The sequence below is a fragment of the Sciurus vulgaris genome, assembly GCF_902686455.1.
Source record: "Sciurus vulgaris genome assembly, chromosome: X".
Taxonomy (NCBI): Eukaryota; Metazoa; Chordata; class Mammalia; order Rodentia; family Sciuridae; genus Sciurus; species Sciurus vulgaris.
In genome coordinates this window covers 71982962-72055050 of record NC_136471.1, presented here as the reverse complement: position 1 = coordinate 72055050, position 72089 = coordinate 71982962, and positions in this window count along the sequence as shown.

The following is a 72089-nucleotide window of genomic DNA, read 5'->3' as shown; positions in this document are numbered from 1 at the left end:
AGTGAGATGAAATCTTAGTTTAGTTTTGATTTTCATTTTCCTGATTTCTAGAGATGGTAAACATTTCTTAATGTATTGGTAAATGAACTTTGTTTTGGAGAAATGCTTGCTTAGTTCTTTTGCCCATTTACTGATTTTGGTATTTAGTTTTTTTTTGTGTGTGTTTGTGTTAAGTTTTTGAGTTCCTCATATATTATGCATGGTAATCTCCTCTCAGAGGAGTACCTGGATAGTATTTTCTCCTGTTCTGTAACCGCTCTCTTCATGTTTTTAATTATTTTCTTGCTTTACTGAAGCATTTTAATTTGATCAAATCCTACTTATTTATCCCTGATTTTATTTCTTGAGATTTTGGCATATTTTAAGGAAGTTGGTACCTACAATAGTATGTTGGAGGGTTAACCCTATGTTATTGTTTTGTAGTAGTTACACATTTTTTGGTATAATTCTTAATTTTTTTACTTCATGTTGATTTACCCCTCTTACAGTATGAGAAATAGGAATATAGTTTCATTTTTTTCTATGGGAATGTACAGTTTATCTAGCACCATTTGCTAAAATGGCTATCTTTATTCCAACACATATTTTGACACATTTGTCAAGTATCAGATGACTGTCAGTATGTTTGTTTGTCTTTATATCTTCTGTTCTTTTCAACTGGTATTCATCTCTATTTTAATGCCAATACCATACTGTTTTTGTTACTCTAGCCCTTTTGTATAATTTAAGACAAGGTGTTTTGATGCTCCTGTATTTTTCTTCTTGCTTAGGATTGCTTTGGCAATTTGGTTTTCTTATTCTTCCTTATGGATTTAAGGACTTTTTTCTTATTCTTTGAAGAAAGTCTTTGGTATTTTATTAAGGATTCTTACATTTATGTTCAACAAATTTGAGGATCTGTAATTTTCTTCCCTTGATGTGTCTGTCTGGTTTTGGTATCAATATTATACTGGCTTCACAGAATATATTTGTTATTTTAACTTCCCTTTCAGTTCCATGGAATAATTTGAGAAATACTTGGGTTAGTTCTTCTTTAATGGTCTGGTAGAACTGTGATGAAAATCCTTCTGGTATTAGGCCTTTCTTTTTTGATAGGCTTTTAATTGCTTTTCAAATCCATTGCTTGATACTTGTCTGTTTTAGGTTTTCTGTATCTTCCTGGTTCAATTTGGATATGTCATATGTGTTTAGAAATTTGTCAATATTTTCTGGATTTCCAGTATTTTGGAGGATAAATTTTCATATTTTCTAATGATCTTTTTGATTTAAAAAATGTCAGCTGATAATTCCTTTATATCTTTAATTTTATTTATATTGGTCTTCTCTTTCTTTTGGTTAGTTTTGCTAAGGATTTATCAATATTATTTAGCTTTTAGAAGAACAAACTTACTGCATTGATTTTTTTTGTTTTTATTCTCAATTGCATTATTTTTGTGTCCAATCTTAATAACTTCCTATATTCTACTGATTTTGGAATAATTTGTTCTTTTTCTAGAGATTTAAGGTAGAGTGTGAGCTTTATTTTGCAGGGGACGTGATCTCTTTTTCTCTTATTCTTAATGTAGGCACTGAATCCTATGAATTTTCCTACCAGGACTGTTTTCATATGTTTGAGGGATTTTGATATATTTTGTTTCTGTTCTAATTCGTTTCTAAGATTCTTTGATTTCTTCTGTGATATATTCTTCTTCTAAAAAAGTATTGTTCAATATCAAATTGTATGTGGTTTCTATTATTTGTCAGGCTGTTTATTTCTAACTTTATTCTATTATGTTCTAATAGGATGCATGAAATTATATCAAATTTTCTACATTTTCTAAGTCATAAATTGTAATCTAGATAATATTCTATTTTGAATAAATGTTTCATGAGCTGATGAGATTAAGTAAATTCAGATGTTTTTGAGGTGAACTACTCTGTGGATAACTATGAGATCCATTTGATTTATAGTACTATTTAGGTTAGGAATATATTAATTGATTTTATATTTTGAAGAGCTTTCTGTTGGTGACAATGGTGTGTTGAAATCACTTGTCATTATTATATTGAGGTTAATCTGGGATGTAATGTCAATTTTTTTTTGTAATTAGGTACACTGACATTTGGGGAATATATGTTTACTATTACTCTATCCTCTTGTTGAGTTGTTCCCTTTACAATGATGTAGTAGACTTCTTTGACTCTTCTGATTATTTTTGCTTAAAATTGCTCTGTCAGAAATGATAATAGCTACATTTCCTTGGTTTTGGACAGAGTTTTTTCCATGTTATTACTTTCAGTTTGTGGGTGTTTTTACCTACAAATTGAATCTCTTGCAAGCAGCATGTAGTTGGATCTTATTTGTTGATCCATTCTGCTAATCTACATCTTTCAGTTAGGGACATTAGAGTATTTAATTCAGTCTTATTACAAATATGTGCTTGTAGTTTTCTGCCCCTTTGATTTGTTTGCTATATTTTATTTTGTCTTTACTTTCATTGGTTGTTTGATCTTCTACTGATCTTTATTTGGTACTTTTTGTCATTGTTGTTCTGTGTGCTTTATATCTTTGAATATTCTCTGTGATACTGGCTTGGTGGTTATGATTTTTTTAGTTTTTCATTGCAATGGAAAGTTTTTGTTTCTCCATCAATTTTGAAAGGTCCTTTGATGGATGTAGTAAAGTTGGCTGGAAATTGCTTTCTTTTAGATCTTTGAATATCTCATTCCAGGCCCTCCTTGATTTTAGGACCTGAGTTGAGAAGTCAGAGGTGAGCCTTATTGGTTTGCCTCTAAATGTGACTTGGCATTTTTCTCCTGCAACTTTTAATATCCTTCCCTTGTTTTCTATTTTAGGCATTTTGCTTATGATGTGTCTCGGATAGTTTCTTTTCTGACCTTGTTATGTCTAGTCCTATATGCTTCTTGTAAACAGATATGTCTCATTCTTAATATGGAGAAATTTTTCTGTTATAGCTCATTGAAAATGTCATTAATACTTTTAAATGTTATGTCCATGTTCTCTTCTATCCAAGAGACTCTCAGGTTTGTTACCTCAATGCTGTGCTATAGTTCTTGTATATTCTGATCATTGTCTTTCATGTTTTTCTTTATTGCATACTGAATATTCACATCCATATACCCTGTCTTCAAGGCTTCAAGTTGTGTTGTCAAGCCCTAAAGTTCTATTTTCTATGCAATTTAATCATGACTAAATATTTATTGCTAGCGAAATATTAATTTGATTCATTGTGTCTTATATTTCCAGATCTTCTGATTAATTTTTTCACTTTCTCTATTTCTTTGTTGAAACAATCTTTCATCCCCCATATTTACTCTCTTAATTCTTTAATTAGATCTTCTTTTAATTCACTGAACAGTTTAATAATTGGATTTTTATAATCTTTCTCTGACATCACAACAATTTCCATATATGTGGAATTGTGAAATTTGTGGGGAGATTTGTGTGACTTTTTCTTCATATTTTCAGAGCTCTTGGACTTGTGGACCAAATTAGATGGTTTGTCACCCCTCTTATATACAGGTGTCCTTTTGTGTATAGTTATCTTTTTGTTCTGGGAATACTCCTTGTTTATGATGAATGAGTAGATGTCCAGGAGTGGGACCTGAGCTCCCTCCATAGTTGGTTATTCCTCCTTGAAGCCTGGTTGTTGGTTTGGTTTGTTTCTGTGTCAAATTCTCTGTGTTGAAGTATTGTTGAGGTTCATGTGTGAGTAAATCATGTATGGATTGTGATTTGCTGTTACATGACTGAGTTGAGTATTGCTTAGCAACAAGATCTCTATTATGTGTACCTGAAATGTCCCAGGAACTTTCCAGTCTTAGAGAATGGGGGGAGCCTGGAATACTATTAATGTTAGCAACAGGCATATACTCTTAAGAGAAATGTCAGTGTCTACTTGGACGTGTATAACATTAATTGCCACCTATATAGGAATGGCAGGGTAAGCATTAACATCATCACTAACAAAATGTGAATTATATGTGAATTATATTATGCATTAAACAGCATGTATCTACTAAAATATCTTCTGTATTAATTAGCACAACAACATGAATGGGGTATGAATTATATAAACTATATCATTCTATTAGATAATGGGATTACACTTTCTGAAATGAAGAGAGAATAGGGTAGGAAAATAAGATAAAGTTTGAAATATTAAAAAGTGAACAGAGAAGATGCTGAAGATAAGTAGCAGATGATGGCTATAATGATGGAGGAGAACAAAAATAAATAAAAATAATAAAAATTAAAGAGAATAAGAGGGAAAAGGAAAATCTGACTATTAGTGGGAGAAGAGAGTGAGAAGGGGCAATAAAAGGGACACAAAACAAGGTACAAACAAAAATTGCAAAATCAAAAAAATCTCAAACCCACATTTAATATGCCCCACCTAAGTCAAATCAAGGCAAAATAATAAATGGGTGAAGAAGAAAGCAATTAGAGTGAAAGTAAAGTTTTATATATATATAAATACACACACACACACACACACACACACATGTATGTATTTTAGCATATTCATGCTGTAAACACACACATAATCCTGCAGAATGGAAAGCAGTACAAAAATAAAATATGACATGAAATTTGAAAAAAATTATAAAAATTAAAATTTAAAAATTGTAAAAAATGAGTATGGTGTATAAAAAAAGAAAAATATATTAATGAGAAATAAGGTACTTGTCTCTACTGAGGTGCTCAAAACTGATGGCTTATATGAATTTTCATTTTTTTAATTTATTTTGGGGCTTCATAGTCCTTTGGTCAAGGGCTAGGGATTGTTAAATTCAATGTCTTTGTGTTCCTCACCTAGTTGCAAGCTGTTGTGGCTTTGAGTCAAAGCTCAGTTTTCCATTTTTTAGAGTAAGGTGGAGAAAACTGGTTAATGATGATAAGTTGTGTTTTCCATAACTGGCTGCTTCATAGTTCTAATTTAGAAATTCCAGTAGTTGGCATTTAGTGTTGATGGACTTTTTGAAACTCTGTTGGTGGGTATTTGAGATTTGATCCACATCCCCTTCTGTTGGGGAGATTCCAATCTGTGACCTCTGCTGGATGTCTGGTTCACAGAGGCCTCCCATAAATTCCACTTTCAGAGTGTAGGGTCTTAATTTCCACAGGATTCACATTCACCACTATGGATGTGAATTACCCAGCATCATAACTGGAGTGCAGAGCTCTTGTCTGGCTTTTATTTTCATCTTCACAATGTCTCTTATGGGGTGCTAGCAACAAAGGGAGACCTCTGTCCTTGGTATCCAGAGTGTTTATGCCCTAGGGACATTTTTTGCACCTCTTTTAGTCACGCCGTTCTAGGTATACTCTGGGTATCATAATAGGACACTGCTGGGTAAGCTGACAACTTCCTGGTGAGCCCCTGATCTCTTGCCTCTGCTCATGGCCACAGAGCCCTCAAAATATTTCTGGTGATGGTGACCCCCCTCCTTCTCCTTCCTCCTCATTCTCCTCCTCCTCCTCCTTCTCCTCCTCCTCCTCCTCATCATCATCATCTTCCTCCTCCTCCTTCTTTCTTCTTCCTCCTTCTTTCCTCCTTCCTTCTTCTTCTTTCTTCTTCTTCTTATTTTGCATCACCCAGGATTGAACACAGAGGTACTCTACCAGTGAGCTACATTCCCCTCCCACTTTTAATGTATTACACACTTTTTATTGGTTCTTCTTTAGCTATATATGACAGTAGAATTTATTTTGACATAATCGTACAAACATGGAATATATCTTATTCCACTTTGAACCCCATTCTTATGCCCATCCCTTTTTTAATTTTTTATTTTGAGACAAGGTTTTGGCTAAGTTGAGAAACCTGACCTTTAACCTGCCTCAACATCCTGAGTTGCTGGGATTAGAGGCATGCGTCAATGTGCCTAGATATGTTTTAATATTTTTATAGTGATAAAAATACATGCTATGAGATCTACACTCCTAACAATTTTTATTTACACAGTGTTGTTAACTAATTATATATACAATGTTTTATCGTATGTCTCTGGAATTTACTCATTGTGTATAACTAAAACTCTATACCCTTTAAAAATAGGTCCTCATTTCCTCATTCACCATCCATTGAAAACCATCATCATGTACTGTTGGCATGAGTATATTAATTTAGAAAACCTCATATAAGTGGATTCATACAGTATAGTATTTGTCTTTCTGTGACTAGCTTTATTGCACTTACCCTAATGCTGTCTATATTCAAACCTTTTGAATAGGTAGAATTTCTTTCTTTTAAGGCTGACTAGAATTCCATGTTATGTATATACCTCATATTCTTTATGCAATCATCTATCCAAGGACATTTAAATTATTTTCATATCTTGGCTATCATGAATAGTGTTGCAAGTGACATGAGAGTGAAGATGTCTCCTTGAGATCTTAATTCCAATTATTTTGGATAATTGAATTGGTGGTTCATAAGATAGGTCTAATTTTAGTTTTTTAAGGAAATCTCCATGCTGTATTTCACAATAGAAGTACAACTACTGTACAAGATTCCACTTTACTTCTTTGCCAACACTGAAGATTTTTTTTTGAAGATTTTTAAGGAAATAATAACCATCCTAACATGTATGAAATATCTCATTATAGTTTTGATTGGCATTCCCCTGAAGATTGTTGAAATTGTGCATTTTTATATACCTGTTGGCCATTTGTATGTCTTTGGACAAATGTGTAGTCAAGTTCTTTGCCCATATTTTAATTGTATTTCTTTTTTTGCTCTTGAGTTGTTGGAGTTACTCTAAATATCAATTACTTTCTAAGTGTATTTTTTGTAAATATTTTATCCCACTCTGTAGGTTGTCTCTGTACTCTGGTGATTATTTCCTTTGTTGTTCAAAAGGGTTTGGGTTGATATAGTCCCACTTGACTATGTTGTTTTTGGCTTACACTTTTTATTTCACAACCAAGAAATTATTGCCATTTAAAAGTTGGGAGGGACTTTAAAAATATAATTTGTTCTTCCCCTGCAGGGTATAAGGAGCTCAGCCTCTTTAATTCTAGGTAATTGAGGGACAGGTTACTGGAGACTCCCATGTGTCCAGGATGGCAAGAGCACCAGGTCGGAGTTTCCAAATCTGTCCATTAATAGGAAGGCAATAATGGATTTTATTTCACTAATACTGACATTAGTAATAAAATGCCAAATGGTTAGAAGATACCCAAACAACAGTATATATATATATATATATATATATATATATATATATATATATATACACATATATATGGATGTATAAATACATATATATGTATATATATACATATATATATATTTGTTATATATATAAATGGTGGTAGGTGTTTGGTAGGTTAACTATGAATAAGTGGGTAGAGGGAAAGGACAATGAAGGACAGACATTAGGCCTATGCACCAAGAAGAATCCAGGAACCAATAAATTCAAACTGTGGGGAATCTTATCTAACCAGGTAAGCAGTGGGGAATAAGATTTAGAATGTCTAACTTCCCAAGGCCACAGAAAACTATAATTCCTTTGGGGAATTATTACTTAAATTCCTGGGACCCTAAGTAAAATAGGTAAATATCAGAAAAGTGGGGTCTGGTACATCAAGACCCCCATCATCAGCTAATTATAAACTCTCAATTGGCACTATGGTTTTCAGGTAAGTGCCATCATTATCTCTTGCAACCAACTATGTCACAACCATTCTGTCCATCAGAATATCGAGGCATTCACAAAGGAAGTTGCTGGGCACTATCCAAAGGGTAATAAACCAATTTATGGGAGACAGGGAAATTAAGGCAACAGCAAGGGACTCAGTTTCCTTAAAAACTCTAGCCTTGTGAGCACCACACCACTCTCTCTTCCCAGCAGTCCCTATGCTGAATATAACCCTCTCCTTTCACTCTCTATATTAAACATTTGCTTACTACTCTGTTTCACTCAAACTCTGGAAAAGTCCCAAGGATCATCACCAAAGGACTGCTGTGGCTGCCCCACTTTTCTGATACTTACTGTTTCAGTTAGCATCCCCAGGATTTCAAGTAATAATTCCCTCAAGGGATTATAATTCTTTGCAGACTGGGAAAGTTTAGGCATTCTGGAACTCATTTCCAAATACTTGCCTGTTCAGATAAGTTTCCCTACAGTTTCAGGTTTTTGGCTCCTGGATTTTTCTAGGTGCCTAGGACTAATGACTGTCCATTTTCCTTTCCCTCTACCCACCTGTTCATAGCTAACTAAACTAATTAACAGTAGGGAAATAGGAATTAGATACATTTCCCCAGAAATTGTCTTCAAATTGTATAAGATACATACTGGTAAGAGATTCTAAAACTATCCTTTTCTCTACCACACACACACACACACACACACACACACACACACAGAGATACACACATCCTAGTGAGAATAAATGAGAGAGTGAGTGTGTTTAAGAGGAATCTGAGGACCAAAGAGTGAAAATTACCTAGGGTCCCATGCATTTATCAGGTGTTATAATTTCCCAGTAAGTGCTCATTTCCTTAGCTCACTTGCCTCATAAAATCCTCTAGTTTTTGATCTGCATTATAAGCATACTTCTATGAAATCTCTATTTTCTCAAAGTAGAAGGAGATCATCTGAACAATCATAGCAATTTGATTTCATTTTTTCATCATCTGAAAACTCATGGCTCTATGATTTTGTCTTGATTTACTATATTCTATATATAGCTCCATTGTTTATAAATTGTGTTGTATGTCCTATTGGACCATCCCATTAATATTTTAGTACTATTCCACTTGCCTAGCATCATATCTTGAAAATTAAAGATTATCAGTAAACAGTTCACTTCAATATGATTGTATTAATAAAATATTTGAAGCATAAAGTTATGTTCATTTTTAAGGTTGGTTATGAGTCAGTGTTCAAATTGGAAAGAAAATTACCCTAGCTATTTAAATTAGAGAGGACTCTGTACAGGAAATCAATCACAAATTAGTTCCAAGGTGTGTAGAAGCACAGACAATGTGTTGGAGAAGCCAGAAAGAGAAGATATTACAAAAAATAGGAAACAACTACAACCTGGACTCAGTGAGCCCACACCTGTTGCTGATCTGCTAGATGAGCTGTGGACACCATTTCTTCTACTTGAAAGGTACTGTTGCTGAGATTGTATTATTACGGATGCTGCTGAAGAAATCATCCCTACTGCTAGAAGTTCAATTTTCTCATATCATTTCTGGAGCTCCTTAGTCACTAACTGCTAATGCTGATGAAAGTTATATCCAGAAGGGGAAAAATGGAACTGTTTTTCTCTTGTCTCCTAATTCCTTGCCAGACTTCCCATAGACAGGCTCTAACTTGAAACCAGCTGGCAAGGAAGTATAGGATTCAAATTTTTCCAGCATCCAGACACTTGTCTCATTAAAGTCCAAGACTGGAGCTAAAAGTCAAAAGGTGAACGGGGTTACTCTTCTTTCTGATACTACTGTCACCAGATTGCTTTTGTTTTAAAGTAATTCAAGACACATGTATAAAAAACTTCAGAGAGAATCTAGTAGAAAAGACTCTGGGAAAAGAGCCAGATTTATATGGGATGTGATTGTTCATATGAACTATGATTCAATCAACAATCAGCCAAACAATATTTACTCCATGCTATAATCATCTCCATTACTTGACCTGTGCAAAGCACTGTTAGGATACCCAAAAGGAAAGGATGGAACTAGCACTGACTGAGTGTTTACTATAATGTAAGGTGCTTTTATGTGTTATCCCTCTTCAATCTTTGAACTAACTTTGTAAAACCTAGTTTATAGAAAAAAACATGAAAGAAAAAATTATGCATGTTCACAGTATGAAGTAATAGACCTAGACTTCAAAATCAATTTGGTCTAATTCAAAATTCTATCACCTTTCCTATAAGTTAGCTGTATTAAAGTCATGCTTTATGTGCAATGTTTATGGTAAAACCACCATACATATACACATATATATAGTGTGCATATAAAATAATGAGAATAATAAATATATAGTTGAAATATTAATACTAACACTGATATTACAAATTGAAAATAAGCTAGTAGAAGAATCCCTCTCAAAGGAGCAGACAAAAGAAGGGAGAATGGAAGAGGCGAAGTTCTAGAAATTTCAATAGCAAATAAAATGAAGATGATGCTGTAGATGTTAAAATTAACTACAGTTAAAATTTGATAGCTATTATTGTGCTCACCATGATTATATGAACTATTTTATTTTAGGGTCACAACAATCCTATGATGCAGATACTATTATTATATCCTCATGTTACAAGTAAGGAAATTGAGGATTAAACAAATTAAATAGCTTTTGAGTCAAACTTTGAACTCAGGAAGTCTGGCTCTAGCACTTACAAACTTTACTAAACTTGACATCCCCTTAGAAAATAATGTTTTACAGATAGCCATGGAATGGAGTAGAAATATGTGAAGATATTTTTTCATTAATGACTTATATGCGAAGAAGGAGAAAGGATGTAAGATTATTGATAAGGGCAATTTATCCTGTGGGTTTTAGGAGAAGGATGAGATTTAAAGGAAAAAATTACAAAAATAAGGAAAATGGTTATGTGCACACAATACCTAAAAGCACAGTAAGAGTAAGTAGAATTTTAGCAGTTGATTTCAATCTGGACTATCCCAGAATGATGAACTCTGAGTCCCACAAAATTGATTAGGCCTGAGGGATATGGTAATGGCACACCAGACATCTAGTGACATGACCTGTAATAATGGAGATGTGTAGGTTTGACTCATCTCTTCCATGGAGTCTTTTGTTACATAGTAAAGATGAAAAATGTACTACTGGAATCTCAAAAAATAATATTTACTTTAAAAGTTGATTGAATAAACTTCTTTAGAAAAAAGAAACAGTGAATTTTAAGGTATCACTAAGTGGGAATGATTGTGGACACAGAAACATGGATTTTGGAAATAAACAAAACAAAACAAAATACACTGATTTTCTTGGTGGTGGTGCAGGAAACTGTGGCAGTGGTGAAAATCAGTGGAGGAGTCCCTGCTGTATAAATGTTCCAGCTTCTGTTTAAAAAATTTTAAACACAAACCAACAGGCATGCACACACACACAAACACAATCACACACAATTTTCTTTTACAACCTGTGGAATAAAATATTGGAAAGTGAAACAGACATTCATGCAACATCACTCACTATTAAGCATGCAACTGGAGTCCTCTAGTGGCTGAGAGATCTCTGTTAATTGAACTTTTAAGGTAGCAGACTTTGAGGAGGGAGATATTCTGTCATTTCTGAGTGTCAAAGTAGGCTTACAAGTGCTAGGGCAACTTAGGTATTTCTGAATAAGGAAGTCTGCCTCCTTCTGTTATGGCATGAATTCCCAACACATTTTTCTGGAAGTGACTTGGGGCAGGTAATAGAAAAGAGAGAAATTGTTTGGTTATTTGAGGAAGTGAAAGTACCTGAAGATACTTAAAGCATTCAGATGTCACATTGTTTTTCAATGTGACTGGAGTTTAAGAACAGAACTGTGAATCTTATTGATATATATAACTAAAAAGAACCAATAAAAAAGGTGTGGAGGGTCTCATGAAAACTGAAGGGACATCAGTAGAGTAGAGGAAAGGGACCTGGGGAGGGAAGAGGAGAGGAAAAGGGGAAATGCTGGGGAATGATCTTGACTGAATTATGTTGTTATATTGTGACTGTATGAATATGTAAAAACAAATTCTACCATTATGCACAACTATATTGCATCGATAAAAGTTAAGTGCAGTGGTGCACGCCTCCCAGCAGTTCGGGAGGCTGAGACTGGAGGATCTCAAGTTCAAAGCAAACCTCAGCAAATTGGTGAGGCCCTAAGCAACTTATTGGGACCCTGTCTCAAAATAAAATAAAATAAGTAAAGTAATATAATAAAATGGCTGGGGATGTGGCTCAGTAGTTAAGCGCCCCTGGGTTCAATTCTTAGTAGCCTCCCCAAAATGGGAAACAAAACAGAAGTGTGGTTGTTGACACCCAAATAACTTATGGAAAGAGGAACATCAAACGTTTTCACTTACATGTGAAAGCTAAAATGTTGACTTCAAAGAAAAAGAGCATAGAAAAATGGTTATCAGTGCCTGAGAATAGTATGGGGGTGAGAGACGGAGATAGAATGGTTAACATGTATTGGACTACAGTTGCTCAGAAGAAATAACCTCTAATGTTCTGTAGCACAGTAGGATGACTATAAATGATGACAGTTATTGAAGATTTCAAAATAAATAGTAGAGAGAATTTTGAATGCTCTTACCACAAAGAAACAATAAATATTTGTGTTGATGTATATTCTAATTACTCCTGTCTGATCATGAATTGTCAGTTATACCCATAAATATGCATGAATAATATGTGTAGTTAAAATGAAAAAAATATATAAATTTATAAACCTCAACACCTCATCACATTAGGTACAACAATTCCTAAGCCTGATGGTTTGTGACATTTAATGTACTTTTAACATGATGCCTTTGGAAGCATATATAAAGAAATAAAATGATTGTTTTAAAAATTATCAGCTTTTACTACCTTGCTCATAACTTTGTTTATTTGTGTCTTCAAAACTAACATAATGGGCTTGGGATATGGCTCATTTTGTCGAGTGCTTGCCTACCAAGCCCAAGGCCCTGGGTTCAATCCCCAGCACCCCAAAAAGAAAAAAATATTAAAAAGACATGTTAACAAAAAACTAACATAATATGCTATTAATACACAAGAATCTGTGATGGATAACAAACATGTAGTCATCTTATTCATGCGCAACCTGGCCCTGTTATCCCTGAGCTGCTTTCAGGTAATATTATATCCTTTCTACCTGTTAGTTTGTATAGAGGAAGTTATGCACTGCCTTCTCCTGGCTCCTTATGATAACCTTGATAACAGACTGGTGGATTTAATGCAGATGTAAAAAAATTTGGGGACATGAAATTCAGACACGGTTCTAAAATCATTTGTCTGGTATAGGACTTTCCAACCTGGAGAACTCATACTTAAAATTGATTTTCTGTTTCAATTATCCACAGTGTACACATGCAATGGATTACCTAATAGTTATGTCTTATTAGACTAAAACACACAGTCAATAAATAAGATCACATCAGTTTTATGGTTCCAGGCAAAAAGTATGCACAATATGAGTAATACTTTGGGTAAAACTGAAATACTATTTCTGTATTTTGGAAATGCTGCATTGCTATATTTTAAAATGTTTAACATTAAACAAAATTTGGTAAAAGAATGAAAATATACCCTTCAGTTGCATTTGGTGGTCTAGCTTTGGGACCAAGTAAAATACTTACATGTAACCCCAAAAACTTTAGTTTATGTGAAATCTAATTTGAACAAAAGATATAGTGTATTAAATTTCAACCATAACAATTAATCAAAAATCTTCCAGTCCACCAATCAGTCAAAAGATCTAGAATCTTATGAACACCATTGTCTCTGTGTGGGTGTTCTTTTATTCTATTATCTCACCTCTAACCACTTCACTCACTGCCAGGTGGTAGCCATTGTTATCAGTCTTGGTTTTTTTTTAATCTAACTTTTGTTTATACTTTATATGATGTATATGTATCTTAAACCACACAATGCTTAGTGTAGGTTCTTTCTGAGCTTTACAAAAATAGTATCATGCTGCATGTAGTCTTGTATAATCTTTCTATATAAAATATATTGCTGTGAATTATCATTCAAGTTGTTATTATGCACTTCATTTTCACTTCTGGTCATTATTCTTTCATGTGATATACTAAAATTATTTATACTTTTCCTTGTCATTGGATATTAGGCTTATTTCTAAATATTTCCTTTTAAAAACAATGTTTCTTGAAAGGTATTTAGATATTTCTTCTGGTAAATAATTATAGCATGTTTTTCTATTCAGTGTAGTTGCTCTCAAAGTGTGATCTTTGAGAGTGAATCAACAAGATAAGCATCACCTATTATAAATGCATATGAACTCCAACCGTGTCATATTGAATGAGGTATGCTAGGAATGAGATGCAGTAATTGTGTTTAACAAGTTTCTAAGTGATACTAATGCATGTTCATGTTTGGAAACTACCACTTCAGGATATATAACTATTAGTAGAATTTTTGGGTAACAAAGTTTCTTCTTATCTTTAACTTTTGTTTTCTGAAGAGATTGTATCAGCTTACAGTATATGAATTCAACTTCCATTTTACCCATGTTTTCTTTGGCCCTCTCTATTCTTCTTTTTTTTTTCAATTTAATATCTAACTGTCATCTAAGTGTACATATCTCTAAATGTTAATGAAGTTTAAAATCTTTTAATTTATGCATGGGCCAACACTTTTTCTGTGAGTGCATACTTGTGAAGTTGTGTATGTTTCTTATTGACTTGTATATTTGTGTATTGTAGAAATCTTTTTTCCAGTTTTATATGTAGCAAATATACCATATTTCAGTGTATCCTTTCTCCTTATTCAAAAAAATATTTCGAAAAAGACAAGTTCTTGATATTAAGTAGTCATATTTATCATTCTCATACAATTAGCAACTTTCAATATCAAGAATCCTTTTACTGCTACAATGACACAAATTTAAATTTTAATTTTCTCTGAAAAGTTTATGTTTTCCTATCATACATGTTATTAATGGATTTCAGATTGATCTTTGTGTATAGCATGTAAGCTCTGCTTTTACTTTTTATATGGAAATAAGTCAGCTCTGTTTATAAAATAAGTCCCCTGTTCTCCAGTGATGTAATATCATCCTTATCTTTTTTCAAATTTTCTTATATGTATAGGTCTTTGGGCATTGTTTTTTGAAGCCAGCAAAATTCTCCAAAACACACTCAGTATTTTTATTAGAATTGTATTGATTCTTGTTCTAGAGAAATACTTTAAAACACTTGAATTCTGAACATCTCTTCTTGACTTATATGTTGTTGCATGGTGTTATTCCTTCCACAAACACAAATTATAATTATTTTATACCTAATGTTTGTTTGCTACTTTTTCATTCATTATTCCTTTTATCATTTCAGGTATTCTTTGTGAGGTCATTTCTTATTTGAAATACATTGTTTAGAAATCATGTTAGTGAAGATTTGTAAAAAATTCAGTATTTATCTAAATATATCTTTATTTCTTCTCCTTTTTGGAAGATAATTATTTTGCTGCAGGGCTTTAGGTGGACATTTATTTTCACTTTTGAAAAAATACTACTGAATTTTTTCTTGTTTTGTTACTTTTTAAAATCTGCTTTCAGTCTTAATGTGGTTCCTTTAAGTGATTTGTTATATACCTCTAGCTGCTTTTTAAACATTTACATGGAAATAATGATAGATTCAGACGGAATTGTAAAAATAATATACTGGAGTACCTTGTACCCTTGACCCAACTCCCACCAATGGTAACATTTTAAATAAATATACTACAATATCAAAACCAGGAAATCAATATTGTCTCAAAGTATGTGTGAAATAGCAATGTGAAACCACAACCACAGCCAATAGGAAGCATGGTTATCTCATTACTGCAAATAAGTTCATTGTACTTTCCCTTTATATTAACATATCCCTTCCCCCCATGTCACCATCCTTAAAACTTGGTAATCACTAATCTATTCTCAATCTCTATATTGTTGTCATTTTGATAGAAACATATAGTATGTGGTCTTTTGATTTTGCTTTTAGCTCTGCAAAATGCCTTTGAAGTCCAGCCAAGTTGTGTTTTTTTTTTTTTTTTGGTCCATAGCTAATTCATTCCTTTCTATTGATGAATAGTACTTAATGGATTATCCATTATCCTCTAAGGCAATATTTTGGTAGTCTCCAGTTTGGATCTATTAAAACTAAAACTCCTGTGAACATAAAGTTGTGTGTGTATGTGTGTGTGCATGCATGTGAATATAAATTTTTATTTATTTTTCTATTGATTTAAGATTTCCAGGTCTTATAGTATTTGCATGTTTAATTTTAGAAAAGAACAAAACAAAAAGCCAGCAAATAATTTTCAAGAATGATTATACCATTTAACCTTCAAAGAAGAAACAGATGAATGATCTAATTTCTTTTCATCCTTATCGGCATTTTGGTATTATTACCTTTTAATTTCATTTTAGTTCCTCTTTGCTAATAGGTGCGTACTAATATCTCAACATTATCCACTAAGTAAATTATGGAACATAATGAGATATCATTGTACACCTACTGCAATGGCTAATATTTTAGAAAAGAGTGATAAAATAACTTATTTGGGATGTATTATTTCATTCTTTTATTATAAAATTGGAGTTAACACATTCCATGCTTGAAAGAATTCTCCAGTGGAAACATCTGAACCTAAAGATTTCCTTTTGGAAAGGTAATAAATTACAAATCCAATTTCTCGAACTTGGTATAGAAATATTCACAAGGTGTATTATATGTTGCATGACCTGTGGTAGATTTTGGTTTTACAAAAAATTCCTTATTTCATCTCAATTTCAAAGTTATATGAATAGAATTGTCCATAATATTCTCTTTTTATTCTTATGAGTCTAGATGTTCTGTAGTGATATCCCCCATTTCATTCCTAATATTTATAATTTTGTACTCAGTTCATCTTTATCAACCATGCTAGAGATTCATATATTTCATTGATCTTTTCAAAGACATGCCACAGTTCAACTGATTTTTTCCGTATTGATTGATTTTGTTTCCCATTTAATGGAATTACTATTATTGTTACTATTATTACTATTATTATTATTTTACTTTTGTTGCATTGTGTTTATTTTCCTCTGGACATTTTCTAGTTTCTTTAGGTGAAAGTTTAGATTATGATATTTTAAATATAAGAGCTTTGATATCATATAGTTTATATACCATAAAACTCACTAATTTAAGTTGAGCTATATAATCCTTTTTGAATATCCACATATCTAACAACTGTAATTGACTGTAATAAATTTTAGAACATTTCTATAACTGAAAATATACATATTTGCAATTGTTCCCCATTATGTCCCCAAATCCTTCCATACCCTGGCAACCAATACCCTACTTTCTATTTTTGTGGCTTTACCTCTTGTAAATGTTTAAGGAATCAAAAGATATAGTCTTTTGGGACTGATTTCCTTAAATTGGCATAATGTTAAAGCTTCATCTGCATTATAACATGTAATCATATTGCATTACCTTTATGGCTTAGTAATTTCTATTTCATGGAGATTTTCATTCTTTCCACTTTTTGACAGTTCTGGATAATGCTATGAAAATTCATGCACATGCTTTTTTGTGCAGACATGAATTTAGTTTTCTTTTGGGTTTATACCAAAATAATTGATATGCCATATGATAACTATATTATTGAGTTTTTGAGGGAATGAGATAAGATTTTATGAAAAAGATGCACCATTTTACATTACCAACATCAGAGGATGAATGGTAAAACACTTTCTCATCTTGGTCAGACTTTCTTTTTATGTCAGCCATTCTAGAGTATGCAATATGACTTCTAATTGTGTTGTTATAGTTCCCTGATAGGAAAATCATAAAAATTTATTCTTATGCTCATGGGCCACCTGTATCTTTTCTCTGGAGAAACTTCAATTCATATTCTTTGCCCATTTATTTCTGGTATATTTTTGATTTAATTAATGTATTTAATATTTGTTATTGATTGATTATAAGATGTCCCCTGAAAGCTTATGTGTGAGACAAGGTAGAAATGTCAATTAGAATATGAGACATAACCTAATCAGTGTATCAATTCATTTGACTGATTAATAATTTGAAAATACTACTGCATTGGTGGTAACTACAGGTAGGTAGGTTGTGGTTGGAGGAAGTAAGTCACTGGGGTCAGGCTTTTGGGGCTAATATTTTATCCCTGTCACTTCAATCTCTGCGCTTCGTAGACTCCATGAACTGAACAGCTACCCCAGCCACACCCTTCTATCATGATGTTCTGCCTCATCTCAGACCCAGAGTAATGGAGTTTATAGACCATGGATTGAAACTCTGTAACCATGAAACAAAATTAACTTTTCATCCTGTAAGTTTTTATTGTCAGGTATTTTAGTTATGAACAATAAGAAGCTGACTAACATGATATTTTAGATTTATGAAAAAAATGAACAAATACTGTAGAGAATTCTCATATCACCCGAGAACTGTGCAGTTTTGCCTATTAACATCTCCCTTTAGTGTGATACATTAGCTATAATTCGTTAATCCATATGTATAAAAATATTAACTACATCCTATAGTTTATACTAAATTTAACTTTTGTGTCCTATGGATTTTAACAAATGTATATTGCCATTTATATACAATTAAAATATCATGCAGATTAGTTTTCTTGCCTAAAGTTTCCTGGTCCCTTATTTACTCATTACTTCCCCTACCATGAAATCTCTGGGAGCAAATGATCTTTTCATAATCTCAATAATTTTTCCTCTTTCAGAATGTCATATAGTTGGAATTACACAACATGTAGCCTTTTCAGACTGGCTTCTCTCACAGCAATATGCATATAAGGTTTATCTATGTCTTTTGTGTTTGGATAACTCATTTCTTTATATTTCTGAATAATAGTTCATTTTATGCATGTACACTACTTGGTTTATCTACTTAATTATTGAAGGATATCTTAGTTGCTTCTAGTTTTGGTAATTATGAATATAACTCATAAATATTTGTCTGTAGTTTGTTTTATGGACATAAACTTTTAACTAAATTATGCAAATACAAAGAAGCACAATTATTAGAGGGTTAGGAAAAACTATACCTATCTTGATAAGGAACTACCATATTCTCTTTCAAACCAGCTGTATAATTTTTTTATTGTTACCAGCAATTTTAATTTTGCTCCACATTTGCACTAGCATTTGATAACTCAGTAGTTTGAACTTTATCCATTCAATAGGTGTGCAGAGGTATCTTGTTGATTTAACTTGTAATTCCTTAATGACATATCTTTTCAAATGCTAATTTGGATTGATCTCTCTATTTTTGGTGAGGTGTCTGTACATATATGTTTGCCTATTAAAAATATTTAGTAGTATTTTATTAATTTTAACAGTTATTTTTTACCATGCAAACAAATAGAAAGCAGGGGTAGCTAATTTCATATCAGACATAGTAGACTTCAAATGAAAATAAGCTAAAAAATCAAAGATGACCTCCTCATATAGGTTAAGAGAATCATCCAAAACCAATATATAATGGTTATAAATATTTATACCCCAATGTTGACCTATGCTTATAAAGTAAACCTTTCCAATAAAATAATAAAATAAATCATAATATAATAATGCTTTTTGATACAACATATCTCTCTCACTAAAAAATATTTCAGACACATAAACTAAGCAAACACTCTTCAGAACTAAAATATACTATTAATCAAATAGTCCTAGCAAACATTATAGAATATTGTATCCATTGATATCTGAATTCAATTTCTTTACAGTAGCACTCGGAACATTTTCTAAAACACATTACAATTTAGGGCAAAAAGCAAATCTTAGCAAATACAAACTAATTGAGTTAATTCTACACATTTTAACGGATCATAATGGAATGAAATTAGAAATGAATGAAAAGATAAAAAACAGAAACTGTTTTAACACTTGGAGCTTAAACAATACACATTTGAATGAGAATTAGATCACAGAAGAAATCAGAGGAGAAAAAAATTTTTAGAAACAAACATGAATAGAGAGGCACAATACTTCAAGATCTATGGGACACTGTGAGGGCAATTCTAAGAGAAAAGTTTATTGCACGAGTTCCTACATTGAAAAATAGAAAGTTATCAAATAAACAAACCAATGGTATACCTCAAAGCCCTATAAAAAGAAGAGCAACCTAGTTGCAAAATCAGTAGAAGACAGGAAATTATTAAGATCAAAATTGTAATTAAAGAAATTGAGAATAAAATAATACAATTAATCAGAGTTTTTTCCTGATTAATATAAATGAGACTAATAAACCCTTTGCCAAACTAACCAAAATAAAGAGAAGACCCAAATTAACCAAATTAGAGATGAAAAAGAAGATTTCATCATGGACACATCTGAAATACAGAAGAATATTAGAAAATATTTTGAAAATCAATAATCCAATAAACTGCAAAATCTTGAGGGCATTGACAAATTTTGAGACACAACCTACCAAACTGAGCTATAGAAAAATTAAACACACCAATATCAGGAAATAAGACTGAAGTAACAATTTAAAACCTACCAAAAAAGAAAAGTCCAGGACCAGAAAGCCTTTCAGTTAATTTCTCTCAGAACTTTAAGGAAGAACTAATGCCAATTTTCCTCAAATTAATACATAAATTAGAAAAGGAGTGAACACTGATAAATTAATTTTATTTAGCCAGCATCACCCTGCTACCCAAACCACACAGAGACACATGAAAGAAGAAAATCTTTAGACCAATATTGCTGAGGAGCATAATGAAAATATCCCAAGCAAACTATTGGATAACATATTCAAACACACATTAAGAAGACAGAACACCGTAATCAAGTTGGTTTCATCCAGGTGATACAAAATTGGTTCAACATACACAAATCAATATGTGTAATTCACCACATAAATAGAATTAAGGACAAAAATAAAATGATTATCTCAATACATGGAGAATAAGCATTAGACAAATTTGAGCACACATTCATATTTAAAACCACGAATTAGAGAAACCAGGAGTAGAAGAAACTTACATCAACATTGTGAAGGCTACATACAACAAACCCAAGACCAATATCATACTGAATGGAAAAAAAAGACTAAAATCATTTCCTGTAAAAACAGGAACAAAAAAATGATGTCTACTCTCACCATTCCTATTCAACATAATCCTTGAGCTTGAAACTCTAGCCAGAAAAATCAGGCAATAGAAGGAAATTAGCAAGATATCAATAGGAAAAGAAGAAGCCAAATCATCTCTGTTTGATGATGAAATGATTCTCTATGTAGAATATACAAAAACCCCACCAGAAGAGCTGATAAACAAATAAAGCAATGTAGCAGGATACATTATCAACATATATGAATCAATTATTTTTCTCTATTCCAATAATGAATCCGTTGAAAAAGGAATTTGGAAAAATATCCCATTCACAATAACAAGAACACAAAAATACTTAGGAATAAATCTAATGAAGCAGGTGAGCGACCTCTATAATGAAATGAATAATATTTATAATTTATAAATAAAGGAAGAAACTGAAGATTTTAGAAAATCTTAATATCTCCAATGTTCTTAGATAGGCAGAATTTATATTATCAAAATGGCCATAGTAACAAAAGCACTGAACTGGTTCAATGCAATTCCCATCAAAATACAAATGACATTCTTCACAAAACTAGAAAAAAGTTTTAAAATTCATTAGGAGGAATAGGAGATGTAGAATAACCATAGGAATCCTAAGAAGAAGAAAGAAATTGGAGACATCACAATCCCAGATCTCAAAAATTGCTACAGAGCTATGGTAACAAAATCAGCATGGTTTTTGCATCAAAACAGCCATGAAGACCAATGGATTAGAATAGAAGACACAGAAACAAACTCACATGAATGAATTCATCTGATACTCTCCAAATGTGCCATTTCTTGGGGAAATATATCCTTTTTAACAAACAGTACTTGGAAAATTGTATGTACATATGTAGAAGAATGAAACTAGATACGTACCTCTCACCCTGCGTAAAAATCAGCTCAAAGTGAATCAGAGACCTAGGAATTAACTCCAAAACTTCAATTGTTAGAAGAAAATGTAAGCTCAAAACTCCAATATATTGGCACAGACACTGACTTCCTTAACAAGTCTCTTAAAAGACCAGAAATAGAACTAATAATCCATATGTGGGATGCTCTCAAAAAAGTTTCCACACTACAAAGGAAATGATAAAAAGTGCGAAGGGAGCCTACAGAATGTGACAAAAATCTTTTCCACCTGCTTCTCATACGGGATACTAATATCCAGAAGATATGAAGAAGTCAAGAAACTTAACAACACAAAAAGTAGACAAAAGAATAAGAGTCTCTTTTCAAAAGAAATAAGAATAGTCAAAAATATATGAAAAATATTCAACATCTCTAGCAGTTGGGGAATTGCAAGTGAAAACTGCATTAAGATTTCATTTCAACTCAGAATGGCAATGATCAAGAATACAAATAATAAATGCTGCTGAAGATGTGTGGGAAAAGGTACACTCATTGTTAGTGGGACTACAAATTAGTATGATTACTCTGGAAAGCAGCATGGGGATTCCTCAAAAAAGTAAGAATGGAGCCACCATATGCCTCAGTTATCCCAGTACTCAGTATTTATCCAAAAGATCTAAAATCAGCACACTACACTGATACAGCTATATCAATTTTGATAGCAGTGCAATTAACAATAATCAAGTTATAGAATCAGCCCAAATGCCCATCAGCAGATGAATGGATAAAAAATGTGGCATATATACACAATGGAGTTTCACTCAGCTATGAAGAATAATGAAATTATGGCAATTGCTGGTAAATGGATGGAACTAGAGAACATGATGCTTATTGAAATAAGCCAAATGCAGAAAGTCATAGGTTGAATTTTTTCTCTCCTCTGTGGAAGCTGGTTCAAAAAAAGAGGGAAAATGGTGTGTGTGTGTGTGTGTGAGTGTGTGTGTATACCCCATAAAAACAGAAGACAGATCGGTGGAATAGAGGAAGGCAGTTGAAGGAGAGGGAGGAGGGGATGGAAAAGGGAGGAACAATGGAAAGAAACTGAACAATCTATCCTGTGTGCATGTGCAAATATACTACAGTGAATTTCAGCTTTATGAAAATTTATAAAGCACTAACTTTAAAAACTGCAAGTAAGTTAAGGCACAGTGGCCCACACTTGTAATCCCAGTAACTGGGGAGGATGAGGCAGGAGAATCGAGAATTCAAGGCCAGCCTCAGCAATGGGGAGGTGCTAAGTAACTCAGTGAGACCCTGTCTCTACATAAAATACAAAAAAGGGCTGGGGGTATGGCTCAGTGGTTGAGTGCCCCTGAATTCAATTCCCTGTTCTGAAAAACAAAAACAAAACAAAAACAAACAACAACAAAAACTGCAAGTAAACAGAAGAAAGGCCAGTAAAGTAGAGTAAAGGGAACAAGGAGAGTCAGGAGGGAATGGAAATGGGAAGTACTGAGGACTGAATTGGAGCAAATTATATTCAATGCTTATGTAATTATGTCAAATAAAACCCAATATTATACAAATGTGTATATATATATATATATATACATATATATTTAAATAATGTGCTAATTCAAAAGATGTTAATGAAAAAGTGTTTTTCTGTATTTTATTAAAGTTGTTTATCAAATATATGTTTACTAATACTTTCTAAAAGTATATGGCTTGCTCTTTCATTCTTTTAATAGTATGTTTCAGAGTATATGTTTTTTATTTGAATAAAGAATTGTTTCTCAACACTACTGTATCAGGTTATTTGTACTGTTTCTACAAACTCATTAACTAATCCAGTGTCACCTACATCTTCAGTTACATTATTTGTAGATGTTTTAGAATTTTGCATGTTACATTGAAATTTGTGATCCTATTGGATTTAATATTTGTAAAAGTTGTAAGATCATTGTCTAGATGACTGTTTTGAATGTTAACATCAATTTGTTCCAATGATACTTGTTGATCTGGATGTCTTTTCTTCATTGAATTGTCTTTGCTCCTTTGTCAAAGATCAGTTGTCTGTATTTGTGTGGTTCTACCTCAGGAATCTATATTGAGTTCCATTCACTGATACGTCTGCTTTTGCATCAGTACTACAATGTCCTGATCAATGGAGCTATGTGTTCAATCTTAATGTTGGGTGATGTAAGTTCTACAATTTTGTTGTTGCTGTTTTTTTGACGATTCTGGATATTTTTTCTTTCTGTATCAAATTTAGAATCAATTTGTCAATATACACAAAGCAGCTCTCTGCGATTTTGATTGGGATTGTACTGATCTATAGGTCTGATTTGAAATAACAAATCTTAGCAATATTGAGTCTTCCAATATCTGGAATGTATGTTTGTTTATTTATTTATTTATTTATTTATTTATTTCTATTTCTTTGTATTTAATGCTCATCTTTATTTTCCATAGATTTATTGAGGTAAAATTGATAAATAAATTACAAAACACCAATGAAATAAATTGAAGAAGACACCAAAATTTCATGAACTAAAAATTAGTACTGTTAAAATTTCCACACTAACCTAATTGACTGACAATTTCAACACATTACTCACCAAAATGGGGATTGGATTCTTCACAGAAACATAATAAAGAATCCTGAAATTTATATGAAAACACAAAAGACCCTGAATAATCAAAGCAATCTTGGACAAAAGAACAAAGGTGGAAACATCACCATTTATGATATCAAAACATACTACAGAGAGGTTTCAAGATGGTGGCCTAGAGGGTGGCTGCATTTCATGTTGCTCCAGGACTCAGGATTCAAAAGAGGAGATATTGAGAGACTTGGGACCAACTCAAAGCAGCCGGGTGACTCTCACCCGTTGGGAAGGCATCCCAGATGGGACGGTGGTCCCGGAACGCAGGGAAATTTGTGAAGTAGAGCTGCCGGCGAGACACCCCTCACCCCGCTGGAGCAGTGAACTCGGACAACTGGGAGTGCCGTAAAGGAGGCCGCTCGGCACAGCGCTGGGACTCGGAGCAACCACTGGGGCTCCGGCGGCTGCCCAGGGGAGGAGTGGCGAGGAGAGCAGTATGGACTCAGAACACCAGGGCCTGCCCTGAGGAGGAGGAGGAGGAATGTGCCCACTTGGATTCAGAGTGACTGCACCAGAGCTACAGGCGGTTGCCAGAGGAGAAGCTCCGCGGTGAGCTGTTTGGACTCTGGGTGACTGCTTCTGAACACCGGGGCCTGCCCTGAGGACGAGGAGGAGGAAGAGGAGCGCAGCCGCTTGGATTCCGGGTGACTACACCAGAGCTACAGGCGGTTGCCAGAGAAGGGGCTGCATGGCGAGCTGTTTGGACTCAGACGACTTCTGAACCCCGGGGCCTGCCCGGAGGAGTAGGAGGAGGAGCGCGGCGGGTCGTTTGGACTCGCAGTGACTGCATTAGCGCTCCAGGCGGCTGCTCAGAGGAGAAGGCGAGTGGTGAGTTGTTTGGACTTAAAGTGACAGCTCCTGAACACAGAGGGGCTGCCTGGAGGAGAAGCGTGGTGGGTCGCTTGGTCTTGAGTGGCCGTACCAGAGCTCCGGGCGGTTGCCCAGAGGACCCGTGCAGTGGGTCACGTGGATTTAGAGCCACTCAGAGTGACCGATCCTGAACACCCGGGGGGTTATCTGGAGAAGGAGGAGGAACGGGGAGGGCCACTTCGACTCGGAGTGATTGATTGCCCAGGGCTACGGGTGGTTGGTGGGAGGAGGAGGCACGAAGTGAGTTTCTTGGACTCCTAGTGACCGCACCGGAATACTGGGCGGCTGTCTGGAGGAAGAGGCCTGTGGCGGGTCTCTGGGACTCAGAGCGATTGGTCGGGGCCCCAGGTGGCTGCTCACAAGATCCTCTTTTTAAAATTGTTTTTCTCTTTAGCTTCTGCATATGAGAGAAAATATTTGATCCTTTACTTTCTGTGTCTTGCTTACTTCACTTAGCATGATGTTCTTCAGTTTCATCCATCATGAAACAATTTCATTCTTCTTTATGACTGAGTAAAACTCCATTGTTTATATATACCACATGTTCTTTATTCACTTATCTATTTACGGAGACTACATTGATTGCATAACTTAGTTATTGTGGAACATGCTGCTATAAACATTGTTGTGAATGTATCACGATAGTGTGTTGATTGTAGTTCCTTTACATAAAGACCAAGGTGAGATAGATTTTGGTCACATGGTAGTTCCATTCCTAGTTTTGTGAAGAATCTCCATACTGCTTTCCAGGGTGATTGTAATAATTTGAAATCCCAAAAGTAATGTATAAATGTTCCTTCCCCCATATTCTTTCCAGTAGTTGTCATTATTTGTATTCGTGATGATTGACATTCTAACTGGGGTGAAAAGGAATCTCAGTGTAGTTTTGATTTGTGTCTCAATGATTGCTAGAGGTTTTGAACATTTTTTCATATACTTGTTACCTATTTTTATTTCTTCTTTTGAGAAATTTTTCTTTAAATATTTTAACTATTTATTGAATGGATTATTAGTTTTGGTGTTATATTTTTTAGTTGTATATATATTCTGATTATTAATTCCCTTTTGGAAGAGTGAATGGCAGAGAGTTTTCTCTAATTCTATAGGCTCCTTCTCTACATTGTTTTTTCCTTTGCTGTGCAGAAAGTTCTTAATTTAATGCTCTACCACTTTTGGTTCTTGGTTTTATTTATTGAGCTTTATGAGTCATATATTTTATACTGTTTTATATAATATATATTATATACATATTCATTCTGAAACATATCAGCACAGTGAAAACACACACATAAGCATACAGAATGGGAAAGATAAAATATAGACATAAAAATAATAATTAAATTTTTTTAAAAATTTAAGAAAAGGAAAAGAGAGGAATAGGAAAATAATGTTAATGAGAAATAAAGTACTTGTTTCCACTGAGTTTTTCAACTGTTAGCAAGAATGTATGTTCATTGCTTATGCTGTTATGCCATTCTTCGCATAACATTCCATTAAATTACACCTTTAAAGGTCTTTTTTGATGTCTCCACTATTTTAGTCTTTAGGCTGTGCAACCTTTGGGTCAAGGACTGGGAATTGTTAAATTTAAAGTCTGCGTTCCTCACCATGCTGTCAACTGTTTGGGACTGGAGCTGAAGCTGGTTGCAGCAGATCTCAGCTACACAATAAGCAACTGTGGCTCAGGGTGGCAACTTCTTTTATGAATTCCCAATATATCACCACTGCCACACAGCCACTTGAAAATTGTTTCATTCACTTCAAATCTTTTTCCAGGAGGACTCTCTACCCAATGGTGCAGTGAGTATGATTGCTTGAACAGAATGCACACAAAGAATAACAGGAACAACATGCAGTTAACCGTGTTGCCCAGGAAGGTGGTCAACAGCGCCCCATGGAAATGAAAATGACTGGGCATGCATTCATGCCGATCCATGCCCCTGCAGCAGCCCTGCGATCTCAGCTGCCACAGTTCCATAAGTGGCAACTTCTTTTGGGGTATCTGGGGGTTTGGAGGGAGAAAAAGAATGGAAGATGCTCCAAGCAGATCTGAACCCTGAGCTTAACCTAAGGGAGATTATTCTTATTGCATAAATAACTTTTGTATATTTAAAATTTTGTCCTCTTTTTATCTAATGCTTACTGTAAATGTAAACTAATATTAAATTCTTTAGTGCTTAATAACTTTCTTATTACAAGATTACAAATATTCTCCACCTATATTTCCTAGTAATGATTTGTGGATTTATTTGATGAGTTTTTTTAAATATTTAACTAATATGGATTTTTAATGATTTGATGCAGGAATTTTGTGAGGTTTCTAAGGCAGGGAGGACTTTGGTATAATTGAGAAAGTTAAAGAAACTCCGTGTAGCTGGAATATTATGTATTGAGGAAGAAAGTGATACAAGTTTATCTTGGAAATTAGGCAGGGATTAAATCAGAGTGTTATTGTAACATTTGAATTCATTTGATTGTTAGTAGACACCAAAGATGACATGTTGCTATATATCTGTGTAAACCTGGAGATATATCACATGAAAATACAAGTAGATTGGGGAAAATTGGAGAAATATGAGAATATTCAGGTCATGTACTGCAGAGTCAAGCTGCATCAAATATATCTAATGTATTAAATGAATCACACAATATCAGAGGTAAGATTTGGAATATTTTTGTAAGCTCCCTAGGCAATTCTGATACAGCCAGACTTGAGAGACTCTGATTCAGTGTCTTCTCCAATTTTCAGTTGCCCTTCTCCAGAACATTCCCATGTATTCTTAAAATTGTGTCTACCAGATGTGAACACAGCTGGAAAGGAAATTCAATGTACTGAATTTCAAGAGCATTAATTTGCATTAGGAGAGCTAGGTTGCTCAAAGAAAGAAAAGATAATGACATTAACTAACATTTGAGGGTTTTAGATTATTTTACAGCCTCAAGAACTTTCCAGAGGTGGTAGTTAGTTATATAATGATATTTTCATAACAAGTCTCTTCATGTTTTTAAAAATGCTCATTGAAAAACATCATGTACCTCGTGTGACTTTGAAAATATATATTTTTAAAAAAAGAACTTCAAGTTACCAGTTGTTTCAATGTGACCTAAATTTGCCTTGTGTATAATATAAAAATTAATTTTATGCTGTTGTTTTCTTATAGAAGTTTTGATTACAGTTAACTTTGGATGAAAATACAGATAAAGCAGGAAAAGCATCTGACAAGAGTGCAAAATTCACAACTGAGAATCTCTGCCACAGACCTGAATTTTGTAATCCTAGGGCCTTCATCCTAAATCCTGCACTTTCTTTTTTTCATTAGTTAATTTCACTTGTACCTTGGCAACTATTGTACTGAATGATCCGTACACTCATAGTTTTTCATTTAATTGCCATGGAAATTTGATAATTTTATCCTAAGGAGAGTTGAGGAAAACCCAGGAAGAGCTCCGATTACTGAAAACTGGAAAAAATTAATCTTGATTAAAGCACTTCCCCCATGAAAATAGGACCTCCTGAACTTTGTAAGGGTTGATTACTGGAGGCCATTCTTTAGGGAATGCATAACTGTACTTATTGTAGGATTTTTCAAAAATATTGAAGTGAAATTGTGGAGACATCAAAAAAGACCTTTAAAGGTGTAATTTAATGGAATGTTGGCAGCAACTTATTTCAGTTCCTCTCTAAAACGAAGTGCCAAAATATGCAAACCACTTTCCAAAACTATGATGGTTGTAAGGAATGTCTGTCAGCTGTCATCACCAATAAAACTTTCCAGGTGAAAAATTCTAAACTGGAGGATCACAGGAGATTTATTGTTCACTTTAAAAAAGGCAATGCATATATTAATAGTTAGGAATCTTGTGGGTTTCTTTGCTTCACTAAATTATTTCAAACATAAGAACTAGGAGGAATTTGCAAAGATTAGTGTACTTAGAAAATTTTGTTTTCATGGCTATTCATCTGGAATACAAAAATCAGTAAATGTAACTTTAAATGTCCCACCACATTAACTCAGTAATACAGATGTGTTGCTTTCCATTACACACACACATATATGCACACACAAATGCTCATATGTTGCAGTTCTCTTCTAAGGTTTTGATGCTGAATAACCTGAAGTAATTTTATTTGTTGAGAAATGTCTCTTTTTTGCTTTACAGGGCAATGAAAGTACATAAAATAAACAGTTATGATGTCTTAAGCCATTGTAGATGATGCTGCCTTGGTGGAAAAGAGTATTTGCATTCCGTTTTTTTAATTTCTGCATCTGGCATGAATGACAGGAAAATTTTCTATTTCAATACCAATTATATAATTTTCCACTGTGTTCTATACAGAGAATTGAAAGCTTTACACCATTCCCATTAAGTTCAATTAATAAATGTAAATATTAGCTTCTTACATTGTAAACATTTGGTGTGCAGTGTATGGACAGTAAATCATTGAATACATTATATTTGTTATTGATTCCAGATACTCAAAAGTTGAAAATATTATGTAAATCTATTCTTGGTAGCAATGAAAGGACAGGGATAGTAGTATAATCCAGGGTTTCATTCACATTGCCTGTTTCCATGAAATACTTCTATAAGATTTTGAAAGTTATTTTGGAAAATACAACTAAATGTGTACACAGCGTACTGGAGTTAACTAAGCAATTATGTATTTGAACTAAAAATAATCTTAATGATAAGAAGAATTTAAGGAGACTCAAAGAATGTTCTCTTATGCTATGATATCAGAAAACACAGGATTTTTTACAGGAAAACAATAACACAGCAACAAAGAAAACAACATAAATAAGCTTAGGTTCAAAGAATTTTGGTCTTGAAAGAAATATTAGAAGTAGAGCCCATATTCTTATTATTTTATGACATCTATAACATGATCATATTCTAGTTGAATATTCCACTATTTGGCATTCCATTTAATTGAATGATAGCTTTATTCAGAAATTCTTCTTTAACTGAATTTTTCTTGGTAACTTTTATGCAATTTATGTTAGTGTTTCTTTCCAGATCAACCAGATTATTATCCATCTTCCACAAGATAGTTCTTTAAATAGTCATTACATCCATAAATTCATTCTTGTATAGATGATATGTTCCAGGTTCCTTCTAACTTTCCTCTTCTGACAGTATTTCCAGAGCATTTGTGACCTTAATCACCCTTAAGGTGTACTAATTTGTCAATGCTTCTTTTGAAAAATGATCTAAACCTTCTCCAATATATTGCATATTTCTCAATCAATAGGATTCAGTGTTAAACTAGACTCTCATACCTTCTATACTCATTTCATATGGACATCAATTATGTGAATTTCCCTATGCCATTTTCATATTATGCAATAATGTTAACGTGATAAAAACAAATTCAGCTTTTTAGTCTTTATAGGAAAGAACAGCTGAAGTAAAAGAAAATATCAGAAAAACAAACCTCTGATGTCCTATTTCCCCAATGTGGATGTATATACAGAAATTAAGAATTTGGTGAAAAAAATATCAACAGTAGACAGATTTTTCGAGAACCATAAATTCATATTTCAGCTTATGCAGAAATACAAACTGGTTTCTCTTACATTTCATAGGCACTTGGAGGTAGGAAAAATAGCACTCTAAGAAAGATATCCTAGGATGTGGAAATAGCAATAGTAAAGCTATTGAGTATGTTATCCTGAACATTGAAACCCTATTTGGTTTGACATAATACCTAACTGGGAGAGTCATGGACAACATGGCCATAAAGAGAGGTTGAAAGCAGATTATACAATATGTTGGAAAAATAGAAGAAAATATGAAAATTTTGGACGATTACAAGTATATGAAGAAACAATTTTATGACAAGTTCTAAGTCACAAAAATATGGATGCTGAGGGAGAATAATATTAAATCTATATTCTGCCTACTACAAATTTTGCTTCCTTTTTTCACCAAACTCTTGAACAGTAATCTCAGATTAGGTTTTCCACAATAATTTAAAAATATGGACAAATTCAAATGACAACAGGAGAAGAGAAGGGCACATTTCACTGCGAAGTGAACATATAGTGTAAAAATCATTGACCAATGAGACAGGAAAAGGAGAATAGTGATAGAAAAGATAGAGAAAAAAAAGTCTTTAAATGTTAACAACTTACTCAAGTGACACAGTTGCTTAAGAGGGGATGACTAAAAACTAGAAATGCCTGGGTTCAGATCCTTTTGAATGGCAAAAGACTGACTTCCTCCACTTCTGGGGTCATTACAAGGGATTTAAACCCAGGGCCTATCATGCTCTACCACTGAGATACATCTCTAGCACTTTTTTATTTTATTCTGAGACAGGGTCTCACTAAGTTGCTCAGGCTGGCTTCAAGATCGCCATCCTCCTGCCTTAGCCTCACCAGTAGCTAGGATTACAGGCAGACTATTCTTGATGCAGACATACAGAAATGACAAAATTAACATGAAAGAAGAAAAAAATCCTCAGAAGAATCCTACTCTCACTTTTTTATCTCTCCTTTATATGATATGCCAATTCAAAATGTAACATATTTCTTAAAACCTGGTCACTCCTATAAGACATTTCCTTCATTTTAAGGATATATTCTCTTACATGCTGCCAAATGTGTTACAAGGATGTTTTTTCTGGTTTTTTTGTTTTTTTGTTTTTTTGTTTTTTTTAGTAAAGACATATTTTCTCCAGGGACTGGAGACTCTAAAGTAAGTTAATTATTGCTCACAAATATAATTTGTCATCCAGATGGAGTTGTAGCTCAATGGTAGAGCACTTGCTTATCATGTGTGAGGCACTGGGTTCGATCTTCAGCACCATGTAAAATAAATAAATAAAATAAAGGTATTGTGTACATCCACAACTAAAAACATTTAAAAAATATATAATTTGCCATCAATAGTTCACATCATCTGGTTTGACTTTTTATAAAATCTCAATGGTTACACCCCATTTATGCATGATCTATCAAAATGTATAAATGCATTATACAGTCATGTACAACCAATTAGAACAATTTTTTTAAAAAATTATAACAAGTCAATGGTTTCATCAACAAATGAATTTTCATAGATATGACTTGTAGTTTGTACCATCTTCAAGGCAATAGACAACTGTGCAAGAAAAGATCTGATAATGTAAAAATAAACTATAAATTAAAGAGTGATTAAATTAAGTTATAACAGCATTGGAAAAGAAGCAGTATTATCTAATTCAAGAACTATCATTTGCCACTTTGCCAAAATTCATTCATCTATAAAATTGAAGCTATTCAACTAGTTTGACAATATCTAATGTAATTTCTAATTGTAATATGCTATGATTCAGAGAAATTAAGAGGTAAATTAAATCCTTACAAGATTTTCTCTTACTAATAGCATGTATTAAATCTACTCTTCCCATGATTCTTTTTTTTGGCTTAAATGATTCATTCGTTTTATAAAAATGTAAATCACAAACATGAACAGAGTATTCACCTTGACCTGTGATACAAGCAAATATAATATACATTCTTAATAATTTAGAGCCAGTTCCCTTCAGCTCCAAGGGTTTTTGTAAACAATATTCTTAAGCTAGGCAGCAATAATAATCCTTTGTATTTCCACATGATCTCAACAATTTAAAGGGAATTTGCTTTTATTTTATCCTCACAATCATCTTGTAAGGACTAATGATAATATCTGGTATGAACAGTTTAATGACCTCTCTCCTGTCATGTAGTTAACAAGTCTGAAACCTAGGCCTGTTAATTTCAATTCCCCTGCAATTTTAACTATTTATCAGTACCCAGCCTTGACTGTTGATGAGAATGATAACTAAATCTGACTAGACTATAGTATACTGCCTAAGAAGATCCCCCAAATCTTTTTTTTTTTTTTTTTTTTTTTTTTTTTTTGCGTTGCTGGGGATTGAACCCAGGGCCTTGTGCATGCAAGGCAGGCACTCTACCAACTGAGCCATATTCCCAGCCCCCCCCCAGTCTTCATGACATTCTTCATGACATTAAATAACCCACACCTATTTCTCACTCATGCTACATATCAAGTATGGATTTTCAGAGGCTTCTGTATCTTACTGAGTTATTCAGTGACCTCACTGGCAGAAGCTGTATGACATGGAACACTTGATCCACTTGATCAAAAAGGCAGAAAAGCAGAAGAATATAAATAGTTTATATCCACCAATTTAGGTATTGGTCCAGAAGAGATACACATTAATTTCACTTACAGCCTATATGCTAGGACTGCTAAATAAACAAACTCACCTAATAACAAAGAACCTGGTAAATATGGAGGTATGCAAGAAAGAACGTTTTGTAAGAAATAAAATGTGCTAGGTTATATGTTAAACATTGTGTGATATCACCTTATATAATGTTGAGTGTAATTCTGTTCTACAGATATGACCATTTTGCTAAAGAGAAGGCTGTGTTTGAGGGTAATAATCCACACAAGTTTATATGAGTGGTAAATTGCAAAACTAAGAGTCAAACTCTTATCTTTCTGATTCTAGAGCCAACACCATTGTGATTGGTCCACGTCCACATTTTCTTCACATGTCTTCCTGTAGTCACCTGTTGGTCCTTTTTTTTAAAATGTGGGCTGTACTTTCTGCTTCATCTTATACATGACTCCTATTTTTACTTTTATTTCATTTTAAATGTTTTAAGTAATTTGAATAAAAGAAGGCACATGAATGAATGATAAATAAACCACTTTTGTTGTATTTTCCTTCTTTCTTATAATTGTACCCTTTTTTCCATAGGAGGTCTTAAAAGCTAGCCAGAAAATGGTCCTTAGTCTACTTTCTATTGCTACAATACACTCTGTTCATCTCCCTTATGAGTCCTTCCATGAATATAAAATAATGTTTCTTATTTTCATTGTATTTTTTGTAAGAAGTGTCCAAAAATAAGCTTCATTTTATGATATATATATAAATATATATAATATATATAATATGCTTGTAAATATATATATATATATATAATATGCTTCCTTTTATAACTATGCAATTGTCACTAAGGTCACAACATACAACTATACTTGTAATTAAAGATAGGTTAATTCAGAAGTAGATAATATTAAATTTTTCACAAAAGGAATTAAAATGAAAGTTCTGAGATGGTTTTATTATTCAAAAACTCCATTATACAGAAACTCACACATCACTTTGAAGAATTCCTGAGTATTTTATTAATTGGGATTTAAAGCATGTCATTCACAGGAAATGGTTGGACTTGGAGGTCGTCATGTTAAGCAAAATAAGCCAAACTTAGACAAGTATTGCATATTTTCTCTCATCTTTGGAATCTAGGGGAGAAAAAGCAACATGAAAGTAGAATGGGGATTATTATGGAATGGGACTAAAAAGGAATGAGAGGGAGTAAATGTAGGCAATAGGAAGGGTGGATATGATCAGAATTCTTTGTATGTATAAATGAAAATGTTGTACACAACCTGTTACTTTGTACAACTAGTATACACTACCAATTATAATAAAAATAAAACATGGAATTCTGGTGAGTTTGGAAATTATTGGCTTAATAAACAATTGAGTAGTTCAAATAGTATTTGACAATAATATGATCTGAATATGTCCCCTCCAATATTCAGGTGTTGAAACTTAATATCCAATATAACGATAGTAAGAGGTGAGACTTTAAGATGTGATCAGGTCATGAGGGTTCTTCCCTTCCTGAATAGGGTTAATACCCTCATATAGAAGGCTTCATGCAGTGTTCAACTCACTTTCCCTTATACCTCACACCATGAGAAAACACAATATTTCTCCCCTCTGAAGGAAGTAGCAATGAGGTGCCATCTTAGGAGCCAAGAACAGCCCTCACCAGACAACCGAATGTGTCTGCACCTTGATCTTGGACTTTTCAGTCTCTGGAACTATGAGTACTAAATTTCTGATTTTTATAAATGATTCAGTCACAGTTAATTTGTGATAATAGCACAAAGGGACTAAGACAACGAGTTTCTCATGGATTCATTTAATTCGAGGACTGAAAGTGAATTCCCTCATTTCACCAATGAGGGGATTATAGTCTATGAGGAGGTATTTACTTACAGTCAGGAAAATAGAGTCAATACCCCTAAGTCTCCAGATTCTCAGTCCAGTCTAATTTAAAGTAATAGCCATGTGAACAAAATCTTAGAAAGTTAATATTAAACTCTCTTAAAACATGATATATATTTTATTAACAACATATTTCCATTACAAATTTATGACTCATTGCCTAGAATAATTAAATTGGAAAATTCTATTGATTACCAGGAAATAACTAAGAATATACTCAAAAGAATTATAGAAAGACAACAGATATAAACATATGGCTAGATTATCCTCCTTATTAAGAAGTAATATATAGTACCTGGAATTTACAACATTTTTCTGTACCTTTGTACCATTTGACTTGATTGATAAGCATCTTTTATTATTGAAAAGGAATTTTCATAAGATCTTCATACAACATAGTTGCCCATATTTGTCTAAAATCTTTTACAAAGTGACCTCAATGTACATTCTTGATTTGCAATGAAAAAGGTAAAGAATCTTATAATACAAAGCTAAAAAGAGAGGCTGTGTGGCTTTCAGAAAAAGCACGATGCATTTAAAATGTGACAATTTGATTGTTATGACAAAGCATTAGGAGGTTTGAATTCTCTTCTCTGTTTTGTGAATTTAGACAAGTGGGAAGTAATTACCCACAGGGTGGTTTTTTTTTTTTTTTTTTTCATGTGTCAGATGAGGATAAAAATATCTGCTCTTTTAGCATCACAAGTTATATGGATTACATTATTTAGTATAAGTGTGAACCCTTGGGATAATGAAAATTTCTCTACTTAAGGTATGACTTTGCATGTTAATAAAATAAATAAATAGTCCCTGCATATGTATATGTATATGTAACGTTGATCACATTTGCATTCCTCCATAGCTTGCGATCTTATTCACTCATAAAAGGCAAAGACCAAGAAGTTAGGTTACTTTTGCTAAATTTTATAGCCAATGAAAGACAAACTTGGAAAGCTACTATTCTTTGGCACATTTCATGTACCAGGCACTATACGAGGTACTTTACAGATATGTTATTTCTTCATCCTTCCTATAACCCTGAGAGGTATATGTTTTTTTCCTCCATCATATGTAGAAAGAAATCAAAGAACAGAAGGGTTAAGTAAATTGTTCAAGGTCACACAGCTGGGAAGTAGCAGAGCCAGGATTCGTATCCATGTTTTTCAGACTCCAAAGCTCTTTCATTTAATTTGTGCTATCTTGCAGAGATCATAGTCACCAGCTGAGGCAATGTTCAATTTCTTTTGGCATGAATGCATGTTTTCCAGACACTGAAGAGGTATAGAACACTATTTTCTTCTTTTCCTAACATGCTTGCTTTCTCTTACAAAATAAATGACTCTCTTTTAATGTCTGCTCCATTGACCTTGTGTCTTTGTGCTGAACTATGTTTTTTAACTTGCCCTTTCAGTAAGACAGAAATGTTTTTGATTGGATTTATCATACTCCAGATATTTGGGGCCTTTTCAAGTTTAAAGTGTTTACAAGGATACCCTTTTCTCCTGGATTTGATTATCTCATTGACAGCAGCTGATATCCTCATGCATAGGAATGTATTTACTTACAGGCACATAAGTAATTCATTTATAAAATTGAATTATCTTACTAGGGAGATTGTGTGTTTTGATTGTGTAGCAGTCCTTCTGAAACTGACTTGCAATTGATAAAAGCCAGATGGAAAGCGGAAACAGTCCATTTCATGACTCTTTAAATGTTTAAGTTTGTTAACCCTTGCTCTTCACATTTTTTTTAAATTCGTTGGTGAGTTTTAATATGCAAAAGAGCCAGTAAGTGCTTATAACAATATATACCATGGAAAAGAGTTTAAGCTTTAGGAGAGTAAGAAGGACAACATAAAATTAGCTATTCTTTAGACTCTTTCTTATAGACCCTTATTTTCTTATTTTAATTTTTCATTAAAATGGCTTTTAATGTGTATATTGTATATGCCAGTGCATCTTATTTGAACAGTAACTGATCCTTAGTATCTTGAAAATATCTCACCATATTATCACTCATTCTGTATGATATTTGTTCAAGTGCAACATGTAAATATGTTTCTTAAGATGAAATTTTATTTTTTTCTTTTTAATGATTTTATTAGTGCATTATAATTGTAAATAATATGGGCATTCATTTGGACATAATTATACATTTATATAATAATATAATTTGTTCTATTTCAGTCCTCAGTATTTCCTTTTTTTCTATCATCCTTGCTCCTCCTGTTCAACTTCCTCTACTGTATTGGACTTCTATTTATTTATAGCTTTTTAAATTGGTGCTCTCTGTTTCTCTCTCCCTCTCTCTCTCTCTCTCTCTCTCTCTATATATATATATATATATATATATATATATAAAGGTTATATATATATATATATATATATATATATATATATATATATATATAAAGGTTAAATTCACTGTGGTATATTTGTATATGTACATAGCATAATTTGATCAATTTCATTCCACAATATCTCCTTTTGCAGTATAGCTCTTCTGCCTCTATTCCCTTCCTCTATTCTACTGATCATCCTTCTATTTTTGTGGGATCACCCCTATTTTCCCTTATGCTCTAGCTTCCACATATGGGAGAAAACATTCAACCTTTGAGTTTCTGTTATTTTCTTAATAATAATTTAGATCCTTGATAATATCATAAGCAATTTTATACATTATAACAACATTCATGGCAACATTGTATGGTGGATACTATTATCAGCACTGCTAGTCTTCATACTGAAGGACCTCAAGCTGGGAGAGTTTACACAACTTTCTCATCATCATACAACTAGGAAATAGTGGAACTTGGATTTGAACCCAAAATTACCTCCCCTAAGCTCTGTACTCTTTACTTCTCTCCTACATTGCTTCTCTGTTTAATAAGAGACTAGTCAAGCAGGATGTTACAATGAGTGCCATCCACAGGAATCAAGAACTTAACTTTTAATGGCACCATCATTCCTTCACTCTCCACAGAACAAAGCAGTAGAGTCATCATACATAAACTTTTCCCTCACTCCCACATTAAATCACATATTAAGATACATAATATATTAATTAATAGTTAATTCCATTATCTCTACTACTGTAGTAAGTTTAAGCCCTAATATCCTATCATTCATATGCTGTCACTGCTTCTTTCTGCATCCATTTGTCTCCTGTCCGAAAACATACTACATAACACTACTAGAGACAACTTTGGTTATATCTATGACACTATCAATAAACTTCCTAAATATTTTCATACTTAAGTCCAATGTACTCTCTCTGACATTTAAAGGCACTCAAAAATTCAGCTTGAGTGTGCCTTTCCATACTTATTTCACAGCCTTCATTCACATGTCTTCTATTTCAACCTAAAGAAGTCACAGCATCCCTCAAGGACAGTCTTTATTTTTCTATCTTTTTTCTCTCTCAGTAGTATTCCTTCTGCCTACAATTACTTCCTTATCATTTCTGCCTGATATTCTGCTAAGTTCTTAAAAGCATATTTTGAACTGTACATCTGTCATTTAGTTTCCAGGTCCAATTTATGTATACAGTTTGGATGTACTTTCCTCAGCCAAATATTGATCAAATTTGTTTGCACCTTTCTTAGGCTGTCTTCTTATTAAGGCTAGTAGAAAACTTATTGATTCCCTTTTCTTCACCTCCTTTTAGACCTCTTAATATCAGGACATATGCCTTCCTGATAGTAAACCAAGATCAAATGGGTTTGCCCATAGACACAAAGTGTGTTCAACATGCAAATTAATAAATGTAATTCACTGGATAAATAAAATTAGGGAAAATAATCAGCTGATTTTCTTAATAAATGCATAAAAGGTCTTTGATAAAATCTGTCACCAATTTACATTAAAATCACTGGAGAAGTCGGGGATAGAAGGAAGAACATCGACATTAAAGAGGCCATATGTGGCAAAACCAAAGCCAACATCATAGTGGCCAGAGAAAAGCTATAAGCATTTCCTCTAAAATCAGGAATAAGACAAGGATATCAAATCTCACCACTCCTATTCAATACAGTCCTTGTAACTCTTGCCAGAGCAATCAGGCAAGAGAAGGAAATCAAGGAATACAAATTGGGGAAGAAGAAGTCAAACTTTTTCCTGACGACATGATCATGTATATAGAAGACTCAAGAAATGTCACTAAGATACTTATAGAACTGATCAATAAATTAATCCAAAAAGAATACAGAATCAACATTCATAAATCTATAACTCTCATGTACTCCAATAGCAAGTCTGTGGGGAAAAAATTTATTGCCTTCAATAAATTGTTGGTGCAACTGCAAATTAGTATGGCCACTGTGGAAAGCAGCACAGAGATTCCCTGGAAAACAAGGAATGGGACCACCATATGACCCACCTTTTACACTCCTTTGCATATATCCAAAAGAAGTGCAATCAAAATATAATATGATACAGCCACATCAATATTTATAGCAGTGCAATTTATAGTAGCTAGGATATAGTACCAGCCCAGGCATCTCTCAATAGGTCAATGGGAAAGGAAATGTGGTATATGCACACAATGGAATTGCACCCAACCACAAAGAAGAATGAAATTATGGTACTTTCTGGTAAATTAATAAGAGTGGAGAATATTATAATAAGTGAAAAATTAGAATCTGAAAACCAAGTTTTGAATATTTTCTCTCATGAGTGGAAGGTAGAGTAAAATAAGGGAATGGGGAATGGTATATCATAAAGGGGGGGTCGTATGCCATAAAGATAGGGGGATGTTCAGTGGAGTAGCAGAAGGAGATTGAGGGGGAGGGAGGAAGGATTGGAAACATGAGGAAATGTGTAACAAAATTGACAAAAGTATGTTATGTACATGTATAAATACACAACAGTGAATTCCACCTTTAATCTGTAAAGATTAACTAAAAATAAATGGGCAGTATAGTAGATATAGTAGAGGAAATTAGGGTGATTGGAAGGGAAAGAAAAGGTACCAGTGACATAAATGGAGTAAAGTTCCCTGCCTGTATGAAAACAAACCCAACTATTATGTACAACTATAATGCACTATTAAAATAAAAATACACTAAAATAAGTCTTCTTTATCTTTGTATTCTACACAGAATTAATAAAATCTCTATAACTTTATAAGCATTTAATATTTACTGAAATGAATACAGATGGTCCCTGTTATCTCCTGTGAGCTCATAGTCTGCATTAAATGAATTATGGTGTTGTAAACAAGTATAAAATAAATTAATTTAACCTTGAAATACAGATATTTTTGAGAATAGATCTCTATGGGATTGTAAAAATAAATAGACTCTCAGTACAGTATAAGTCAAATAACAGAAAATCCTTCTGTTTCTATGGAACTGTGGAAGATCCTCCCAAACTGCATCCTTGTCATATGGGATGATTCTAAGTATGAAACACAAAGTAATTACATTATTCCACCAAAAAAACCTTGACCCTGTCTTATTACGCATGTAGAAGTATGGCTGAAGTAAATTTCAGTTTTCTGAAACATACCTGATATGAAGTTGGAAAGTTTATTCTTCTCCACATCCAGGGAAACATATATCCTCGAAGTCAAAAATGTAATGACATCTGTTAAAACACTGAATTCTGTTAAAACACAGAACTCTGTTAAAACACTGAACTATAAAGGTGATGATTTGAAGCAAAGAGATGGGAAGGCACTGATATGACAATTTATAGACCTGTGACTGTAATCTAGATTTAGTTTGTTACCAACAAGTTCATCATGCCTGAGCTAGACTAAAAGCAATTCTTTCCTACACTAACATTTTGTAAGTCAAACTTTATTTAATAATACATAACAAAAATATGACATATAGATGCAAATTATTTTTGGGAATGGCATTCAAACATTATTAGTAATCATAGCAGTACTTACAATGTGCTTGGCATTTTTTAAATGCTCTACATACATAATCTGGCTTAATAATCACTATAATGCTATGAGGTCATTTTCACTACAATCATCCCTATTTATAGATACAGAAATTGAAGTGCAGAGAAGTATGTAACTTGTCAGAGGTATCACATATTGTAAGTTTGGCAGAAATGCAATGTAATCTTATGGAACTTGACTATTTTATATGTATACAGAATATATATGCAGAACTCAAAAAACTTAACACACACACACACACACACACACAAATGAACAAACAGGCAAAAGTCCTGTGACTTAAGCAGTATCAACCAAAGATCTCCAGTAGAGGTAACTGGAGGTGGAAAAACAGGGACATTTTTAAGTAAAGCTGGGGCCAGATGGGACACTGCTTTCTGATGGAGGAACAGTAACCCAGAAGTAGTACTGCAGGTTTATTATATAGGGTCTCGCAATCAGGAAGTTAAAACTATAGGGGCATTTTAAATTGTTCAAGACTTGTGAGTTATCAAGAGGCTTTTTATGCACTAAAAGGTTACAGAGGTAGAAACATTTTTTGCAGCTATCCCGCTGCACCCAGGAAGCCCATTGTACTGGAATGTCTGATAACTGTTATCATTAGAGCCCAATGTCAAGGCTGTTAACATCTCCTACTTTGGGCAAGAAATGTTTACTAGGCTTGGCTTTTGCCAATACAGCAGGATCAGCTGATAACCAGGGGCTCATCCATTCTCCACATCTCCCCCTTTTTAATTTTTTTAACTGTAACTGATGTATGTCTACTTGGAGGTGTTGAAACTGGGATAGGATGAGCTTACAGCCGACTATGAGAAAATAATACAGAATGAAAAGTAAGGAAACAAGCCCTATGAGATGCCATGTATTATGTTTAAGCACATTTAAAGGATTGAAACCATTTAGGTCATTGAACAGTTTTTCTGAAAAAGTGGCAGGAGATAACATAGGTATCTTGTTTTTTATCTATGATTTGGAAGTTATTACAGTTTTAGGAGATCTAAACTAATATTGCTATGATTCCAAACTCCTAATATATGCATCTTTATCTTTCCCAATCCCATTGGAAGGTATTGTATGGAACAGGTGTTACACAAATTGCTAAGAAACATGGCATTGTAATTGTTGTCTGACCTTAAGACTCTGTATCTGATTACCTAAACTCATTGTATTAGCCTTTCTTTAAAATATTTTTTTAGTTGTAGATGGACACAATATCTTTATTTATTTTTTTAATGTGTTGCTGAAGATCAAACCCAGTGCCTCACATGTGCAAGGCAAGTGCTCTCTCACTGAGCTACAGCCTGAGCCCTACATTAACTTTTATTTAAAGCATTTAATTTAGCTTCAAGTTTATTATCAATAACCTCCTGATCTTGAAATATTCTTGAAGTATGTTGCACCAAAGCATAGATGATGGGAAGTGCTATCTACCCAGTTTTTATTTTTAAATTTTATTTATTTATTTTAAATCAGTTACTTCTCCTTTGTTTTGATTTTATTACCCTCTCTGAGTAAGGGAAATCTTACTGTTTTAAGGGGAAATGGGCAATGACTGTTTTGAGTGTTTTAGGTTAGAGGGGACAATATGGGGTAAATAGTTTGTTTTTGTTGTTGTGTTGTTGTTATTTCTTGTTTTTTTTTAATGTTTTGGGTCATTGAAAGGGTCTGTGGTGAATTTTTTGTTTGGAGAGAACAGGTTATAAAGCCATCTGACAGGTACGCGTTTTTATGAGAGAAACAAGAAGACATGAGTAATTGGAATGAGTTTAATACAAAATAAATGCTGCAGTATCTGGAATGTGTCAATGAATATCATGATGGTAATAGAGGCCATTAATTTTTTATCATGAAGTATAAGAGCTCAGATATTTCTTCTTTGACGAGGTTGGTGATGACATGGCATCTACCTGGGAATATAAATCTTTAAGGATATTAGTTACATTGTCAGATTTATCAGAAATGTAAACACAACACTTAGTTTTTAATGTCATAGATGTCCCCAAAAGATGTAGTTAAGATATATAATGTTATTTGATTTTTTTAAAACATCTGTTTATTGGAATCTCCTCTGTGTTTAGTAGAGATCTCTTTATTCATGTTACTTATGGCTAGATAATCATATGGTAAACACAGATTAAGTCTTTCTATGTAGGAGGTTAGGAAGATTTGTAGACCTTAAATTGACTTAAAAAAAGCTTTAGACTCTGATAGTCTTTTTTGATAGTTACTAGGCACTCTTGTCTAAGAATCTTTTTTATAGTCTCTAGTTTTATTTAATCTTGGTGAGGCTGACACAAATGTACCTCTGAACTTACACTGTGGCAACACGAATACCACCATAGGATATAAGAATATTTTGGGGACACTTGTAAGTACCAAGCATTTTGATGAATAGACAAACAAATAGGGGCCTCGGCACTATACCAAGAATAAGTACAATGAAAGTAATGAGAGGAAATAATATGAAGGCCAGATTGAATTACTCCAGATATTTAAAGAATGTGGTAGCCCTGAAACTCTCAGGTAAAGATTCTTAAAGTAAACACATCATATATATATGCATATATATGAAAAAGATAAATATCATATATATATGAGATCATTTCATTTTTCCCCTGTGTTGTAGGGTTTATGGAGGAACTTGGTAAGAAAGCACGGTGGCAGGGTGGTAGAGTGTCAGAGCAGATAAGATAGTGAGTCATTTAGGTTCCACCAGTGCCTTGAATTTAAAAGTGACACATTTTTTCTTTTTATTTTGGATCTTTGTAAGTCTTGTAAGTCTTTAAATCTCTGTGAGTTCTGTAAATCTCTGTAGTTTACATTTTACATGCAATCCTAGGAGAGATAGAGAACTATCAGAAGCTAAGATAGTAAGGAAAGTTTTTGTTCTCAGCTTGAGGGACAAAACCTCCTCAATTTCCTAAGGTGTGTTTTCTTTGGAGATTTAGTCTCTAAAGATATATTTCCTTTGGATACCCAAGGTAAATTTCATTGCCAAAACTTAAAAATTTAGCAAGTTGATGATTTTTGATGGGATATCCTCAAGCTTTAAGCACTACTCTAAGTATTCGGACATGAAAGTTCCTCTTATGAGAACTGGAATTTCCCATGATTTACATCAGCGGCTGATATCCCGCTACTAATATTAGCCCCTTACCTTTGCCATTTTGTTGCCTTTGTTTTGACAGTGATCTCTTTTAATGTTGGGATCTCAAAAAACATGTACACATTCCAGGAGTGTCTCCTCATCAGATTTTTCTTTTTGTTTGAGTTCCCCTGTACTGGAGTACCTCACTGGGCACCAAGTGCTGTGAATCACACAGAATCAACATAGAATCCTAAATAAGGATGACTGGAGATGGAGAAAAACACCGAGACATTTTTAAGCAAAGCTGGGGCCAGGTGGGGCACTGCATTCTGATGGAGGAACAGTAACCCAGAATTAGTTTTGCAAGTTTTATTATATAGGTTCTAACAATCAGGAAGTTAAAACTACAGTGGCATTGTAAATTGTTCAAGACTTGCGAGTTATCAAGAGGCTTCTTTGTGGGTTAAAAAGTTACAGAGCTAGAAACATCATTGCAGCTATCCTGCACCCAGGAAACCCATTATACTGGAACATCTGATAGCTGTTAGCATCAGAACCAAAGGTCAAGGCTGTTAATATCCCCGACTTTGGCAAGGAATGTTTCCCAGGCCTGACTTTTCTCATACCACAGGATCAGCTGATGACCGGGGGTTCATCGGAGCGCCACACCAAAGAACTAATCAGACACTTCATAAAAAAAGAAATACAGATGATCAACAATTATATGAAACAAATTCTCTAGCAATTAGCAAAACACAAATCAAAAGCATACTGAGATTTTATCTCACTCCAGATAGAATGGCAATTATCAAGAATACAAATAATAATAAATGTTAGTGAGGATGTAGGGCAAAAGGTAAACTCACATATTATTGTTGGAAATTAGGGCAAGCACTCTGGAAAGCACTATGGAAATTCCTAAAAAAAAAAAAAAAAAAAAAAAAAAAATCTAGGAATGGAATCACCATATGACCCAGCTATCTTACTCTTTGGTGTGTATCCAAAAGATTTAAAATCAGCATACTACAGTTGTGCAGCCACATTAATGTTTATAGCAGTACAATTCATAATAGCCAAGCTATGGAACTAACCTAGGTAAACTTCAGCAGATGAACGAATAAAGAAAGTGTGGTATATACATATACATGCAATGGAATAATTCTCAGCCATAAAGAAGAATATTATGCCATTTGCTGGTAAATGGATGGAACTGGAAAATATCACGGTAATTAAATATGCCAGTGCTCCAAAAGTTAAAGGTTGAATGTTTTATCTGATATGTGGAACCTAATTCAAAATAGAGGGTGAGGTCAAATATAAAATAGAAGGAATATCAGTCGAGTAGTTGAATGGAATTGAAGGGCAGGAGGAGGGTTGAGTAAGGAAAAAACAATGAAATAAATCTGAAGTAATTTTTCTATGCACATACATGAATATACCACAGTGATTCTCACCATCATGTATATCCACAAGACACTAATAAAAATTCTATAAGTAAATAGATCAGTAGATCAGAAGGAAGGAAACAGGAGGGAGGAGGTGAGGGAAAGGTGGAGTACTGGGAACTGAATTAGAACAAATTGTATTCCATGCTTTATAATTATGTCAAAATGAATCCTCATGTTATCTATAACTAAAAACAACCAATAAAAATAAATGTAAATAAAGATTTTGATTATAATATATTGAATTGAGATCTTTTCTGGCCATATCTACTTGGAATCTTATGGTCCTCTTATAATAGAATGTCCAAATTAACTGAAATATTTCCCAAGATTAGGGAAGGTTTCAGGGAATATTACATTCCGTAGGCTTTTTCTTTTTTTCTTATACATTCCCAAAATATGTGTATTTGTTTAATGATGTCCCAAAGTCTAAGAGACTCTTTTCACTCCTTTCTTCCTTTCCCTCCTCCTCCTCTTCCTTCTTCTTCTTCTTTTGTCTGAGTGGGATATTTCAAAAAGACCTATTTTAATGTTCTAATATTATTTCTTCTACCTCCTCTAGTCTTTTCTTGAGACTTTCAAGTCTATTTTTATTTGGTTTATTAAGATCTTCATTTTAAAGGCTTCTATTTGGTTGTATTTCAAAATCTTTATCTTTTTCTTAAATTTCTCATTTGTATTATTCATTCCTTTTCAAATATTATTTGGCAATCCATATTTTCTTGAATCTCATGAGTTTCTTTGTAATCATTCTTATATTTATCAGATATTTTTTCAAAATTATTTTATTTAGAATTTGTTGCTAGAAAGTTATTGTATTCTTTTGGAAGCATCATGTCATCATGTTAATTTTTTAAATTTTCTGTGATCCTACAGTGAAATTTGTACATCTGGTATATCAATTATCTCTATTATATTTATGGGATATTCCTTGTAGTACACAGCTTTTTCCTAAAGATATGTCTTGAAATATGAATTTGATTTATAATATTGGCTTGATTCAGATCTATGCTGTAATACAGTCTCTTTGTAGTCTGTAATAAATGATTGTGCGCACAGTGCATACCATGACAGAGTCAGAGCCTCTGTATCTGAGTACCATGCAAGGGTGAGGACTCTTGTATGTCTCAGGAAGGTGTACTACACAGAGAGGGGCATGTGAGGTGTCCATTGTGTCGTCAGTATAAGAATTCAAGTGGTGATCCTAGTAGCATGACGGATGTTTTCTGGGAGATGATTTAGTTAATCTTTGATGTTGTCAAGGGCCTCTTGCACTAGCAGCCTCAACTACAGTTGGGGGTCCAAAGCACCTGCCATCAGAAAAGGAAGAAACTTGGGCTTACACACTGCATAAGGAGAGAGTGTGGGGTGCTATAGCATTCCATCTTTGGCACTTACACCCAGCCCTGGCATCAGAGTGTCTCCAGATGTGACATGAGGCAGGAGAGGTGGGACTTAGGGTATTTGCTGCCAAACTCAATGATAAGGGAGTATACATGTTTAGATATGGTGTTTACAGGAAGTTAGTGTTGTGAACCATAGTATGTTGACTGCTGGGTCCAATGGAATAGAACTGCTCATACTCAAGTTGGAGAACTTGTGGCAGTCATAGTGACAATAACCAGAGCACTGGCATCTTGTCTCAGTGGGAAAGGAGTGCACAAACACTTAGCACATGGGGAGGATATGGCTGGATAAGACATTGGGGTACCCACCTTCCTTTCAGGCATTAACATGAGTCTGCACATGGATGACCACCACTTGCTTGCAAGCAATTTAGCCCTTCATTTCTCGAGGCAATGCTGTCATTATCCTATGCTGAAGCATCTGTTCTTTTCAATGCGCAACACACAATAAGCTAACGTGCTGGGATTATAGCTTCTGTTCTGGAACAATTTAGACCCAAGAGTTGGCAATTACCCATGATAGTGTGGTCAGATGTCTGTGGAATCTCAGAGATAAGGAAATATGGAGGTTTATGTTCCTGTAAGGCAGTCTGAATTTAGGCAAAAGTTCTCCTCTCAGGAAATAACCAAGTCATAGTTCCCTTGACTCTACATGTTTGCAGGGAGGTGATGTGAGTACCTTCTTCAACTGAGAATAACTGTGCAGACTACAGATTGCCCCCTAACTAGCCTGAAAGCCTACAATGTCTACAAAACTTTCCACTAGTTAAGACTGCCAACATCTGCAGTGATGGAGTTTTCCAGGATTCTCATTTACTCCTTTCCTCACAAAGATAGAATCCCTCTTGTTTTGTCAGCTTTTCATCACGGTGACCAAAATATATGGTAATAAAAATGTAGAGGAAAAAAGTTATTTGGGCTCAATATTTCAGAGGTTCAGTCATCTCCATTGCTCCAGCACTAGGGTGAAACAGAACATCATTGCAGAAAGGTATCAAGGAGGAAAGCTCCTGAGCTTATGGCAGATGGGAACTAGAGAGAGAGTAAGAGAAAAGCCAGAGACAAAATATATAATACCCAAGACCTGTCACCTAGTGTTTTAGTCAGCTGCTTCACTGCTGTAACTAAAGGACCCAACCAGAACAACTGTATAAGATGAAAGGTTATTTAAGGGCTCATGGTTTCAGAGGTCTTAGGCCATAAGAGGCTGGCTCCATTCCTCAGGGTTTAAGGTGAGACAGGACATCATGGCACAAGAGTGGGTGGAAGGAAGCAGCTCACGTAGTGATCTGTAAGCAGAAAGAGAGGTTCCACTCATCAGATAAAATATATACCCCAAAGCTAAGCCCCCAGTTCCTGCTTCTTCTAGCCACTCCCTACCACTTCAGTTACCACTCAGTTAATCCTTATCAGGGGATAAATTCACTGATTGGGTTAAGAATCTCACAACACAAGCATTTTTCCTCTAAACCTTCTTGCATTCTCTCTCACATGTGAGCTTTTGGGGGAAATCTCACGTCCAAACCATAATGCCTAGTGACCCACTTTTTTCAGTCACACCCCACCTGCCTATATTTACCATGACTTTAGTCTAGTCTGCTTAATAATTTCAGCAGATGGATTAATCTACTGATTAGATTATGCCCCTCATTATTTAATCATTACACCTCTGGCATTAACACAGGAGATTTATGGGGATGTCTCATGTCCAAAGCATGACATTATGCCCCTGGGTCCCAAAATTCCATGTTCATCTCACAATGAAAAATACATTTAGTCCATTTACAAGAGTCCCTATCGACTTAACACTTTCAGTATTTCCCAAAAGTCTAAGTTCAAGATCTCTGTGATACGAAATATTATCTGTGACTTCCTTTAAGATCAAACATAAGTTAACAAATATCTGATATATGATGGCCGGAGTAAACATTTCCTTTGCAAAGGGGACAAATAAGTGTAGAGATAGAATGGATATTAATAAAGCAAGACAGAAAACTAACAGGGTAAACATTAGATCTGGTAAATCTATATCCCTTGTCTGGATCATCTATTGGCAAGATCAACAAAGGGCTTGGGCTGCCCTACCAATTTGGTCTTGCTGTTTCCATCTGACATGGCCTCTCTCTTTGACTTTTTCTGTCCACAGCCAGCAATATTCTTTATCAAACTTTTCATTTAACTGTCATCTCTTAATACTGTGAGTGTCCATTCCAGTTTTGGCTTCCTTCTCGCACCTTCATGCATTGTCTTCTAAGGGGATGCTTGCAAATATTGTAACCATGCCACACTTTTCCTTGTCTTCCAGACCTTCCTTTGAAAATGTGGAGAAAGTCTCCATGACACCTTAAGTCCAGTATCCTGTATTACTGCAGAACCAACATCATGCAGATCACACCAAAGTCTGCTACCACTTTGAGTAGTAGACTGGCCCCTTTGGACCATGGCTGCAGTGGTCTCTGAGGGCCTGGATGGCTGAACATGAAGATGTAAACTTTAAGGAAATGGATTTCCAGGCACCCCTGTACAAGTAAAGTGCCCTCAGAAACTCAGAAATGAGTTTTCAATTCTATATCATTGAGCATGCATTGGGTGTGATCTTGCTGATTACTGAGATTTCTTCAAGGCATCATTCCTATTGTCATTGTGTACAGTATGTAGCTTCTCTTTATTAGCAGTAATCTCTTCAGCAACCACAACTTCCTTGGCTTCAATATTACCTATGCTTCTACTCTGTCAAATCTGACAGTTTGTCAAACATTTTCTCTCTTCCTTTTGCTCCCAGTTCTCACAATAAAATTGATTAAAAGCTTCCAGAAATAACCATTCATCATATAAATATGTGATACTTTGAAATTTTCTCTACCATATTAATTAGTCTATCACCGTTAAGTTCAGCCTCACAGAAAATCTGAGGACATAGAAATATGCAGATGTCTCCACTGACAGAATATTGTATAAGTGGCCTCTACTTCAATTCCGGTAAAGTCCCCTTTCCCCTCTCATATAACCTCATGGGCACAGTCTTTACTGTCTGAAATCTTATCAGCATTTTGGTTTTCTGAGCTCTTACCCAGAATTGTGAATTTATTTCTGCTTATAAAATGCTTAGTCTTATCCAGATTACATGTCCGACGTTTTCCAAATCCCCACCACAAACCAGTTCCAAAATTTTCTGAACCTTATGGTCCAGTTAGTCAAAGCAACCACCTTATTTCAAAGTACCAATTTCTGTCTTAGTTATCTTTTGGTCAATGTGTTCAAAATACCTAACAATAACAGCTTAGAGTAGAAAAAGTTTATTTGGACTCCTTATGTCAGAGGATCAGTTCACACAGCCAGGTGACTTCATTGCTTTTGGCCTGAGGTGAGAAAGAACATCATGGTGAAAGGGCATGGAGGAGGGCATGGATTTTCTATTGTAAATCCATGGAGGGCATGGATTTTTCTATTGTAAATCTCTATCTCATTTATTTGGGCTCCAACAGGCATTTCAAAACCTTCTACCTTGGTACTAAATCTTCCCACTGTGGCACTGCTGTACATAGGTTGTTAACAAATTCTTACTGCTATGGGTGTTATGAACATGAGAGCTTATTTTCTTTTGTCTTCTTGACATCACCTTCCTGGTGCAATTCTCTTAATTCAATACAGACTTTGTTGTACTTACCTCCTTTTTTGCTATTGTACTTTCATATGTTACATGCACAAAGCAAACTGGGCCAAAGTGTAGGCCTAGAAAACCAACAGCTCATGATATAGAGAGTACTTAAATACTTGTCCAAAAGTAGGTCAGTCAAAAGAGGATTTTACCTGGGAAAATAGTAGTCATGGATACCCACCTGACTCCCCCTCACCTTGAGTCTGGTAGCTGGCAGGACCACCTGGAAGAGACATGCCTATCTGGGAATTCAAAAGGGTGACAGCAAGAGAGATTGAATTGGGAACTGAACCCAAGAGATCAGGAAATATGGAGTCCAGGGATTATTAAGGGAACAAAAGATTGACTCCACCACCATACAAATGAAAGTCAGGAATGGGGTGTAGTCTCTCAGCATGGACCAGAGCCACTGGGCCCTGGAAGTGTGTTGATTTACAATCGTCAGACTAATCACCATTCAATAAAGAACCTGGAGCCTAACCAGGCTTAAAACCCACCTCCAGGAGCTCCACCTATGGAATCTGCTCTCACACTCTTGCAAACCAACACTTAGGGTAGGGAAATCACACTCCAGTCCATTCCACCTAACACTGACGAGAACGGAAGCCAGAAATTTTTTGAACTCCAACAGAAACAAGTATTCAACTTTTATCAAGAACTTTTTTCCCCCTGTTTAAGTGTGGACCGAATGGTTTATGGACACATATGCATATTTGTCTCTTTTTTCTCATTTCTACCATTTTTTGGGGTACCAGGGATTGAAATAAGGGACACTCAACCACTGAACTGTAAACACAATCCTTTTTGGTATTTTATTTAGAGACAGGGCCTCACTGCGTTGTGTAGCACCTCCCAATTGCTGAGGCTGGCTTTGAACTTGTGATCCTCCTGCCTCAGGCTTCTTAGCCACTGGCATTACAGGTGTGTGTCACCATGCCCAGCTCATTCTATCATTTTTAAAGGCAGTTATTTTTCATGCCTCAGTCTTTTGAGGGCTAGGATGTTTGATTACAATATTTAAAGTATTACAATTTGATTACAATATTTAAAGTTCTTTTTATGCTTTTATTTTTTTTTAATTTATTTCTATTGTAAACAAATGGGATAAATGCTGTTTCTGATTGTACATGGAGTAACAGCATACCACTTGCGTAATCATACATTTACACAGGGTAATGATGTTGAATTCATTCTGTTATTTTTTTCTCCCCTCCAATCCTCCCACCCCTCTTTTCCTTCTATACAGTCCCTCCTTCCTCCATTCTTGCCCACATCCCACCCCCCATTATGTGTCATCATCCGCTTATCAGTGAGATCGTTCGCATTTTGGATTTTTGAGATTGGCTTATCTCACTTAGCATGATATTCTGCAATTTCATCCATTTGCCTGCAAATGTCATAATTTTATTATTCTTTATAGCTGAGTAATAGTCCACTGAATATATATACCACAGTCTCTTTATCTATTCATCAATTGAAGGACATCTAAGTTGGTTCCACAGCCTGGCTATTGTGAATTGAGCAGCTATGAACATTGATGTGGCTGTATCTCTGTAGTATGCTGATTTTAAGTCTTTTGAGAATAGGCCAAGTAGTGCTATAGCTGAGTCAAATGGTGGGTCCATTCCAAGTTTTCTAAGGAATCTCCACACTGCTTTCCAGAGTGGCTGCACTAATTTGCAGCCCCACCAGCAATGTATGAGTGTACCTTTTTCCCCACATCCTCGTCAACACATATTGTTGCTTATATTCTTGATAATTGCCATTCTAATTGGGGTGAGATGGAATCTTAGTGTAGTTTTGATTTGCATTTCTCTTATTACTAAAGATGGTGAACATTTTTTCATATGTTTGTTGATTGCTTGTAGATCTTCTTCTGTGAAGTGTCAGTTCATATCCTTAGCCCATTTGTCGATTGGGTTATTTGTATTCTTCGTGTAGAGTTTTTTGAGTTCTTTATATATTCTGGAAATTAGTGCTCTATCTGAAGTATGAGTGGCAAAGATATTCTCCCACTCTGTAGGCTCTCTCTTCGCATTGCTGATAGTTTCCTTTGCTGAGAGAAAAATATTTAGTTTGAATCTATCCCAGTTATTGATTCTTGCTTTTATTTCTTGTGCTATGGGAGTCCTGTTAAGGAAGTCTGATCCTAAGCAAACAAGGTGAAGATTTGGACCTACTTTTTCTTCTATAACATACAAGATCTCTGCTCTGCTTTCGAGGTCCTTGATCCATTGTGATTTGATTTTTGTGCAGGGTGAGAGATAGGGGTTTAGTTTCATTCTGCTGCATATGGATTTCCAGTTTTCCCAGCACCATTTGTTGAAGAGGCTATCTTTTCTCCATTGCATATTTTTGGCACCTTTGTCTAGTATGAGAAAATTGTATTTATTTGGATTTGTGTCCATGTCCTCTATTCTGTACCAATGATCTACCTGTCTATTTTGGTACCAATACCATGCCATTTTTGTTATTATTGCTTTGTAGTATAGTTGAAGTTCTGGTATTGCGATACCCCCTGCTTCATTCTTCCTGCTAAGGATTGTTTTAGCTATTCTGGGTTTCTTATTCTTCCAGATGAATTTCATAATTGCTGCTCTATTTCTGTAAGGTGTGTCATTGGAATTTTAATTGGAATTGCATTGAATCTGTATAGCACTTTTGGTAGTATGGCCATTTTGACATATTAATTCTGCCTGTCCAAGAACATGGGAGATCTTTCCATCTTCTAAGGTCTTCCTCAATTTCTTTCTTCAATGTTTTGTAGTTTTCATTGTAGAGATCTTTTACCTCTTTGGTTAGATTGATGCCCAAATATTTTTTTTTTTGAGGCTATTGCAAATGGAGTTGTTTTCCTCATTTCCCTTTCAGTTGTTTCATTGCTTGCATATAAAAATGCTTTAGATTTATGCATGTTGATTTTATAGCCTGCTATTTTGATGAATTCATTGATGAGGTCTAGAAGTTTTCTGGAGGAGTTTTTTGGATCCTCTAAACATAGAATCATGTCATCAGCAAACAGTGACAGCTTAAGTTCCTCTTTTCCCATTAATTTCCCTTTAATTTCTTTAGTCTGCCTAATTGCTTTGGCTTGTTTCGAGGACAATGTTGAATAGAAGTGGAGAAAGAGGACATCCCTCTCTTGTTCCGGTTTTTAAAGGGAATGGTTTCAGTTTTTCTCCATTAAGAATGATGTTGGCCATGGGCTTAGCATAAATAGCCTTCACAATGTTCAGGTATGTTCCTACTATCCCTATTTTTTCTAGTGTTTTGAGCATGAAGTGGTGTGGTATTTTGCTGAACACTTTTTCTGCATCAATTGAAATAACCATATGATTCTTATCCTTAAGTCTATTGACATGATGGATTATGCTTATTGATTTACGGATGTTAAACCATTCTTGCATTCCAGGGATGAACCCCACTTGATTGTGGTGCACGATTTTCTTAACATGCTTTTGGATATGGTTTGCCAATATTTTGTTAAGGATCTTTGCATCTATATTCATCAAGGATATTGGTCTAAAATTTTCTTTCCTTGATGTGTCTTTTCCTGGTTTTGGTATGAGGTTGATATTAGCTTCATAGAATGAGTTTGGTAGGGTACCCTCCTTTTCTATTTCCTGGAATACTTTGAGAAGTATTGAAATGAGATCTTCTTTGAAGGTCTTGTAGAACTTGGCTGAGAATCCGTCCTGTCCTAGGCTTTTTTGCTTGGTAGGTTTTTAATGGCTTCTTCTATTTCATTGCTTGTTTTTGATCTGTTTAAATTGTGTATGTCCTCCTGGTTAAGTTTGGGAGGAGCATATGTCTCTAGAAATTTGTGAATGTCTTCGGTAGTTTCTATTTTGTTGGAATACAGATTTTCAAAATAGCTTCTCATTATGTTCTGTATCTCTGTGATGTCTGTCGTGATATTTCCTTTTTCATCACGAATTTTAGTAATTTGAGTTTTCTCTCTCCTTTTTGTTAATGTGGCTAAGAGTTTGTCTATTGTGTTTACTTTCTCAAGAACCAACTTTTTGTTTTGTCAATTTTTTGAATTGTTTCTTTTGTTTCAATTTCATTGATTTCAGCTCTGATTTTAATTATTTCCTGTCTTCTAGTACTCTTGCTGTTAGTCTACTGTTGTTTTTCTAGGGCTTTCAGCTGTAATGTTAGGTCATTTAGTTGTTGACTTTTCATTCTTTTCTGGAATGTGCTCCATGCAATGAATTTTCCTCTTAGTACCACTTTCATAGTGTCCCAGAGATTTTGATATGTTTTATCGTCATTCTCATTGACCTCTAAGAATTTTTTTGTCTCTTCCCTGATGTTTTCTGTTATCCATGTTTCATTTAATAGCACATTATTTAGTCTCCAGGTGTTGGAGTAATTTCTGTTTTTTATTTTGTCATTGATTTCTACTCTCAGTCGATTATGATCTGATAGAACACAAGGCATTATATCTATTGTTTTGCATTTCCTAAGGGCTGCTTTGTGGCGTAACATATGGTCTATTTTCGAGAAGGTTCCATGTGCTGCTGAGAAGAAAGTGAATCCGCTCATTGATGGATGGAATATTCTATATATGTCTATTAAGTCTAGGTTATTGATTGTGTTATTGAGTTCTATGGTGTCTTTGTTCGGTTTTAGATTGGAAAATCTATCTAGTTGTGACAGCGGTGCATTAAAGTCACGCAGAATTATTGTGTTGTGGTCTATGTGATTCCTGAAATTGGGAAGGATTTGTTTGATGTACAGGGATGCACCATTGTTTGGGGCATAAATATTTACTATCTGTTGGGGTCTTAAGCCCCCTCGCCCTTCTCAACCAGGGACAAGGGAAGGGGACACTCCCCAACAAGTTCAGACCAGGACAGGTAAGGCCGACTGACCGCCCGCTCCCAGCCCTCCCTGTGTAGGACAATCAGATGCGTCAGGGAGACACATCACAGCAGGAAATTGTTTATTGAGGAAATCACACAGCTTTTATGTAGGGTGTGGGCTAGGCAGGAACCAATCAGCTTAAAGGTCAGCAAGGCATGGGGTGTTCACGCAGGCAAAAGTCCCATAAGACTATATGGCAAGCATGAGCTGATCACATTCGCGGAACTATTGTTAACCAATCCCTGACGGTGGTCCGATTCATCGTGATTAACTATTGAAACCGCCTTTGAGGCCTTGATCTTTCTCACTCGCCAGGGAGTAAGGAGTCAGCCTGAGTTAGTTAACGTGTCATTAGTCCCAACAACTATCGTTATGTCTTCCTGATTTTTGGTTCCCTTAAGCAGTATGAAATGTCCTTCTTTATCCCTTCTGACTAACTTTGGTTTGAAGTCCATTTATCTGATATAAGTATGGAAACCTCCACTTTTTTACTGAGTCGATGTGCATGGTAGGTTTTTTCCATCCTTTCACCTTTAGTCTGTGGATGTCTTTTTCTATGAAATGAGTCTCTTGCAGGCAGCATATTGTTGGGTCTTTCTTTCTTTTTAATCCATTCTGCCAGTCTATCTCTTTTGATTGATGAGTTTAGGCTATTAACGTTCAGGGCTATTATTGAGATATGATTTGTATTCCCAGTCATTTGACTTATTTTTGGTTTTTAAGTTGGCTTGGTTTCTCTTTGAGTGGTTTTTCTCTAAGGTAGTTCTTCCCTTTGCTGACCTACATTGTTGTTTTTCATTTCCTCCTCATGGAATATTTTGTTGAGAACATTCTGTAGTGCAGGCTTTCTATTTGTAAATTCTTTTAACTTTTTTTTTACCATGGAAGGACTTTATTTCATCTTCAAATCTGAAGGTTAGTTTTGTTGGGTATAGGATTCTTGGTTGGCAACCATGTTCTTTCAGAGCTTGTAATATGTTGTTCCAGGCCCTTCTAGCTTTTAGAGTCTGGATTGAGAAGTTGGCTGCTATCTGTATTGGTCTCCCCCTATATGTAATCTGATGCTTTTCTCTCGTGGTCTTCAAAATCCTATCTTTATTTTGAATGTTAGGCATTTTCATTATAATGTGCCTTGGTGTGGATCTGTTGTGATTTTGTGCATTTGGTGTTCTGTGATCCTCTTGCATTTGATTTTCCATTTCATTTTTCAGGTTTCAGAAATTTTCTTATATTATTTCATTGAATAGTTTGTTCATTCCTTTGGTTTGTATCTCTGTGCCTTCCTCAATCCCAATAATTCTTAAATTTGGTCTTTTCATGATGTCCCATAGTTCTTGGAGATTCTGTTCATGATCTCTTACCATCTTCTCTGTTTGGGCAACTTTATTTTCAAGATTGAATATTTTGTTTCATTGTCTGAGATTCTGTCTTCCAAGTGGTCTTGACTTTTGGTGATGCTTTCCATTGAGTTTTTTATTTGGTTTATTGTTTCCTTCATTTCAAGTATTTCCGTTTGGTTTTTTTCAGAATCTCTATCTCTTTGTTGAAATGATCTTTTGCTTCCTGCACTTGCTCTTTCAGCTTATTTGTATTATTCATTGCCTGCATTTGCTCTCTTATCCTTTTCCTCACGAATCATCTTAATCATATATAATCTGAAGTCCTTTTCTGACATTTCTTCTGACATACTGTCATTGGATTCTATTAATATAGAATCTAGATTTGTTTGGATCATTTTCTTCCCTTGTTTTTTCATGTTGTTCATGTGTCTTCCCTTCTAGCAGTGCAGATCTGGGGTATTGCAGATTTCCCCCTGTAGGCTTATAGTGGCCCTATAGGTTTCCAAAACCCTTTCCTTAAGGGGAGATCAATATTAGCAGTGCCCAATTCAGACACTATGCAATCCTAGACCAAATAGCCTCTATGAGGACAATAACAAAATTGTCATAATAAACAGAATGAGTTCAAATATTATCTTCGGTAGAACAAACAGATTTGCAATAAGGTCTGCAGTTTCTAATGGAGGATAAAGAGGATGCAGAGGGATGTAGAATGTGGCTGTTAATGGAATAAGAAAATATTTTTTACAGAAGTTCTAGAAAATAGGAAGTGTGAGAGTGTAATCAAAAGAAAATGGATGTTAGCACGCAAAAAAGGGAGAAAGAGACTCTGAGAGAACATGTAAACAAAAGGAAAAGAGCACAAGAAAAGTAAAGAAATAAAAACTAAATTTTTTCTATAAGGAGAAAAAAGAAATTCTGCAGTATAACAGTCATATAGTAAAGAAACCTCCCAGAGTTTAGTAGCAAGATGCTTGAGAGGTACCTAACAATGAGCTTCTAGCCTCTAGTAGGCGTCTCAGGATGGGATTTGCCCCACCTAAAGATTGGAGCTAAGGCTTCCAGGATTATCCAAGATGGCCACTGTGGCTTCGAAATGTGTTGTCAAATGGGGAGCTGCAGTTCAGGGTGTGGACGTGGTCAGCTGGAGGTCCTGGAGGCGGGATGTGGTTGGTCAGGCAGGCATCCTGGAAGTCCAATGTGTTTGGTGTGGTTGTGGGATCCTGGAGGCCAGGTGCAATCAGTCGGTCTGGTGTCCCGGTGATAGGGTGCAGTCAGTTGGTCTGGGGGTCCTGGCAGCAGGGAGCAGTCAGTTGATGTGAGGGCCCCAGAGGCAGGGAGTGATCAGTCAGGCTGAGGGATCCTGAAGACGGGGCTCAGTCAGTCCGGCCAGGGGTCCTAAGATGCCTGGCTGGTGTCTCAAAATGGTGGCAGCCATTTATAATCAAACCTGCAGGTACTGTATCAGTGAACTTCCAGGCAACAGCAGGCAGCTGGTGCTCCACTGGTGGTCGGCGATCAGTTTGCTGACTGTTGTCAGGCAATCGGGAGGTGAACCTCGTGTGTTGGGTGATGGACAGGCGAGAGGCTGGCAAATGGCGGATGATAGGCACCTGACAGTGAGCAATCTACACTCAAAAAAGGCATCAATATGCTGGCAGACTGCAGGTCATCACAGCAGACAAATGGGGTAAACACCAGGGAATCGATAAGCAGCAAAAACTGCCTCACAAAGAAACTGATATCCTCTGCTTGAAACCGGAGTTACGGAGTGACAAGGAACGCAGCCTCCTTCTAGTCCGCCATCTTGGATCCGCCCTCATCTGTATGCTTTTATTATTATTATATTTATTTTTAAATTTCATTTATTTTTATTTTATTCATTTTTATATTTTATATATAATTTTTTCCTCTCACTTTTCAATTTCCCTTGATTCTCTCTTCTGCTAACAGCCAGATCTATTGTTCTGTTATTCACTTCCTTCAATTTTTTACTTATATTTTCTTTCCTTCTCCTTCATAATTATCACATCCCATATCTCATCTGTATTCTCCCTGTTTACCATTCAAATTGGTAAACACAGTAAACACTTTTGCCACCTTTCTGTTTGTACTTTGGGCAATAATTGATCATATCAGTTCTGTTTATTGTGACAATTAACTTCGAGAAGTCATAGCAGGGAATATTCAGTCTAATGATGTGTATTATTTGCATTGTTTGTTGTTGTTATTTGTCTCACCCTAAACTGTGAGATACTGGAAACCTTGAGGGATACTGTAAGTACAAAAGGTAGGAATTCTGCATCCTGAAATATAAACTGTTAGTTAAATACATAAACAACATGATAAAAAATAAGGAAACAACCTGCCCCAAGAAAACAAAAATATTTCACTAATAATCCATCAATAACATATTGGAAGAAATAGCAGAGAAGGAGTTTAGAAATTTTATAGTTAAACTGATCTGTGAGGTTAGGGACAATGTAAAGAGTGAAATCAGAAAAAAATACAGAAAATGAAAGATCACTTCAATAAAGAAATAGAGATTCTGAAAAAATTCAAGTGGAAATCCTCAAAATGAAGAAGTCAATAAACCAAATTAAAAATTTAATGGAAAGCATCATCAGCAGACTAGACTACTTGGAAGACAGAGTTTCAGGCAACAAAGAAAAAAAATATAATCTTGAAAATATGGTTGATCATGGAGGAAAATATGTTAACAGACTATGACCAGAGCCTCCAAGAAATACGGGATAACATGAAAAGACCAAAAAAAGATTTATCAGGATAAATGAAGGCTCAGATATAAAAAACAAAGGAAAGGATGATCTTTAAAGAAATAATATCAGAAAATTTCCCAAATCTTAAAAATGAAACGGAAAATCAAATATAGGAGACTTATGGGATCTCGAATATACAAAATTACAACTGACCTACAAGTCACGTTATTATGAAAATGCCTCACATTCAGAATAAAGATTGAATTTTAATATCTACTAGATAAAAATGACAGGTAAAATTTAAAAGGAAACCAGTACAGATCTCAGCTGATTTCTCAACCCAGACCCTAAAAGCTAGGGGGTCTTGGAATAATATATAACAACCTCTGAAATAAGATGAATGACAACCAAGAATACTACACCAAGCAAAATTAAGCTTCAGAATTGATGATGAAATAAAGTCCTTCCATGATAAACAAAGGTTAAAAGAAGTCACAACTAGAAAGCCTACACTACAAAACATACTCAATAATATATTTTATGAAAAAGAAATGAAAAAATTGAAAACCAGCAAGTGATTAAATACATTAAAAGAATAGTCAATCAAAGGAGAAACTAATTTAAAGTAAAAACCAGAAATAAATCAAAGTGCCTGAGAATAAAAATTATTTCTCAATATTAATATTCAATATAAATGACCTAATATTAATCAAAAGACATAGAATGGCAGATTGGATTAATAAATAAGACCCAACAATAAGCTGTACTGGGGATTGAAACCAGAGGTGTGTAAACACTGAGCAACATCCTCAACCATTTTATATTGATATATATATACATATATATACACACACATGCATACATTCACACACATATATATAAAGATGCCATCAAAAGCCTATCAACAAAGAAAAGCCCAGGATCAGTTGGATTCTCAGTCAAGTTCTAACAGACCTTCAAAGAAAAACTTACACCAATACTCCTCAAATTATTCCATGAAATAGAGAAGGAGGCAAAACTTCCAAACTCATTCTATGAAGCTAGTATAACCTGATTCCAAAAGCAAAGAAAAATCAAGGAAAGAAACTTCAGCTCAATCTTCCTAATGAACATATATGCAAAAAATCTTAATTAAATACTGGCAAATTGCATACAAAAACATCAAGTGGAGATTGTTACAGGGGTGCAAGGTTGTTTCAAAATAAATAAATCAATAAATGTAATCTGCCACATCAATAGACTTAAAGACAAGAATCACATCATTGTTTCAATAAATGCAGAGAAAGCATTTGACAAAATACAGCATTTACTCATTTTCAAAACACTAAAAAACTAGGGATAGTAGGAACATACCTCAACATTGTGAAAGCTATATATGCTAAATCCAAGGCCAACGTCATTCTAAATGGAGAAAAATTGAAAGTGTACCCTCTAAAACAAGGAACAAGGCAGGGATGCCCTCCTTCACAACTTCTATTCAACATGGTCCTTGAAACCCTAGCCAGAGCAATTAAAAAATAGAAAGAAATAAAAGGGATACAAATAGAAAAGATGAGTTCAAACTATCCCTATTTGGTGATAATATGACCCTATATTTAGAAACTCTAAAACATCCACCAGAAGGCTTTGAGAACTCACAAATGAATTCAGCAAAGGAACAGTATATAATATTGATCCCAATAAATCAGGTGTGTTCATATGCATCAATGATAAATCAGATGAAAGGGAAATTAGGAAAACTATTCCAAATGTAATAGCCTTGGAAAAATTAAAGTACTTGGAAATCTATCTAACAAAAGAAGTGAAAGACCTCTACAATGAAAACTACAGAACACTAAAGAAAGAAACTAAAGTAGACCTCAGAAGATGGAAAGATGTCCCCTGTTCTTGGATAGACAGAATTAATATTATGAAAATGGCCATACTACCAAATGTGCTTATACATATTTAATGCAACTCCTATGAAAATTCCAATGACATTATTCATAGAAATAGAAAAAGTCATCATGAAACTAATTTGGAAATACAAGAGATCCAGAATAGCTAAAGCAATCCTTAGTAAGAAAAGTGATGCAGGAGGCATCACAATACCAGACTTTATACTATAGAGCTATAGTAACAAAGACAGCATGATATTGGCACCAAAACAGACATGAAGATCAAATGAACAGAACAGAAAACACAGAGATGAACTCACATAAATAATGTTATCTCTTACTATACAAAGGGGACAAAAACATACTTTGGAGAAAAGATAATGTCTTCAACAAATGGTGCTGGGAAAACTGGAAATTCATGGGTAGCACAATTAAATTTTACCCCCTATCTCATACCCTGCACAAAACTCAACTCAAAATGTATCAGAGACTCTGGGTCTCCTGAAAGAAAGCATTGGCCCAACTCTCCATCATGTTGGTTTAGGAGCTGAGTTCCTCAACAAGACTCCTAAAATGCAAGATTTAAAACTAAGAGTCAATACTGGGAGAGTATCAAACTGAAAAGCTTCTTCACAGCAAAGGAAAAGTCAAGCATATGAAAAGAGAGCCTACATAATGGAAAAAAAATGTTTGTCACCCATACCACAGATAGAGCATTAAAATCCAGGACTTACAAAGAACTCAAGAACTCATAATACATGCAAAAAACAAATAACCTAATAAATAAATTGGCAAAGGAACTGAACAGGCCCTTCACAGAAGAAATATTAATGGTCCAAAAATACATAAAAATATTCAACATCTCTAGCAATTGGAGAAATGAAAATTGAAACTGCACTGAGATTTCATTTCACTCCAGCCAGAATGGCAACAATAATGAATACAAGCGACCATAAATTTTGCCAAGGATGTAGGGAAAAGGTTTCATTCATACATTGCTGGTGGGTCTGCAACTTGGTGCAACCACTGAGGAAAGCACTATGAAGATTCCTCAAAAAGCTGGGAACGGAACAGTCATTTGTCCCAGTTATCCAGCTTCTCAGTATATATATAAAGGAATTAGAATCAGTATACTACATGGTGCTTCCATATCAATGTTTACAGAAGCTCTACTTACAATACTTAAGCTATGAAAACAAACTAGGTGTCATTCAACAGATGAAATGATAGAGAAAATGTGATCCATATAAACACAGAAATATTACTCAGTCATAAAAATAATGAATTTATGACTTTTGCTGGTAAATGGATGGATTTGGAGACTATCATGCTAAGTGAAATAAGCAAGTGAAAAAAACCAAAGGTTGACAGTTATATCTGATATGTGATTGCTAACATACCACAAGGGTGGGGGAGTAGAAGTTCAGGGGATTGGCCAAGGGGTGATGAAGGGAATGGAGAAGAGATGGGATTAGGTAAGACAGTAGAATGAATTGGACATAACTTCCCTATGTTTATATATGCAACTTCCCTATGTTTATATATGAATAGGCCACCAGTGAAACTTTACATCATGTATGACCACAAGAATCAGATTTAAATTGGAATAAGTTATACTCCATGTGTGTATAATACATCAAAATACACTATACTGTCATATGAACCTAAAAATAACAAATACATTTTTTAAAAAATGAAATATCCTATGTAATCAATATTAAGTTTTCCTTTCCACAAAGTCCTAGGACACAGATAAACATACACTAAGATTTTTGCAATTGTATAATATGTATGGGCTTTACTTGATTTTGAAATACCTCATTCTTCATTTCATCTGAGACATCATCAAAAAGTTTTTTATATGTTCATCAGATCCTTGAATATTCTGGGCCATATATTCTTCCAAAATTTATTTTAGGTTGTTTTTTTTCTAGTTTTGTGAGGAATGAAATTGATATTTTATTGGGAATTGCTCTGAATCCATGTAAGGTTTTTGATTATTTGACCATTTTTACAATATTAATTCTGCCTATCCAAAACATCAGAGATCTTTCCTTCTCCTAACATATTCTTCAATTACTTTCTTCAGCGTTCTACAGTTTCACTGTAGATGTTTTACCAACTTGGTTAATGTGTTTCCAAATATTTAATAAGAAAAACAGCATGATACTGGAATAAAAACAATTCAGGGAGACTAATTGAACAGAATAAAAAACATAGAGACAAACACACAAAAATAAAGTCATCTGATACTCAACAAAGTTATCAAAAACATATGTTGGAGAAAAGATAGCTTTTTTTAACAAAAAGTGGAAGACTGTAACTATTCCTGTCTTTCACAGTGCACAAAAGTCAACTCAATGTGGATCAGAGATACAAGAATTAGGTCGAAACTTTGCAACTCTAGATTAAAACAAGCTCCCCAATTCTGCATATTGCCACTGGTATTGTCTTTCTTAAAGAAGACTTCTAAAGCACTGGAAATAAAAATGGAAATCAATAAATTGGATGGCATTGAATTTAAGCAGCTTCTGTACACTCAAGGAAACAAAAAAGAGTGCAAAGAGAAAACTGACCACATGAAAAAAATTGTCAGCTATTCTTCCAACAGTGGATTAATATCCAGAATTCATAATAAAGTCAAAAAACTTAACATCCAGAAAATTAACTCAAATAAAAGGGCAAAAGAACTAACCGGATATATCTCAAAAGAAAAAAAAATATAAATGATCAACAAATAGGTAAGAAAATGTTCAATATCCCCAGCAATCAAGGAAATACACATCAACACTACACTGAGATTTCATTTTGCTCCAGTCAGAATGACAGTCATCAAAAATACAAATAATAAATACTGAACAAGGTATGGGAAAAATGTACACTCATACATTGTTGGTGGGACTGTAAATTAGTACAACCACTCTGGAAATCAGTATGTATATTTGACAAAACATTAAAAATAGAGTTCCTGCCATCTTGAATCTGTGGAGGCCTGCTGGGATTAGAACTTCGAAAAGGCAAATATGCCTGGAAAGTGTTAATGCAAGGCCATTTTTGCTCACTATAAGCGAGAACTCTGGAACCAAAGGGAGCTCATAGCTCTTCTTTAAATGAAAGATACTGGGGTATGGTTGTGACTCAGTGGTACAGTGCTTTCCTGACATGTGTGACGCACAGGGATCAATTTTCAGCACCACATATAAATAAATGAATAAAGTTCTATAAACAACTAAAACATTATAAAAACACATAAATTAAAGATATTTATATAGATGAAAGTGAATCCTAATTGGGCAAGAGATATGCCTATGTGCAGAAAGTGACAAACAACACAGTGACTTCTGACAGCAAAGCAAACAAAACCAGAGTAATCTGGGGAAAGGAAATATATGCCAATGAAAACAGGAGCATGGTTCACAGCAAATCTCAAAGCAACCTTCCTGCTAAGGCCATGGACACAGAATTTATGTGATGCTGTACCCTTCAAGGATTTAAACTAATGACAAATAAAGAAAAATGGATTTATGCTCTTATAAAAATGATTAGAAATAGAACCAGCATATGACCCAGTTATCCCACTCCTCAGTATTCATCCAAAAGAACTAAAATCAGCATATTATATTGATATAGCCACATCAATGTTTACAGAAGAGCAAATCACAATAGGAAAGTGATGGAATCAGCCCTTGTACCCATAAACAGATAACTAAAGAAAATGTGTTATAAATATCCAGTGGAATTTTACTCAGCTATAAAGAAGAATGAAATTATGCCATATGATTGTGAATGGATGGAATGGGAAAACATCATACTAAGTGAAATAAGCCATACTCATAAAGCCAATGGACAAACGTGTTCTCTCATATGTGGAAACTAGACCAAAATAAGGGAAGATAGGCAGGATCCCACTAAAATGGAGGGTAAATCAGTGGATCCCAGGAAGGGGAAAAATAATGAGGAAGAAGGGACTGGAAAAGAGAAGAATAGAGGAATGAACTGGATCAAACTATGCTTTATACATATATGGATATATCAAAGTGAATTTCACCTGTATGTGCATCTATAAAGCAATAATTTAAAGAACGATATGTAAATAGAAGACCAGTAGAGTAGACCAGAGAGTAGAAGAAGGGGAAGTGTGCAGAAAGGATGGAAGGGAAAGAGAAAGTGCTAGGTACTGAAGTGAAAGAATTTATATTAGCTTGTATAATTATGTCAAAATGAACCTCAATATTATATATAACACTAAGTAAAAAGGAGTGTCCTTTCTCAATTGAATATTCATCGAGTCCTCATCAAATTTCTTTTAATCCATGGGAGAGAGTTTATTTCTGGGAATTTTATTCTATTTTATTTGGCTGCATGAATTTCTTTATTCCAATGCTATAGTCTTTGGAATACTGTAGCTTTGCAGTAAGTTTTAAAATCACAAATTCAGGACTAGGGATATAGCTCAGTAGTAGAAGGCCTGCCTACCATGCATGAAGCCCTGGGTTCATGTAAATAAAATCACAAATGTGAGTTTTCATCATTCTTCTTTTTTAAGACTGGTTATTTGTGATACCTTGAGATTTCAAATGAATATAGGGATAGGTTTTTTTATTTCTTCAAAAATGCATTGGTAGCTGCAATTTGATAAGCATTGCACTGAATTTGTAGATTATTTTGTGTAGCATTCATACTTTCAGAATATCATCCAATCATCCATAAACAACTTATGTGTTTCCATTTGTATATTCTTTTTACAGTAATATTTTGATGAAGGTTTCATGTACAAATCATGAGCCTCTATTAGTGAATTAAATCATTAGTGTTTCTTCTTTTTTAAATTTCTTCTAATTGGTTGTATATAAAAGTAGCAGGTAAATGGATGGAATTGGAGAATATCATGCTAAATGAAATAAGCCAATCCTAAAAAACCAAAGGACAAATGTTTTCCCTGATAAGTGGATGATGATACATAATGGGGGTGGAGGGTAGGGCATGAGAGGAGAACGGAGGAACTTTAGATTATACAGAGGGAAATGAGAGGGAGGGGTGTATGAAAAATGGTGGAGTGAGACAGACATTATTACCCTATGTACATGTATGATTACATGAATGGTGTGAATCTACATCGTGTACAACCATAGAAAGGAAAAATTGTACCACATTTGTGTACAATGAATCAAAATGCAGTCTATAAAAATAAAAAATATAAAAGGATACATTTTGAGAAATCATCCATAAATGGAGTATAATTTCTCATTCTTCTGATTACTGGTCATGTAATTATATATGTACATAGGGTAATAATGTCCAATTCATTCTACTATCCTTCCTAACCCCATATCTCCTCCCCTCCTCTCACCACATCTGACTGATACAAAGTACCTCTATTTATCCATACTGCCCCTTATTGTTAATTATTGTCTGCATATTAGAGAAAACAGCTCTTCTTTGGTTTTTTGAGGTTGACTTATTTTGCTTAGCATGATATTCTCCAGCTCTATCCATTTATCTGTAAATGTTATAATATCATTCTTCAAGGTTGAGTAGTATTCCTTTGTGTGTATATACCACATTTTCTTTATCCATTCATCTGTTGAAGGGCATCTACATTGCTTCCATAGTTTGGCTATTGTGACTTGGGCTTGTTTAAATATTGATGGGGCTGCATCATTGTAGTATGCTTACTTTAACTCCTTTGGGTATAATTGGAGGAGTGGAATAGCTGGGTTAAATGGTGGTTCTATTCCAAGAATTGTGAGGAATCTCCATACTGCTTTCCAGAGAGGTTGCACCAATTTGCAGTCCCACCAGCAGTGTATGAGTGTATGTTTTCCTCCACATCCTCGCCAACATTTATTATTGCTTGTATTCTTGATAATTACCATTCTGACTGGAGTGAGATGAAATCTTAGAGTACTTTTGATTTGCATTTCTCTAATTGCTAGAGATATTGAACATTTTTTCATATATTTGTTAATCAGTTGTATTTCTTCTGTGAAGTGTATTTCTTCTTGTGAAGTGTCTGTTCAGTTTCTTAGACTATTGATTGGGTTATTTGTTTTTGAGGTTTTTTTTTTTTTTGGTGTTTTCGTAGTTCTTTATATATCCTAGAGTTTAATACTCTATCAAAATTCATTTGGCAAACATTCTTTCCCATTCTGTAGGCTCTCTTTTCATGTTATTGTTTCCTTTGCTGAGAAGAAGCTGTTTAGTTTGGATCTATCTCATTTATCGGTTTTTTATTTTACTTCTTGTGCTTTAGGATTCTTGTTAAGGAAGTCAGTTCCTAAACTGACATGTTGAAGATTTTGGCCTACTTTTTCTTCTGTTAGGTGCAGGGTCTCTTTTCTAGTGCTTAAGTCATTGATCCATTGAGAGATGAGTTTTGTGCAGGGTTAGATAGGGTTTTAATTTCATTTTGTTATCTATAGATTTCCAGTTTTCCCAGCACCATTTGTTGAAAAGGCTATTTTTTCTCTAATGAATGTCTTTGGTGACTTTTCTAGTATGAGATAACTGGGTTTGTCTTTATATCTTCCAATTCTGTACCATTGGTGTATGTGTCTTTTTTGGTGTAATACCATGCTGATTTTGTTACTATGGCTCTGTAGTGTAGTTTAAGGTCTGATATTGTGATGTCTCCTGCTTCATTTTTCTTGCTACAGATTTTTTTTGGCTATTTTTGGTCTCATATTTTTCCAGATGAATTTTATGATTGCTTTATCTATTTCTATGAAAAATGACATTGGGATTATTTGGAATTGCATTAAATCTTATAATTTTTGGTAGTATTTGACAATATTAATTCTGTCTATCCAAGAGCATGGGAGAGCTTTCCTTCTTCTAAGATCTTCTTCAATTTCTTTCTTTAATGTTCTGTAGTTTTATTGTAGAGGTCTTTCACCTCTTTTGTTTGATTGATCCTAAAGTATTTTTTTGAAGCTATTGTGAGTGGGATAAGTTTCCTAATTTCTCTTACTGTGGATTCATCATTGATATATAGGAATGTGTTCAGTTTGTAAGTGTGATTTTTATAGCCTGATACTTTGACTCTAAGCATTTATTAGTTCTAGAAGATTTTGGTGGAATTTTTTGATCTTCTAAATATCAAATCATGTCAGCAAATATTGATAGATTTGTTTCTTATTTTTCTACTCATACCCCTTTAATGTCTTTCATCTAATTGCTCTGGATAGATTTTCCAGGTCTATGTTGAATAGAAGTGGTAATAGAGAGCATCCTTGTCTTCTTCCAGGGTTTAGAGGGAATTATTCCAATTTTTCTCCTTTTAGAATGATCTTGGCCATGGGCTTAGCATAGATAGCTTTTATAATATTTAGTTATGCTCTTACTATCCCTAGTTTTTCTAGTGTTTTGAATATGAAGGATTGCTATATTTTGTCAAATGCTTTTTCTGTATCTATTGAGATGATCATATGATTCTTGTCTTTTAGTCTATTGATGTGGTTAATTACATTTATTGATTTCCATATGTTGAATCAACCTTGCAACCCTGGAATGAACCGCACTTGATTGTGATGCAGTATCTTTTCAACATGTTTTCATATGTGATTTGCCAGAATTATGTTGAGAACTTTTGCATCTATGTTCATCAGGGATATTGATCTGAAGTTTTCTTTCCTTGATGGGTCTTTGTCTGGTTTTCTTATCAGGATGATATTAGCCTCGTAGAATGAGTTTGGAAGAGTTCCCTCATTTTCTCTTCCATGGATTACTTTGAGGAGTATTGGTGTTAATTCTTATTTGAAAGTCTTGTGGAACTTGCTTAGAATTGCTCTGGTCCTGGGTTTTTCTTGGTTGGTAGGCTTTTGATGGCATCTTTCTATTTAATTACTTGAAATTGATGTGTTTAAATTGTGTATGTCTTCCTGATTCAGTTTTGATTGGTCATGTGTCTGTAAAAATTTGCTGATGTCTTTGATATTTTCTATTTTATTGGAGTATAAATTTTTAAAATAGTGTCTAATTATCTTCTGTATTTCAGTAGTATCCATTATGGTATTTCTGTTTTCATTACAAGTTTTAGAAATTTGAGTTTTCTCTTTTTAACATGGCTAAGGGTTTATCAATTTTATTAATTTCTTTAAAGAATCAACTTTTTGTTTTTCGATTGTTTGATTTCTTTTGTTTCAGTTTCATTGATTTCAACTCTGATTTTAATTATTTCTTGTATTCTACTGCTTTTGATATTGATTTGTTCTTTTTCTAGGGCTTTGAGGTGAAATATTAAGTCATTTGTTCAATAACTTTCTATTCTTTAAATGAATGAGCTCAATGCAATGAACTTTCTTCTTAGCACTGCCTTCACAAGTGTCCCAGGGAATTTGATATGTTTTATCAGTGTTCTCATTTATCTTTAAGCATATTATTTAGTCTCCTGGTGTTGATTTCTAATTTCATTCCAGTACTATCAGGCAGAATGCAGGATAGTGTCTCTATGATTTTGTATTAGCTAAGAGTTGCCTTGTGGCATAAGATATGATCTATTTTAGATATGGTTCCATGTACTGCTGAGAAGAGAGTATATTCACCCTTCAATGGATGAAATATTCTATATATGTCTATTAAGTACAGATTATTGATAGTATTATTTAGTTTGATAGTTTATTTGTAAATTTTTGTTTGGAACATGTATCCAGTAATGAGAAATGTGTGTTAAATTAACCAGTATTATTTTGTGTGGTCTATTTGATTCTTGAAGTTGGGAAGGGTTTGTTTGATGTACATAGGTGCTCCACTGTTTGGGGCATAAATATTTACATTTGTTATGTCTTGTTGATATATAATTCCCTTAAGCAGTAATCTATGTCATTTTTTGTCCCCTCTGACTAACTTGGGCTTGAAGTCCACTTTATCTGATTTGAGGAGAAAAATATTTGGTTGTTTGTGTGGTCCATGTGAGTGATATGTTTTTTTTCCCATCCCTTTACCTTCTGTCTGTGGATGTCTTTGCCTATGAGGCAAGACTCTTAGAGACAGCATGTTGTTGGGTCTTGTTTTTTAATGCAATTTCCCAGTCTATGTCTTCTGATGGATGATGGATGAGCTTAGGCCATTTACTTTCAATGCTTTATTGAGATACTATTTGTATTCCAGGTTGTTTTGATTTATTTCTGGTCTTAAATTTGACATAGTTTCTCCTTTGATGATCTTTTCCTTTAGTAAAGTTCCTCCATTTGCTCATTTTCACTTTTTTTTTTTCCTCCTCATGGAGTATTTTGCTGGGAATGTTCTCTAGTGCAGACTTTCTAGTTGTGAATTCTTTTAACTTTTGTTTATCATAGAAGGTTTTTATTTCATCTTCAAGTCTAAAGCTTAATTTTGGTGGATAAAAATTCTTGGTTGGCATCCATTTTCATTTTTTTAATTATTAGTTTTTTAAGTTATGGATGGATACAATACCTTCACTTTATTTATTTATTTTTATGTGGTGCTGAGGATAGTGCTTCACATGTGCTAGGCAAGTGGTCTAGTTTGTTGGTGATACTTTCCATTGAATTTTAAATTTGGTTTATTGATTCCTTCATTTTGAGGATTTCTATTAGTTTCACTTTAATAATCCATTTATCTTTATTGAAGTGATCTTTCACCTCCTGATATTTATCTCTGGTTTTACTCCTTAAATCATGCCGCATGTCACAGATCAATTTAACATGTACGTTCTGAACTCCATCTCTGACATTTCTTCTACCGTGTTGTCAATGGACTCTATTATTGAAGCATCTCAGTTTGTTTGGGGCACTTTTTTCCCTTTTTTATGTTGTTCATGTGTCTTCCTATCTAGCCATGTGGATCTGAGTTAGTACAGTTTCTACCCTGTAGAGTTGAAGTGTCTCTGAAGGTTTCCACTACCTCACCTTTAAGAGGGAGATCAATATTATCAGGACCCAATGCAAACCATATACAGCCTTAAACAAAATAGCTTCTATTAAGATGTCAGACTCTTCACTCCCACATTGTTCTGAAGGCTGAGCACTGGAGTCTGTGCCTGTCACAGAGAGCTGTTCTGTATTGGTTGGATCAAGTTCAGGCAGTGAGTGCTGTGGGCTGGCCACACAACTTTGAGCACTATGCCAGGTTGTCGATTAATGAGGGTTTGGGAGACTGGTGAGTGGGGAGTCAGAGGGCCCTGTTGGGTGTCAGACTGATGCCAGATCTGGAAGGACCAGAGGATTGGTGGGTGCTGGATTGTGGAGGTAGTAGGGAAATGGGCTAGTGCTGAGGTCCAGGGTAGCATCAGGCCCAGTGAGTGCCAGCCCAAGTTGGCCCTGGGAACTCATGGGTGCCAGACTGACTGGCTGGACAAACTGAGAGCAAGATGTCCTCACATTTCCTCCAAACTTCCAACCTGCTCCAGCCAGCCCTGTCAATACTTCAGGACTCATGGAGTTGGGGAGGACCAGGCATACTCCAGCCCTTGCAGCAAGATGGTGACCACAAGCACAACCAGCAGGAAGACCCAGAAGGTGCAACGAAAC